This window comes from Plasmodium knowlesi (assembly GCF_000006355.2).
Source record: "Plasmodium knowlesi strain H genome assembly, chromosome: 5".
NCBI classification, from domain to species: Eukaryota; Apicomplexa; class Aconoidasida; order Haemosporida; family Plasmodiidae; genus Plasmodium; species Plasmodium knowlesi.
This window is the reverse complement of record NC_011906.2, coordinates 78,687-139,634: the sequence shown is the minus strand read 5'-3', so window position 1 is coordinate 139,634 and position 60,948 is coordinate 78,687. Positions and strand designations below refer to the sequence as shown.

The 60,948-nt window shown below is 40.8% G+C and overlaps 13 protein-coding genes across 13 annotated transcripts; 8 read left to right on the top strand and 5 right to left on the bottom strand.

The window, feature by feature from the left end:
- Positions 1-1,259: 1,259 nt before the first annotated feature.
- On the top strand, positions 1,260-3,089 carry PKNH_0503000 (KIR-like protein; the record flags this gene model as incomplete). Its single annotated transcript, XM_039113901.1, has 3 exons — positions 1,260-1,283; positions 1,472-2,323; positions 2,829-3,089. The coding sequence occupies 3 exons, from the start codon at positions 1,260-1,262 to the stop codon at positions 3,087-3,089; spliced, it is 1,137 nt and encodes a 378-aa protein (XP_038969512.1).
- Positions 3,090-3,635: 546 nt separating this feature from the next.
- Positions 3,636-4,960, bottom strand: PKNH_0502900 (histidine triad nucleotide-binding protein 1, putative; the record flags this gene model as incomplete). Its single annotated transcript, XM_002258127.1, has 6 exons — positions 3,636-3,773; positions 3,901-4,035; positions 4,146-4,198; positions 4,344-4,438; positions 4,627-4,732; positions 4,930-4,960. 6 exons carry the CDS (start codon positions 4,958-4,960, stop codon positions 3,636-3,638), a joined length of 558 nt encoding a protein of 185 aa, XP_002258163.1.
- Positions 4,961-5,525: 565 nt separating this feature from the next.
- PKNH_0502800 (phosphatase, putative) lies at positions 5,526-7,117 on the top strand (the record flags this gene model as incomplete). The annotated part of the gene is made up of 2 exons (XM_039113900.1): positions 5,526-6,848; positions 7,046-7,117. 2 exons carry the CDS (start codon positions 5,526-5,528, stop codon positions 7,115-7,117), a joined length of 1,395 nt encoding a protein of 464 aa, XP_038969511.1.
- Positions 7,118-9,188: 2,071 nt separating this feature from the next.
- PKNH_0502700 (conserved Plasmodium protein, unknown function) lies at positions 9,189-11,027 on the top strand (the record flags this gene model as incomplete). The annotated part of the gene is made up of 1 exon (XM_002258125.1): positions 9,189-11,027. The coding sequence occupies one exon, from the start codon at positions 9,189-9,191 to the stop codon at positions 11,025-11,027; it is 1,839 nt and encodes a 612-aa protein (XP_002258161.1).
- Positions 11,028-12,014: 987 nt separating this feature from the next.
- PKNH_0502600 (uncharacterized protein) lies at positions 12,015-14,129 on the top strand (the record flags this gene model as incomplete). The annotated part of the gene is made up of 2 exons (XM_002258124.2): positions 12,015-12,053; positions 12,840-14,129. The coding sequence occupies 2 exons, from the start codon at positions 12,015-12,017 to the stop codon at positions 14,127-14,129; spliced, it is 1,329 nt and encodes a 442-aa protein (XP_002258160.2).
- A 944-nt stretch (positions 14,130-15,073) lies between these two features.
- PKNH_0502500 (SICAvar, type I) lies at positions 15,074-27,159 on the bottom strand (the record flags this gene model as incomplete). The annotated part of the gene is made up of 10 exons (XM_039113899.1): positions 15,074-15,487; positions 15,792-16,433; positions 16,588-17,262; positions 17,579-18,250; positions 20,229-20,861; positions 21,092-21,697; positions 21,840-22,478; positions 22,635-23,495; positions 26,168-26,890; positions 27,079-27,159. The coding sequence occupies 10 exons, from the start codon at positions 27,157-27,159 to the stop codon at positions 15,074-15,076; spliced, it is 5,946 nt and encodes a 1,981-aa protein (XP_038969510.1).
- Positions 27,160-29,957: 2,798 nt separating this feature from the next.
- Positions 29,958-33,151, bottom strand: PKNH_0502400 (conserved protein, unknown function; the record flags this gene model as incomplete). Its single annotated transcript, XM_002258120.1, has 2 exons — positions 29,958-32,899; positions 33,037-33,151. The coding sequence occupies 2 exons, from the start codon at positions 33,149-33,151 to the stop codon at positions 29,958-29,960; spliced, it is 3,057 nt and encodes a 1,018-aa protein (XP_002258156.1).
- Positions 33,152-34,687: 1,536 nt separating this feature from the next.
- On the bottom strand, positions 34,688-42,654 carry PKNH_0502300 (rhoptry neck protein 5, putative; the record flags this gene model as incomplete). The annotated part of the gene is made up of 31 exons (XM_002258119.1): positions 34,688-34,800; positions 34,921-35,022; positions 35,124-35,186; positions 35,337-35,408; positions 35,526-35,600; positions 35,792-35,857; positions 35,993-36,037; positions 36,182-36,238; positions 36,367-36,402; positions 36,551-36,580; positions 36,731-36,763; positions 36,905-36,943; positions 37,045-37,119; positions 37,260-37,478; positions 37,576-37,953; positions 38,164-38,538; positions 38,754-39,135; positions 39,254-39,447; positions 39,585-39,707; positions 39,846-39,926; positions 40,146-40,268; positions 40,399-40,479; positions 40,624-40,689; positions 40,783-40,857; positions 40,999-41,058; positions 41,217-41,405; positions 41,584-41,610; positions 41,839-41,871; positions 42,065-42,178; positions 42,373-42,462; positions 42,594-42,654. The coding sequence occupies 31 exons, from the start codon at positions 42,652-42,654 to the stop codon at positions 34,688-34,690; spliced, it is 3,477 nt and encodes a 1,158-aa protein (XP_002258155.1).
- A 1,931-nt stretch (positions 42,655-44,585) lies between these two features.
- Positions 44,586-44,881, top strand: PKNH_0502200 (conserved Plasmodium protein, unknown function; the record flags this gene model as incomplete). The annotated part of the gene is made up of 2 exons (XM_002258118.1): positions 44,586-44,729; positions 44,861-44,881. 2 exons carry the CDS (start codon positions 44,586-44,588, stop codon positions 44,879-44,881), a joined length of 165 nt encoding a protein of 54 aa, XP_002258154.1.
- A 2,196-nt stretch (positions 44,882-47,077) lies between these two features.
- Positions 47,078-47,377, bottom strand: PKNH_0502100 (high mobility group protein B2, putative; the record flags this gene model as incomplete). Its single annotated transcript, XM_002258117.1, has 1 exon — positions 47,078-47,377. The coding sequence occupies one exon, from the start codon at positions 47,375-47,377 to the stop codon at positions 47,078-47,080; it is 300 nt and encodes a 99-aa protein (XP_002258153.1).
- Positions 47,378-50,715: 3,338 nt separating this feature from the next.
- On the top strand, positions 50,716-51,942 carry PKNH_0502000 (U4/U6.U5 small nuclear ribonucleoprotein, putative; the record flags this gene model as incomplete). Its single annotated transcript, XM_002258116.1, has 1 exon — positions 50,716-51,942. One exon carries the CDS (start codon positions 50,716-50,718, stop codon positions 51,940-51,942), a length of 1,227 nt encoding a protein of 408 aa, XP_002258152.1.
- A 2,374-nt stretch (positions 51,943-54,316) lies between these two features.
- Positions 54,317-56,124, top strand: PKNH_0501900 (zinc finger protein, putative; the record flags this gene model as incomplete). The annotated part of the gene is made up of 2 exons (XM_039113898.1): positions 54,317-55,867; positions 56,047-56,124. 2 exons carry the CDS (start codon positions 54,317-54,319, stop codon positions 56,122-56,124), a joined length of 1,629 nt encoding a protein of 542 aa, XP_038969509.1.
- Positions 56,125-58,790: 2,666 nt separating this feature from the next.
- On the top strand, positions 58,791-60,455 carry PKNH_0501800 (14-3-3 protein, putative; the record flags this gene model as incomplete). The annotated part of the gene is made up of 4 exons (XM_002258114.1): positions 58,791-58,875; positions 59,234-59,319; positions 59,717-60,305; positions 60,427-60,455. The coding sequence occupies 4 exons, from the start codon at positions 58,791-58,793 to the stop codon at positions 60,453-60,455; spliced, it is 789 nt and encodes a 262-aa protein (XP_002258150.1).
- Between the last annotated feature and the right edge of the window lie 493 nt (positions 60,456-60,948).

The following is a 60,948-nucleotide window of genomic DNA, read 5'->3' as shown; positions in this document are numbered from 1 at the left end:
CGAGAACCCTAAACCCGAGAACCCTAAACCCGAGAACCCTAAACCCGAGAACCCTAAACCCGAGAACCCTAAACCCGAGAACCCTAAACCCTAAACCTGAAACCCTAAACCTGAAACCTTAAAACTTAAACCCTAAACCTGAAACCCTAAACCTGAAACTTTAAACCCTAAACCCTTAACCCTGAAACCCTAAACCTGAAACCCTAAACCTGAAACCCTAAACCTGAAACCCTAAACCTGAAACCCTAAACCTGAAACCTTAAAACTTAAACCCTAAACCTGAAACCCTAAACCTGAAACCCTAAACCTGAAACCCTAAACCTGAAACCCTAAACCTGAAACCCTAAACCTGAAACCCTAAACCTGAAACCCTAAACCTGAAACCCTAAACCTGAAACCCTAAACCTGAAACCCTAAACCTGAAACCCTAAACCTGAAACCCTAAACCTGAAACCCTAAACCTGAAACCCTAAACCTGAAACTCTAAACCTGAAACCCTAAACCTGAAACCCTAAACCTGAAAACCTAAACCTGAAACCCTAAACCCGAGAACCCTAAACCCGAGAACCCTAAACCCTGAATTCTCATGCTTTAATATTATAATATGGTGGCATATTTTCTGAATGTTCGTAGCCGTATCCATGTTTGTGAGTTTTTCAAAATTGTAGTGCAGAAAAATAAGGGTGATGTATTGTGATGTAGAAATATATACTAAACACTGTGGAGTAAGGCGGGTAGCTCAAGTGGATGCGATTAGCATTGTACATGTAAATGTAGTACGAATGATGAATTTATCTCTAAAAGGTTAACATGGGAGAAGAAGATAGTCATTAGAAAAGAAAAAGAAGGATAATGTTGGGAAGGGAAGGAAAATAAAAGTAATAAGGAAATGAAATTCGAAAAAAAGGGTAAGAATGAAATAGAGGGGGAAAGGAAGGATGAAGGAAAGAAAGTTTAAATGGGAGAAAAAGAAGTATAGGAAAGGAATTGTTATTTTTACTGGGTTATCTTATTTAAAGGAAGAAGGTGTATGTTTATTATAAGGTGTAATTTTATAGAAGTGAAGTATATAAACATTTCTGTTCAAATAAATAATAAATACATTTTTATTTTATATTATATCAGAGTTTCATTTTACATGATAACTGAATGTTCACCCTTATAAGAAATATGTATAAAGGTACAAAAGCTGTTATTAGAAGTAAGAAGAGTATATATATTATATACGCATAAATATAAGGGAAGCTCATATATTAACCATGGCCGCGGGGGTTACAGTGAATGTTAGTTCACCTTTATTTAAAAATACATACATAAATATTATTCCTATAAATATTATATGTATATATAATATAATGAATTATAATGGAAAAAATCCCATGAAGGAAAAGAATTATATACATATAGGAACATGTATACTTATTTATTTCACACATTCCACTCATTTTCCTTTCTACCTACATATTTGTAGCCAGATAAGGCGCAGACTTTCCCTTCATGGATTGAGTACTATGATAAATTCGAAAACGGGCATGCAAGTACAGGAACCTGTACAAATGGTTGCCAGGACAATATGAACCAAGTCCCAACCACACATTATACTGGAGGATTAACGGAGATAAAAGTACAAAACGCAATATGTACAGCGTGCAAAATTTATAAGGACCCGAGTAAACTATCTAACAAAGAAGCCTATCATTTTCTATATTATTGGATAGGGGACAAATTGTCTAAGAGTAGCAGTGTGAATGATGGTACTTTCGGACAGCATGTGCAGCGTGCTTGGCAAACTATAAATGGATATTGTGCGCCGAAGGGAAGTAGCACTCCAGTATGTGGACTCCCTTACGGGGATAGTCCGAACAAAGGCACATTCAATAGTCAGAAAATAATATTCGATTTCTCTTATGACTATAGTACCATAGAAAAGGAATTCCAGAATGTTGATTCTTATTGCAATGGGCATCAATGGTCGCCCTATCGGGAAAAAATTGAATCAGCATGTAGGGAAGTGGAAAAATATTGCACCAATGAAAACAGTAATAATAGTGTATATTGTGCCGACTTTAGTGATAAGTACAAAGTATATTGTGAAGCAGCAAAACTGCCAAAACTGAAATGTGACTTAAAATTTGCACAGAAAACTGCAGCGCAGGCAACAGAAGCAACACAAAAAGCAGAATTGGCAGAACGTGAGAAGGAAGCAACACAGGCCCAATTAAGTGATGCTCTCAATCAATCCAGCACTGCTTCGTCCCTTTCTTCTGCCTTCGGAACCTTAGCCTTAATGGAACTACCTGCAGTCGCTTATCTCTTCTATAAGGTAAAATATTGCCATTATGAATTATAGTTGCGAAACATAAATAATAGTATTTTCTCATAGATCCCACTTCTTTCACCTCTCCTACACCAAATATTGTTCCCTTCCCTCCCTTAGACAAAACTTCCTTTCCTTCTTTAGACCCTTCCGTCCCTCCTTAGAACTCATTCCCTTTCCCCATCCTCCTACATTCCCTTACCCCCCATATTACATTCCCTTACCCCCCATATTACATTCCCTTTCCTCCCATCCTACATTCCCTTACCCCCATCCTCCAACATTCCCTTAGACCCCTTGCCCCTATCCCCTACGCTTAAGATCTTCCCTTCCTTAGAACCCCGGTCCCCTTCCTTAGAACCCCGGTCCCCTTCCTTAGACCCCATTCCCTTTCCTCCTTAGACCCCTCTTTCACTCCTTACAACTCCTTCCCTTCCCCTTCTCCTACAATCCCTTTCCTTACCCGCCATCCTACAATCCATTCCCTTCCTTTTCTTTCCTTACCCCTCAGTATAAACCATGGTCTTCCTGGTTTGGTAACCATTCTAATGGAGGAAAAGGCACAAGAAGAAAGAGAAGAAGATCTGTTGGACACCACTTTGATGCATCCACCGAGGACAACTTAACGGAATATACCATGGATAATTCCACAATAGATCCAATGGATGGCGATTCCAGCACACTACGATCTGATGTATACAACACAAGGCAGTCCAGTGGAAGACGAAATAGTACACGGGGTCCTGGAATAGTAGGTTATCAAAACATGTAACGCAACGTACGTAATGTAATACACATATTTGCGGAATGTGATGTAAACATATTAAATGAACATATACGTATATATATATGTAATGTAACATATATGAATGTGTAATGTTCCCGTCTGGAGGAGGTGGGGAAAATTACCAAGCACAGTTCATACAGTATAGGAGAAAAAGTCACATTTTTCCTTCCTTTCTTTTGTTCACTTTTTTTCTTTAAAAAGTTACTTTGTACACTTTTTTATTTGCCCCCTTTTTTTAAATTTTTTTGTATTTTTTGTATGTTTTCACATTGATGTGTAATCCATATAAGTGAAAGAGAGAAAAAAAATAAGAAAAAAAAAAATTCTCAAAACGCCAAAAAGAAATGAAGAAGCACCTGAATGTGTGCAGTGGTGTCGTAACTCACTTATCTCCATTTATAATTAGTTATGTGTGGGGGATAAAATTTGTAGCTCCGCACAACTCTTGGGATCCTACCAAGGTGTATAGAAGGGTTTCCTACTACTTGGATTGGATATACATTCTGCGCTGTGTCTCTGTCTTTTGCCTCCTCAACCGGGGGGCCACCTCATTTGCCTCTTGGCAAGGATATGTAGATGCAGGTAGTACACGGACTGGCAAGCCTCGGGCCCGTTGTTCACGACCAGGCGGAAATCACCCAAGTTGTTCTTCCTCACAATTTCGGAGACCTTTGAGGGGGGAAAAAAATGGTGCATCGTGAGGTGCAGGTAGTACAGAGGGGAGAGGGAACACAGGAAGATGCCACACCGCGTGGGGGTTATATCCCCTGTAGTGGACTGTTGTGCTTAATCTTACCGCCCACATCATGTGACCGAGGATGTCTTTGTGCCTCTCCTCAGCTTTGCTCAGTCTCGTCAGCCCGTCCCTCATTTTGGGAATCACGAGGATGTGCACAGGTGCCTGCGGGTTGATATCGTTAAAGGCCAGAACCTGCAGGGGGGTGGAAGAGGAAAGAAGAAATGTAGAAAGGGAGATGCCCGTGAGGAGCAGGGCATCGTATCTATGTGTGCTGTGTCAGGTGGGAAACCAGGGGGAAGTACCTTTTCGTCTTCGTAGACGAGGTCCACCTTTACTTCTTTCCTTGCGATTTTTCCTGAGGTATAGATGAGATGGTTATGTGATGAAGGTGTACTACGCCGTGGGAGAGTTACACTGTGGTGCATTATAGGGGTGTGCACTCCCCCAGTCAGTTGACAGATTGGTCCTTCCAGGAGTCCCTTCTCCTTTTACGAACTTACCAAAAATTGAGTCCCCGTTCTCATCCTTCCCTGCAGCCGCAAGGGCTCTCTCTTCCTCGTCAGCCATTTTGCATAATCGTCTGTTTATAACTCGTCTGTAGGGGGGAGGCGGCGGGAGGGGGTACGTAAGAGGAGCACTAGATGTGAAGGTTAAATTGCCCACGAGGTTGTTGAGATATGGCACACATCATGTTGTGCTACCAAAATGGGGAAGGCCTTTATCCAGTGGTAAGTCGCCACTGGTATGTAAAGCAAACTTCTCCCCTCCCCGTGGTAAACTTACGTGAGGTGCTTGTTCCTGTAGGCTAGTTTCGTGAAATAATTAAAGGCTATATTTCGAAGGCTGAACGCGACGGTTCCACCGGAGGTATTCATAAAGGACAAAATAACTGCACAGGGTAAAAGGGGTGAACAACGAACATGGATCATGTGAAAAGGGTTTGTACAACTGAGCATACACATGTGTAGTTAATGCCCAAGAGATTATAATGACATTGAGGCTGCCACTACGGATAGGAGGTCAGCCGGGGAGCCCAAATCGGTTGACCTCCCCCACCTCATAACAAATGGAAATAGGATCCCTTACGGAAACTTGAAAGAAGTTGAGGCAAGTTCATGTAGGTTAGGGATCCGACGTACGAGTGGGATGACGAACGCTGGAGTGTATTATCTGCGTCGGTTGTTGGGGAGTCACTGCATTAGGTGGTTCCTCTTACCTATGCACAGTTACGCTGTGATATAATGTTAAATTTTTTTTTTTTTTTTTTTTTTTTTTTGGGGGGGGTATTTGTCCCCCTTTTTTCGTTCTTCCTCCGTTACGCTTTTACCCACGGACTAGTGTATTCCGTCGGCGCACTGCACGGCGCGGGGACGGGGTCGCCAGAACTCTTCACTCCGTTGTGCCGCACTTTCTACGTTAGCAATACGGAGGAGAAAAAGCCACTCATCCAAGGAACACAACACATGGTTGTGCCAATAATCTGTGTATCAGTTCATTGGTTTTTTTTTTTTTTTTTCTCCCTTTGCGGATGCCATCTGCAGGACAGCGGGGGGGAGCTGACTTCATGTTGGGAATAGTGTACACTACACGGAAGGACGGATGAGCGAGATGGTTTTGCGGTTATCCGTACCCGTTCCGATGACAAGATTAGCAGTGCAGCGGTTTCCCCCCTTTTTCACCAAATGGCAACAACGGAAGTAACGGCAAGGGTGCAGGGGAGTCGGGCTCCACGATTGAAGCGCGCCCTCTGTGTAAAGTACATAACATTTTTAAGTTACGCAAAAAAGATTAACCTGAAGGGACCATGGAACAGGTACTACGGTTGCTTGTTCCGGACCGCAGGAACAGCTATAACATCAATGAGAGGGTTAATGGGTACCGCTGTGATACCTCGTGGAGGGAGGCTACCTCGGAATAAGGACATGTTATTCGATAAGCTCCTAAATCATATGCTCTCCAAACCAGTTAAAATAGCCTCCTTCGATTTCGACGGTACGTTGATGAACCCCACAGGAGAGAAACACCCCAATAATGTCCTTATCAGTAGGGAAGCAATACAAAACATTATTGTCTTAAAAAAAATACACCAATACAAGGTCGTGATTTTCTCGAACCAAACGAATGTCTCTTCCCCCTTGTACGATTCCACCCACATGGAGCAGAACAAGCTCCCCGTTCTCTTCTCAAAGGTGGAGCAGTTAACAGATGCGCTCCGATACTTTAACTCCTTTTATGCGAGTCACCCGAAGGTGCCACAAAAAGGAGACACGCACCCATCAATTTGGCGCCAACGTGGGAGAACCCTCCCCTCCCATACCCCAATTGGTACTGCACACAGAAACAACTCCGCGCTGAACGCTTTCTTTGCAATAGGGAAAGGAAGCATCGAAGCGTTGGATATTTATCCTAAACCAAGCGATGGACAGTATTGTCTGTTCATCTGTTTGGAGGGGATTAAATATGTTCTCCTACTAATGAGTTATTTTGCAAAAGCTCACAGAATTCTATTGGAGAGGCAAGCAATCAAGCAGAAAGACAAACCTCTGGGAGAATTCCTTCAACTTGTCTTGGATATGTTAAGTAATCGTCATTTACAAGTCCTTGTGAAGAAGCTTCGGAGGCGTCCATTTCACCTGAACAAGATCAGGCTACTTATCCTCGACGTGTACCTAAATACGCTATTGCGGAAAATGGAGTTATACAGGCGTTTTGAGAAGGAGTACCCTGCGTATGCTGCACATGTGGAGTTTTTTTTAAGTGACGCAGAGTGGAGTATCCATGCTTCTGAAGGAGGCCATGATGATTGTGTTGGAGAGTTCCCTTCACCGGATCTCCTACGCGACGAGCTTTTTCTGACCCACCTCACCCGTTGCTTGGCCCAAAAAAACGACGCCATGAAACGCCTCGCGGTTACCTTCTCCAGTGTGCTTTTCAATTTTAAGGAGAGCTTTTACGCGGGGGACAACGTGGGTCGGGACTTCGACAAGTCGGATGTGGACTTGCAGGTAGGTCTTGACTGCGCCACTGAAGGGGGCGGTGCCTTCCGCATGCCATACGTACGTAAATATCTTTACAACCACACATACACGCGTACACACGTACACACGTACACACGTACACACGTACACACGTACACATGCCCCACTCACATATATGCACTCATGTGTGTCTTTCCCTCCCCCCTTTTTATCTGTCCTGTTAGTTCGCCGCACGGACTGGAATGAGACTCCTCGATGATGGACATGTACGCCACTTGGGTGGCCCCAAACAATGACGAGGATGGGCCCCGCACCGATTACTTCTCATTTGTTTGAGCGTTCGTGTGTACGTTCGCTTCTACCGCCGATTCTTATTTTATTTTATTTTTATTTTTTTTTTTTTGTAAATAACCAAATTTGATCATCTGGAAAATACATTTTTACGTTCGACCTTAAATGAGTGATGAAGCCGCCCGTGAAGGAAAATATCTCTCCGACTATTCTCGCATAGTCGATACATGGAACCAAGCAGAGCATGGTACATTTGCGTGCATATAATAGTAATCTTGGGGCGCGAAAACACGCAGAGGAACGAGGTAGCAGAACAGCGCGACTTGCCCCCTACACGCGTACACACATTGCATATTCCATGGGGGTGTCGATCAAACTTGTGAGCTCCTGTTTCATTGACCCTCTCTGCTCTAGGTGATAAATATGGAAGTCGGTGGGTACTTGTTAAAGGAAGCAGACAATTCAGGGGGTGGGATATTCCATTATGCCCAGCCGGTTCGCCAATCGGACCGGTTACACACCTGTACAATTTATTCCATTTAGTTCGTGAAGTATTTCAAGTACAATCTCCTTATCTGTTATAAAAATGATGTGCGCTTGAATATCCAACAACTTGTGCAAGTTTTTCATTTACGACGCTGGAGTGTGTTTTGGGAGTACCGATGAACAAGGTGCCCTGTATGTGTGCGCTTTCCAACTGGATCCTTACACGAACGGGGACCGAATTTTTTCTTCTAATTTTCCCCCAAGGAGGAAATTATTGTAGCCAACATGCGGGTGCATGACAAGGGGATTATCAGCTAGCCATACCAGTTGTGCATGCGTACATGTAATTTTTCCCCCCCCCCCCTTTCTTTTTTAAACACTTTGTTATGCTCTTCTCCCCGTGCATTACATTAACGGGGCAAAAAATAAATAAAGGCACCTCGGGGAATACACGCCGTCCTAGTGCATTAACGCTCCCGGTGCAAGTCGGAAATAGGTAGAGTTGATCTTGTTAGAGTGGGCCTTCCGGGTACGTAATCTCCACGTGTGCATGCTCCCAGCTGCCCATGATAGATCGATTTGGTATTAAATCGTCGGGAGGTAAAAAAAAAAAAAAAAATAAGGTCTCTGACATGTGAGGTGTAAATTTGCCCCCATGTCAACCCCTTCTCTTATCCACTCCTTTTCCCTCCTCGTCCTTTCTATGGACGAATGTATCCTTATTTCTTGATGGAAGCTACCGAGTTAATGCACTCTTCCCATGTGTACCACTTCGAGGGGATACATTCTCTGCTGAACCGATTGGCTAGTCAGCCAGTCGACCAGGGGGTCAAGAAACCCATTAACTAAGCATTGTTCCATCTTGCTACCTTCCCCTGCGCATATTTACAAAGCAGTTGCATTTTTGAAAAACGCTTTCCCGTGGAGACAACTGTCCATTCGAGAGAGTATCGCACGCGTGTGCTTTTGCACATGTGTAACGGTACGCCCCCACCAACCAAAGATGGCCTTTAATGCCTCCTTCGCAAAGATTGATTGCTTGCGTAGCTGGTTATGTATGAGGCCGAGGGAGGACAGCCCAGTAGGTCACTCAGTGAACCACTAAGAACGCTCCTCAATTACAGCGACTTCAATACACACACATATGTATCAACTTTGGAAAAAAAAAAAAAAATAATAAATAAATAAATAAATAAATAACAGTAATAATAAATAAAGTAATTAAGTTACCCCGTGGGGCATAGTGGTATATCCTCCATAAGAAGCCACTCCCACTGGTCGTATGCCTGATTTCGCTGCGACCATCTGAAGAATTAACTGAAAACCCGCAGTTGCATGATATCGTAGACATATTTAGGAAGCGCTAAGCAAACTCTCCTTGAGGCGGCTCCCCTGGAAGTAGTTGTCATACCTAACGTTCCATAAATGTGTCTACCTGTGCATGCATACCCATAGGCACCCACTTTTAAATATCAAAGGAGTAGCAACGTGGAACTGCCCTACGCCTACCATCGGAAGTTTAGTTGTTGCCTTCCTTGACGCCTTAACCTAAACAGCGCGCATAGAGGAAAGGGGAAGAGCTCCTCCACGATGATGCAGTTTGTAGAGGATACGAGCTTCTTCAAGGGCGACAGCGAGAACAACGTTAGTAACCTCACTAACGACGGAAGGGATAGTGGGAAGGAACACACAGATGTGCATGTCTACACAAGCAGCAGGATGATGGAGACACCACTTTCCAATGGAAAGACGATACAACAGGTATACAGCCACGCGAAGTACGTGCAGGGAAAAGACAAATCTGTTGGATCCTTATGTACAGAAAACACAGATATGCTGTTTGAAGATGGAAGGGGACACATGATGAGTAGTCCAGAGAGGGGTGCGAATACAGGAGGCGTTGCAGAAAGTCGGGGGGAGGATATCTTGCTAAGTCTACTGAGGATGAAGGATTTAGTAGCGGATCACATCTTACAGAAGAGAAAAAATGAAAAATGGTATGAAGACCAGATAAAGCAAGCGAAGAATTATTTGAAAAGAAAAATGGAATCGAAGATCAACGAGGATTTCATAGAAATATTCCCCTGTGTATCGGAGTACAATGGATATTCTCAACTACTTAATGCAGGATTAACATTTACCCATGTAAATGTAGTATGTGGAGTAATGATTCATACGTTTAAATGTTTGCATCATGATGAGTGCATCGGTGAAGCTTATGTATTGACAGGAGATAAATCACTATACAAGGGAATTCTGGTGAAGGGTCACCTGTGCATAGCAAAGAAGGAACCCATGTTGCAACAAATTAATTCTGTGGCCAAACGTTACCAGTGGACATTCTTCGATAACTGCTATAGTGTACGTTCTGGAAGGAACAGAGCCATTGCCATGGGGTATAGGTATTTGAACTCTAGCACAAGTGCAAAGAGATATGTTCGGAACTTCATTTGTAGCATGAAGAAGAGGTGCATGAGTCGGCTCAGGGTAGTAAATTACATAGGCACGAAGAACACGTGGATCGAGTTTAACTCCACTTACCATGAAAAAAATTGCCTCTTCTATAGACCTTGGGAATGGGAGAGCGAGGATAATACGACGCGGAATATTAGGGGGAATGGGAACAGTCTCTCCATTCATAGCAAAGGAAAAAGTGGCACCCGTGATGCAGGCATACATCGACCTTCTCATATAACAAGACAAAAACAGAGAGTCTTCTATAACCATTCAGTAATTCCTACCAATGGGAAGAGCTTCCTCCAGGGGAATTTACGAAGTAGTGGCTCCGACTTAAATGCAACGTACAACTGCAGGAACGACAACGATGTGGTGATCCTCGTTGAGCATACTGGTCAGGGTGGTCAAACTGGTCAGGCTTGTCACAGCGAAGTGGTCGCGCAAAACGGCGTTATGTTGTTGCCTCTCACTTTGAATGGCCATAAGGAAATTATTTCAAATGGTTACTGCGGAGAGGATCCCTGCAATGGAAGTAGCCCACCCAATCAGGTGAGACCATTACATCTATCTGAACAAAATCTTGCCACTCGTTCTAATAGGGGAGGCCTCCTAAATGGGAAAGATGCACCTGCGAACATTTCCGCCCAAAGTGGAGAATGCCAAATGGAAGGAGAAACCCTGAGGAAACGTAACCGGAGTGACACTACGGGGATGCATACTATCGACATTGTAGTGGATAGGACGAGGTTATTGTCCCTGTCAAAGGAGAATGGCCCAAAGGAAGATTCCCCCATGGATGGAACAATGAAGGGGAGACAGCGCACCACAAGAATAAGGGGACAGAAAGGAAAAATGATAATTGAAGATCAGCCGGTAAACGGAGAGAGATCCACGAACTGTACCTCTGGGAAAACCCTCAGCCGAGGGGGCAAAAGGGGTAGGGGGGCTATTTTAAAACCACTTAATGGATAGAACCACCACCTGATAAATTTCATGCAGGAGAACCAGAATGCAAATCACATGTACACACATGGAACGGCAAACTGTGAATAGAATAAGTATTTGTACATTCATATTGAATGGATTAAGGAGGGAGGAATCCTTGCACTTGTAACCCCCACAAGGCTTGAGGCGTAACGCCACCCTGCCTGCACTAGCGAATATATAGGTTTTCCTCCTGTAAATGCTACACATATATTTGCTGATGATATATACGTCCACATGGATCATTACAATGGAAGAGGAAGGATGTTGAGTGAGAATGATAGACACCTCTTGTCAAAATCCCGCACCCGAGAATCCACTCCTCTCCGTAATGTACCATCTGAATGAATGGAAGTTACGTGGGAAATAGATACCCACTCGATTCCCCTCCCACTGCAATTGACCGGGTAAAGAGCTTATGTAGAAAAGGAAAAAAAATTCATTTATCATACTTATGCAATTTTTAAGTGTAAAAAAAGTTCATACCTCGCAAAAAAAAAGCGGATTCAAAGACCATCCATCAAATGTATATCGAAACGAAGGTGGCAAACCCACATGAATAACTTTTCATTGAAAATAATTTGGGTAATGTGGATACATTCGCCAATCACAAAAAAGGAGAAGCATTTTTAAACATCACACAACCTCTTCTCCCCAATGATTCTGCCAACGAATCAAAGTAAACCGTGTGTGACGAATCGAAATAGCGTGGGAAACACGTATGTCCTGAATTAGTAGATCGCTCCTTTGTCACAGCTATTTTGCTGTCAAGGGGACAAAAAAAAAAAATTCAATAAACATTTTTTTAATCTTCACTAAAAAAAAATAAAGTTACAAATAAATGAAGAAATAAAGGTGGAAAAAAGTATCCTTTTTTTTTTTTTTTTTAAGAAAAAAAAAAAAGAAGAAGAAAAAAAAATAATAAAAGAAGTTTAAAAAGAATAAGAAATAACATGAATATGCAAACGCCTTATTATGTCTGTTTATCACATAATTAAAAAAAGACAAAAAAGGGTATGAAACCAATATTCTTCTTACCACATATTTACTCCAGTCCTAAAGCCTGAACCGTGAACCCTAAACCCTAAACTCTTGAAACCTAAACCCCTAACCCCCTAAACCCTAAACCCTAAATCCTAAACCCTGAACCCTGAACCCTTAACCCTGAACCCTAAACCCTGAACCCATGAACCCTAAACCCTGAACCCTAAACCCTAAACCCTAAACCCTAAACCCTAAACCCCAAACCCTAAACCCTAAACCCCAAACCCTGAAACCCTAAACCCTGAAACCCTAAACAATAAACCCTAAACACTAAACCCTGGAAACCTAAACCCTAAACCCGGAACCCGGAACGCAGAATCCTGAACCCAGAACCCATAAAGCCATGAACCCTAAACCCGGAACCCGGAACGCAGAACCCTCAACCCTAGACCCCTAAACCCTAACCATAAACCCTGAACCCTGAAACCCTAAACAATAAACCCTAAACACTAAACCCTGGAAACCTAAACCCTAAACCCGGAACCCGGAACGCAGAATCCTGAACCCAGAACCCATAAAGCCATGAACCCTAAACCCGGAACCCGGAACGCAGAACCCTCAACCCTAGACCCCTAAACCCTAACCATAAACCCTGAACCATGAAACCATAAACCCTAAACCCTAAACCTTAAACCCTAAACCCTAAACCCCTAAACCCTAAACCCCTAAACCCTAAACCCCTAAATCCTAAACCCGGAACGCGGAACGCAGAACCCTTTTCATCCCTTCTCATATCATTCCCTTCCCCCTTTTTAGCACCAGGATGATGCTCGAAGACAGGGTGTGAATGCTTCATTACAAGTACATAATAAAGTAGGTAGAAATTTAGCAAGCAAAGAAGAAGCAACTCCATCAGGACAAAATGATTACGAAGTGGGACAGACGGAAGTTCCTTCTGAAGGAGGAAGACAAGCTTCTCCTGCCGTAGGGGAAAATACATGGGGAATGGAATATCCTAATGTAAGACAAGACCTTCAAAAATCGGCAGAACAGGAAGCGTCCCTATTCGGAGAGAGGACAAATTTTGTCATAGAAGCTGATTTCACTCCTTATGCCGATTTTGTGCATACCTGTATGAATGCATATTATGATGATAGCAAAAAAACGAAAAAACAAAGGGAAATGGAAGAAAAAAAGAAGGAAGAGGCACTTCTGAAGGAAAAGGAAAAAAGTCAGAAGGAACTAAGTAAAGGAAAAAAAAAAGTCTACAGTGGTCCACTCGCCGCCTTAGAGAAATATGAGGATGAACTGGAAGAAGAACGTAAAAGATCTTTAAGATATGATAAGGAAAAGCGGAGGAAGGAGAGGGACGAGCGAGTAATATTAAACTCAATGGATAAGGAAAAAGACATTATCGCAGACCACAGGGAAAGGGAATATAAGGAAGAACTAGAGGAAGAACGCAAGAGATCTTTAAGACGTGGTAAAGAAGAACTTATAGATGATGAGGAAGGAATGCACGAATTGTTACTTGGGGAATTTAAAAAATGGGAGAATTCTGGAACGCATACCATCCCTTCTTCTCACTACGAAGTGCTATGTTTTGAGGATAGATTGAACGATTATGAAATAAATAAAGAATTAAAGAAAATGGAAGAAATGCCTAAAAAATGCGAATTAGTTTCTCTTTACTGGCAATCATACATAAATGAAAAGAGCAAATATATTAATGCTAATAAACGTTTGTTCAAAAAATTTCTAGAATTAAAAAAAAAACAAAATTTCGGGACTATGGGAAAATATAACAATAAATGGAAAAAATGTAGTAAAATAGTTGGTACTAACTTTAAAGAACAACGCGAATATGTTAATGATATATTTTATACACATATGACAAAGGAAAATTTGAGCAAAGATGAATTTAAAGGGATTTTGGGCCACGTTAGGGATTCATGGAAAGAGGTGACCCTTAAGGTGACGCAAGAATGTGTAGCTCTTTTGGAAGAACCAATTGTCCCGGATGTCAAAATCCTTGATTATGACCCATATGATGGAATCGCATATTTTAAAGTTTCACGTATCACCAGCCCTCAAGTGAACTCCTAAAGTTTTGATTTATTCGGGAGAAAAAAATAAAATAAAAAAATAATAATATTCTTTAAAAAAGAAACATTCTTCTTTTTTTCTGAAGAACACACAATTTTTTTTTTTTTTTTTTCTAATAAAGTTCTAATTATATGAATGTTTTAGCGTTCTTCCACATTTTTTTTTGCGCGGAAATCGTAATATAGTGTTAGCGCGCTGATGTCCCATACATTTTTTTTACGAGAACAATATATAACACCTATTGGGGCAACTTTACACAAGAGTGCAAACAAAAAAAAAAATTTAAGTGAAAAAGAAGAAAAAAAATGAAAGAAAAAAAAAAAAAAAGAGGGAAAGAAAAGGAATGAAAAGGTTTAGGATTCCGAGTTCAAAGTTTCCATGTTTTAAGGTGTAAGAACAACAATATATGGCCTGGTATTTAGATGTATTACGGGAAGATTCTTTTTTTTTTTTTTTTTTTTTTTCAAGAACAAATAAAAAGGAAAAAAAGAAAAAGGTGTGTTCTGAAAAAAAAAAGAAATGTATGTTCTTAAAAAAAAAAAAGGAAGAATGTTTTTTTTTTTTTTTTTTTTCTATGAACAAAAGGTGTTCTTTCACCAAAGAAAAAAAAAAAGAAAAAATTTTTGCAAACAAAATGAAAATAGAATGTGGAAGAAAAAATCCTTTTTTTTTTCTTCCTTTTTTTTTTTTTTTTTTTTTAAAGAAGAAATAAAAAGGAAAAAAAAAAAAAAAAAAGGACAAAAGGTGTGAAACCAATATCCTTCATCTTAAACAATAAACCCTAAACTGTAAACTCTAAACCCTGAATCCTAAACGCTAAAACCATAAAAACTAAACCGTCAACCCTAGAACCTAAACCCTGAACCATGAACCTGAGACCATAAACCCTAAAACTTAAACCCTGAAACCATAAACCCTAAAATGTGAACCCCAAACACTGAACCTTAAACCATTAACCCGGAACCTAAACTTGGAACCTCTTCTATAGGAACACGTTCCAAAGGAACATCTTCCATAAGAACTTCTTCCTTAGAAACCTGTTCTTCTTCCATAAATTCCGATCCCATGAACTCTTGAACCAAAAGTTCCAGAAAATCCTTCTGGTTCAATTGTGTGTTCCCTTTTTGACATTCATCCAACACTTCAAAATGAATTTCAATAATCGTTCGACGATTCACGGGACCAGAACGTTTCGTTCTCGTTGGAGCAGAACGAGGTTTTCGTTCCTTCACCAATCGATATTCATGTGCAGCACCTTCATCCACATGACGGAGGACTTGTTCCTGTACTGATGGACCCGGAATTTCAGTAGGAGATCTTCGGAAACGTGGTCCTCCTTTACCAAGAGGACCAAAATACTAACAAAAAAAGAAAAAAAAAAAAAAAAAATGAGAGGATATTTTTGCTGAAGATTGTGAAATGTTCTTTTTACACATTTATTTTAATTTTTTTTTTTTTTTTTTTTCCTTTTAACCATTAAAAAAATTTTTTTTTTTCCTTTTAATCATTAAAAAAAAATTTTTTTCCCTTTAACCATTAATTTTGTCCATTAAGATTTTTTTTTTCCTTTTAACTATTAAAAAATTTTTTTTTCCTTTTAACCATTAATTTTGTCCATTAAAATATATTTTTATTATTATTATTTTTTTTTTTTTATCTTACCTTCCAAAGGTAATAAGCCATAGCAGAAAGGCCAATAGAAACAGGAGCCAAAGGAAGAAAAGGGGTAAGGAGATCCATAGGAAGGATGGGACAAAGTGTATTCGCTAGTATTTTTTTCATATGACCTTGCCTCGTTTTTTCTTTGAACAATTCATTAACTTTGTCCTGTACTTTGTCTTTGCCAATTTGGCAATATTTATAATCGTCTTCTTTTTGTGTGCATTCAAAACAAGAATTAGTACCATTCTTGTCGCATTGAAGTATTTCTTGCATAATGTCTTTACTTTTACCAAAAGCGTAGTTTATGCCCTCCTCTATGCTACATAGAGGATGTACCTCATGTTTTTTCTTCTCTTTTGCCATTTTTTTCAATTGTTTTGCATATTCTTTAAGGAATAAACAACCCATCGTTTGTCCAAACGATGGGCCATTACCGTGGCCCCTACCGCGGCCATAAATGTGCTTTAATCCTGAAGCAAAAAGCAAACAAGCTGCTTTATTCGTTTTGCCTTCTTTAGTGCCATTATCCCAATTGTTGTTGCTGTCATTGCAGTATTTGGCAACTTTCTCCTGATTGGTAGTGTCCATCATTTGTTTTAGAAGTGCCTTCAATTCTTTATCGATGTGATCATTCATGTCATTCTAAACATAGAACAAAAGAAGGAAGGAGGGAGAGAGAAAAAAATATATATATGTATACACATACATACATACATACATATATACATACATATATACATATATACATATACAGTTATGTATACGTATATATATGGAGTTGTCTATCGCCCCTTACCCAGTTCACTCCGCTGCTTTGTATATTATTCTTTTTTGTGTGGTATTGTTTTGCTGCGCATTGTAGACGGGTACAAAAAGTGGTCATTTTATTTATGGTGGATAATGTTGGTTTCATTTTGATGGTGCCGTCCTCGAGGAGACCATCCATTTTAATCTTCACTTCATTTGCCTTAGTATTGCAATTTACATTTTGATTTTTTTCCACCAGAGCGTCTGCGACGCTCAGGTGGCAATTAGCAGAAATTTCTTCCCTTTGACATTTAAAACAATTATTATTATTACTACCACCATTAACCGAACATGAATTATTTTCATTCCATTTTTCAAACATTTTTTGTATTGTGTTCTCATCAATGGGACAATTTTTATCCGTCAATTTAATTATTTCATCAGCATACATGTTAAGAGCAATACAACCAACTGCTCGTGCGAGCAGTTGCTTGTATTGTTCATTAGGCGGGGAGGTAGGACCACTACCACCATTTGGAATCTGTTTAATGTATTTTAATCCTGCTGTGATATGATTACAAGCTTTTCTTTCAACACTATGTTCATTACCATCACCAAAGTGTTGACATATTGTTTTATTAGGGCTGTTCTTTCCTTTATCCTCGATGTCGTTGAACATGTTCTGCAATATTGATTTAACGCCATCCTTCCCCCAGAAGTCACACTGTGAAAAAAAAAAAGAAGTTATATATATATATATATATATATATATATGCATATGCATACGCATATGCATATATACATATACATATGTATACATATACATGTGCACATTCATATATACATGCATACGTATACATATACGTATGTACATATGTCTATATATGTGTATACATATACATATACGTATATATGTATATGTGTATATGTGTATACGTGTATATGTGTTTATACATATGTACATACATATGTCTATATATGTATATGCACACACATATATATGTATATATATGTATATATACATATATAGTAATACTTACCCAAGTCTTGTTAGCAGTACCAGTACCACCGCTCCCTGTTAGCTTGTTTTGGTTTTCGAACCATTTGGGGGCAGCACATTTGAGTTGGTCACATAAAGATGGGGTTAGGTTTATGTTGTCCTTGGTGGTGGTAGATGAGGTTTTGATAATTTCGGGTTGTACTGACGTTAATTTCTCTTCTATCTTCTCTGTTTGGGTGCCGCTTGTCGTAATTGTACAGTCATCAAATTTTTCATTCCATTCACATTCAATGCACGAACTGCCGTTCGTGCATGAAGATTTATTACTGTCCTTAAACGCCTTAAATGCCTTTTGTATTCCAGAATCGATAACACACTTAGAGTCTTCTTTCATTTTCTTTGCATAAGCGTGAAGTAATAAACAACCCACTGTTTGTCTTAACAGTGGGTTGTCCTTCAGGCTGATGGTTCCTGACGACGACGACGTCGCCGTCGCCCCATTCGTCTTGTACAGTTCCTTTAGACCGGCATACAAATAATTGCATGCCTTCTTTTCAGGGTTGGTGGCATCTCTGCCAATGGCAGTGGAACCGGTGGTGCCCTCTTCCATTCGATCACATCCATTTCCCTTGTCATCAGTAACCCCATTTGTCTTCATTCCTTCTGCTAATTCATCCCACAGATCTTTAACCTCTTTCTCCCAAAATGTGCTCTACAAAGTGGAATATATATATATATATATATGCATATGCATAAGTGCATATGCATATGTACATATACATATGTATATGTATAAGTGTACATTCTTTTTCTTTATCTTTTTCTTTTTTCTCTTTCGTGTTGGTCTGTGTAGTATCCGGTTAGTGTGTAGTATCCGGTTAGTGTGTAGTATCCGGTTAGTGTGTAGTATCCGGTTAGTGTGTAGTATCCGGTTAGTGTGTAGTATCCGGTCCCTGTCGGCGAGGAGTCTTTCCTTTCCCCCCCTCAGGTAACTAAAGCTAACCCCTGAACCTTATTCCTAAACCCTGAAACCTCATTCCTATACCCTAAAACCTTTACTCCTATACCCTTAAAACCTTATTCTAATACCCGAACAACCTTTATTCTAACACCCTTACCACCTTATTCTAAAACCCATACCACCTTATTCTAAAACCCTTACCACCTTATTTCAACACCCTTACCACCTTATTCTAACAACATTACCACCTTCTTCTGACACCCCTAAGACCCTATTCTGACACCCCTAAGACGTTATTCCAACACCCCTAAGACCCTATTCTGACACCCCTAAGAAGTTATTCCAACACCCCTAAGACCCTGTTCTGACACCCCTAAGACCCTATTCTGACACCCTTACCACCTTATTCTAACACCCATACCACCTTATTGTAACACCCTTACCATCTTATTCTAACACCCTTACCAACTTATTATAACACCCCTACAACCTTATTCTAATACCCCTAAGACCCTATTCTGACACCCATACCACCTTATACTAAGACCCTTACCACCTTATTCTGACACCCCTAAGACGCTATTCTGACACCCCTACAACCTTCATCTTATACCCTAAATCCTTACTCCTATACCCTACAACCTTCATCTTATACCCCCAGAACCTTATTCCCATACCACTAAGACCCTATTCTGACACCCCTATAACCTTCTTCTAACACCCCCCCAACCTTATTCTAACACCATTACCACCTTATTCTGACACCCATATAACCTTACTCTTATACCTTAAAACATTAGTCTAATACCCTTACAACTTTATTCTAACACCTTCACCACCTTATTCTGGCACCCTTACAACCTTATTCGGACACCCTTACAACCTTATTCGGACACCCCAACAACGTTATTCTAACACCCTTACCACTTTATTCCAGCACCACAACAACCTTATTCTAATACCCCTAAGACCCTATTCTGACACATTTACCACCTTATTCTGACACATTTACCACCTTATTCTGACACCCTTACCACCTTATTCTAACATTCCTACCACCTTATTCTAACACCCCAACAACCTTATTCTAATACACTTACCACCTTATACTGACACCCTTACCACCTTATACTGACACCCCCCCAACCTTATTCTAACACCTCAGCAAACTTATTCTAACAACCTTACCACCTTATTCTAACACCCTTACCACCTTATTCTAATACCCTTACCACCTTATTCTAACAATCTCACCACCTTATTATAACACCCTTACCACCTTATTGTAACACCCTTACAACCTTATTCTAGCACCCTTACCACCTTATTCTAATACCCTTACCACCTTATTCCGACACGCCAACAACCTTATTCCGACACCCCAACAACCTTATTCTGACACCCTTACAACGTTATTCTTATACCCTTATAATCTTATTCCATACGCCTAAGACCTTATTCTAATACCCTTACCACCTCATTCTAACACCCTTACCACCTTATTCTAACACCCCTCAAACATTCTTCTAATACCCTTACCACCTTATTCTGACACCCCTACCACCTTATTCTAACACCCTTAACACCCTTATTCCAACACCCCAACAACCTTATTCTAATACCCTTACAACCTTTATTCCTGAACGCGGAATCTGAATTTTTTTTTTTTTTTTTTTTTTTATTATATCTTTCAGTGTTGTGATAGGTTGGTTATGGTAGTAATACTTACCCAAGTCTTCTTAGTAGTAGTACCACCGCTACCACCGCTAATTTGGTTTTGGAACCATTTGGGTGCAGCGCATTTGAGTTTTTCACATAAAGAATTCGTTTCGTTTATTTTCGTTAGGGTGGTAGTTAGATTTGGGTCACCGTCCGCAGGTAGTACTGTTTTTAATTTGTCCTTTACTGGCGTTTGGGGTGTGCCTGTTGTGCAGTTGCCAATATTATCTTCCAATGTGCATTCAATGCACGGGCGGTAGCCCGTGCAAGAAGTTCCTTTATTTTCGTTCCATGACTTGAAAGCTTCCTTTAAACCGGAATCGATAACACATTTGGATTGACTTTGCATTTGTTTTGCATATTCTTTAAGAAGGAAACAACCCATCGTTTGGACGAACGATGTATGTTCGGACAGGATTGAGTAGGTTGAAGTTCCATTCGCTGTAATATCTTTTAGTTTGGTGAAGCCGGCATGCAAATAATTGCATGCCTTCTTTTCAGGTTCTGTGGGTGTTCTAGTTTTGCCATTCTCTCCCATCACAGCACAAACTCCATTTCCATTGTCATTCTCTTTCCCTTTCATTGCTGTGGACAATTCATCCCACAATTTCTTAACATCACCATTCTGACCCCAGAATGTGTCCTGCATAAGGTGGTGGTATAATATATATATATATATATATATATATATATATATATATATATATATGCATATGCATATACATATGTATATACATATGTATACACATGTATGTACACATACGTACATACACATATATATGTAAGTATATATATGTACATATACATATGTGTATACATACGTCCATATATAGTATATGCGTATACACCTATACACCTTCTTTCCTCCCTTACCGCATTTTGTTTTGCATTTGTGGAACTTAAGTGGGATGCTATACATTTCATATGCTCACATAAAGTGGTCATGGTATTTATGTTCTCTATGATGGACTTAGTGTTTGGTTCATTCCCTCCGACCATTTCTTCCACTTTGTCCTTTGCAGTCTGCGTTGGGGTTGTGCTTCTTATGGTAATATTCTGAAGGCAACTTTCCAAGTTCCCATTTTCATTCCATTGGCAAGGGACACAGGGTCCCTTGTCATTGCCATTATCATTGCAAATGGAAGATGCTTTATCCTTTGGGTCCTTCCACAAACTGAAAGCTTTGTTTATACCAGCATCAATAACACATTTCGCTTCGCCTTTCATTTTCTTTGCATAGGAATGAAGTAATAAACAGCCCATCGCTTGTCTCAACGACGGGTGCTTGGATAGGATGTTGCCTGACGACGTCGTTGTCTGATACAGTTTGGTTAATCCGGCATGCAAATAATTGCATGCCGTCTTGTCAGACGGATTTTCCAATTGATTACATTCCGTCTGCCCATTTGTGTCTTTCTCCTCCATAGCCTTTACCAATTCTTTCCATAATTTTTTCACATCTGTCTCCCAGAAGTTGTTCTGTATAAGTAGTAATATATATATATATATATATATATGCATACATATACATATGTATACATACATATATGTATGTAGATGTATATATATGTATATGTATATATGCACTTATATGTATGTTTGTCCTTCCCTCATTGCGTACCTGAGTGGTAGATGAGTTTACTCGGGATGCTATACATTTTAAACCGTCACATAATTTTTCCATTTTATTTATGTTCTTTAGGGTGGTATTTGCGTCTTCCTCAATTTGGGATTGGACCTGTGTTAACTTCTTCTTTACTTCCGTTGGCGCTGTGTTGCCAGATGTGTTATTTGTTTTAATTGTGCAAGTTTCAAGGATGTTTTCTTGCCATTGGCAAGGGACACATTGTCCCTTGCCACTGGCATTGGAACCATTGCAAGCAGTTGGAGCTTTACTCTCCGGATTCTTCCATGCATTAAATGCCTGTGTTATCCCCTTTTCAATATCACAAACGGCTTTTTCTTTCATGTGTTTTGCATAAGCGTGAAGTAAAAAACAACCCATCGTTTGTCTAAACGATGGGTTGTCCAACAAAGGATTCGACGACGACGCCGGCTGCGCCGGCGTCGCCGACATATCCTTGTACAGTTCTTGGAAGCCCGCATACAAATATTTGCATGCCGTCTTTTCAGCTTCAGTTGGAAATGAATCACATTGTCCATTTCCAGTGACTTTGCCATTGCCATTGGTCTCCTTCATTTTCTTTGCTAATTCATCCCACAATTTCTTAACATCACCATTCTGACCCCAGAATGTGTCCTGCATAAGGTGGTGGTATAATATATATACATTTGTGTATATGTGTATATGTATATGTATATAGGTATATGTATATATGTATATGTATATATGTATATGTATATATGTATATATGTATATGTATATGCACTTATATGTATGTATTTGTTCCCTTACGTTGTTCCCTTGTCCTGCAGTAGCTTTCAGCCATAGATCCTTCATACATTTTAAGCGTTCACACAATTTGTCTTTGTCGCTGTTGTTCTTGATGCATTCTTCAGGTGTTGGTGACTTCGCTGCTGCCGGAGTACCAACACCAGCAACACCGCCTGGACCAGGAGAAGTAGCAGAAGCTGCTGCTGCTTCTGCGTCCTGAACTAATTTTTCTACCTGGCCCTCATTTTGTACTGCAAACAATTCTGCTAAAATCTTTTTCTCTTCTATTGAAGTTGGAGGATCTGCCATTGCTCGACTCTTCGCATGTCCTTTAGGTCTGCCCTGATTGTATACATTTTCCAGTTTCTGGATACCTCTCTTTACATAAGTGCTCTTAAGCTTGGGTCCTTTTTTATCTTCAGCCCACTTTTCCATTATGCGCCATATATTCTCCCCACCAATGCTCGTCGTCCCAATATTTAATTCGGTACATTTCTGATAGACATCCTGTACGTTATGGATATTACGCCATTCTTTTACAGCTCTTACAACAGTTTGTGCAACTTTTTTCTTACTGCTGTGACCTCCTAACCACCTTATTAAAGCTGCTCTTCCGACTAGACATCTAAGATATGGATCTACGTCTTCCTGCCCACGTTTACTTTTCAGTTCCTGTATTCTGAAATATCCCCCAATTTTCAGTCCATTTATATACATGAATATTTTTACCATAGCCTTGCATAACTCTTTGTCATTCCCATTGAAGTTTAGGTTAATCTTTCCCTTTTCCCCACTACACAAAGTGCTAATTTCTCCAAAGTCCTGGTACACATTCATCATTATTTCATCGAATATTTTCTCCAGATGGGTCCACAATTTATCCTATAAAATAAATAAACATGTATAAATAGATGTACCATAAGCATGCCATCGGCACACAGCAATTCCCTTTTCCCTTCATCCTTTTTTACTTTTTTTTTTTTTTCATTTTTTCTTCTACAACTATTTTTTCCATTCTTCTCTAATTTCATTTTTTTTTTTTTTCTTTTTCATTGTCCGGTTTCCCTTCGCCCTGTTTTCCCCTTGTCCGGTTGATGTAGTTTCCAGTTCTCCTAGCGTCCGGGTGGTGTGTAGTATCTGGTTCCCACCATCCGGTTAGTGTGCCATCCGATTTGGTGTATATTCCGGTTCATGTAATATCCGGTTACCACTATGCGGTTGGTATATAGTATCCGGTTCGTGTATAGTATCCTGTTTTGGTTTGTATTCGAGGAGTCCTTCTTTCTCCCTCCCCCCCCCCTTAAAGCAACTAAAGCTAAACCCGGAACCTAAATTCTGAGCCCTAGAACCTTATTCCTAACCCCCTGAAACCTTATTCCTATACCCTAAAACCTTTACTCCTAACTCCCTGAAACCGTATTCCTATACCCTGAAACCTTTATTCTTAAACCCGGAATCTGAATTTTTTTTTTTTCTCTTAAAATTTTTTTTTTTTTATTCCTTTTTCGAGAGTTGCCCAATAGGTGTTATATCCTGTTCTCGTAAAAAAGTGCATGGACACGAGTGCGCCCCCACGCGAACACTATATTACGGTTTCCGCGAAAAAAAACTGTGGAAGAACGCTAAAACATTCATATAATTAGAACTTTAAAAAAAAAAAGAAAGATTCTTTCACATTTTACTCTCATTTTGTTTGCCACTTTATTATTTTTTTTTTTTGCTGCTGTGAAAGGACACCTTTTTATTTTTAGAAAAAAAAAAAAAAAAAACATTCTTCTCTTTTTTTAAGAACATTATTATTTTCTTTTTTTTTTTTCTTTCTATTTATTTTTAAAAAAAAAGATCCATCCCTTAAAAAATCTAAATACCAGACCATATATTGTTGTCCTTACACCCTAAAATTATAACTTGCATTATGTAATCCCGCAAAACTAAATACAAAATCTTACACATATACACCGTAAAATATTATAAATCCCGCAACCTAAAAATGCGAAATCTTACACATATACACAATAAAATATTATAAATCCTACAACCGAAATGCGAAATCTTACACATGTACACCGTAAAATATTATAAATCCCGCAAACCTAAATACGAAACCTTATACATCTACACCGTAAAAATATTATAAATCCCGTAACCCCAAAATACGAAATCTTACACATATACACCGTAAAATATTAAATCCCGCAACCTAAAAATACGAAATCTTACACATGTACACCGTAAAATATTATAAATTCCGCAACCTAAATACGAAATCTTACACATGCACCGTAAAATATTATATACCGCAACATAAGAGTGCGAAATCCTACACATATACACCGTAAAATGTTATAAATCCCGCAAACTTAAATACGAAATCTTACACATATACACCGTAAAATATTAAATCCCGCAACCTAAAAATACGAAATCTTACACATATACACCGTAAAAATATGAAATCCTGCAACCTAAATACGAAATCTTACAAATATACACCGTAAAATATTAAATCCCACAACCTAAAAATACGAAATCTTACACATATACACCGAAAAAATATTATAAATCCCGTAACCCCAAAATGCGAAATCTTACACATATACACCGTAAAATATTAAATCCCGCAACCTAAAAATACGAAATCTTACACATATACACCGTAAAAATATGAAATCCTGCAACCTAAATACGAAATCTTACACATATATACCGTAAAATATTATAAATCCCGCAACCTAAAAATGCGAAATCTTACACATATACACCGTAAAAATATTATATCCCGCAAACTTAAATACGAAATCTTACACATGTACACCGTAAAATATTAAATCCCGCAACCTAAAAATACTAAATCTTACACATATACACCGTAAAATATTAAATCCCGCAAATTAAATACGAAATCTTATACATACACCTGTAAAATATTATATCCTGCAGACATCGTAAAATGTTAAATCCCGCAAACCTAAATGCGAAATCTTACACATATACACTGTAAAATATTAAATCCCACAACCTAAAAATGTGAAATCTTACACATATACACCGTAAAATATTATAAATCCCGCAACCTAAATACGAAATCTTACACACATACACCGTAAAATATTATATCCCGCAAACCTAAATACGAAATCTTACACATATACACCGTAAAATATTATAAATCCCGCAAAACTAAATGCGAAATCTTACACATATACACCGTAAAATATTATAAATCCCGCAACCTAAAAATGCCAAAAATCTTACACATATACACCGTAAAATATTATAAATCCCGCAACCTGAAAATGCGAAATCTTACACTTATACACCGTAAAATATTATAAATCCCGCAACCTAAAAATATGAAATCCTACACATATACACCGTAAAATATTATAAATCCCGCAACCTAAAAATACGAAATCCTACACATATACACCGTAAAATATTATACACATTCATTCATTCCCTTTTTTTTTTTTTTTTCTTTTTTTTTCTTTATATCCATTTCTTTACGTCCTGTTTTCTTATAATATTATTTTATTATTTTTTTTTTTATTTACCTTAAAGTCAGTTGCCACTGTTATTTTCTTATCTTCGAACCATGCAACTAATGCATCGGCTAATGCATCGTATTGATTCTTTGCCGTGGGAGATGAGACAGATGCCGTTCCTGAAAGTATTTCTTGCCTTATTTGATCTATGAGACTTCGTATTTGAGAGTCGTCGAGTTGAGTGGATGTCTTCTGGCCTGCCTGAGTAGTGTTACATTTTGTCTTAAATAGTATGCCATATTTTTTTATGAAAACTGGTATACCGATCCCCATTTTCTCGAAAATGTAATTAAGAACACTACTACTACCTACGTCCATAGGGTCCAAAGGACCATATTCACAAGCGGGAGCACCGCAGCCAAGTGCGATGCCCCCCGTTGTGCATAACTGTTTAAGTTTACTAAAAATTCCTGGTAAACTTTTGTCGACTTCACAGTACATATCCTTGAATATGTAGGACCATGCTCTCATAACCTGACATTGCACAAACTCTTGCAATGCCTTCTTGTATTGAACCATGTTCGTATTTCCCTTTTTCAACATTTCCATTCTCCATAAATTCTGTAATAAAAAGGAACACCATTTCTTCCCATTGTCCTGCGTAAGTTCTTTTCCACTTATTGCAATGTCACTGCATCCTTGTTCTCCAATTGGCGCATAGTCCTCATCAACATCATTTATTTTCTTCATAAATTCATTCACATATTTCTTCAATTCTTCAAATAGCTCTTTCTACAGAAGGATAGAAAAAAATAAAATGAAATAATAAAATAGCACATATATATATGTATACATATACACATATACATCTGTACATGTATACATATATGTATGTATAGTTGATATTCACTCTTCACTCTTTTCCTTTCGCCATACTCCGCTCACAAAGCCAAAATTTCCTTCCTTCTCCAAATACTTACCCCACCCGTCCTTGCATCCTTTCCTTCTCCACTATACCATTCCTTCACCAGTTGCTGGAAATCGTTATTCGACTTTGCCATTTTTTTTCTACTACAATAATAGAAAATATGTAACCCCCTACCCTTTCAAAAAAATAAGATGTAAAATATACAGACCTTTCGTTCTGTGTGTGTGCTCTTGTACAGATGTGCTATTTTTGGTAAAAAAATATAGCAAAAGGTTGGATAAATTCTGTTGTGTACGAAAGTGCAAGATTCCTGTTCAAACTGCTATATTCGTAATCGTAAAGGGTATGTCTGATTCGATTTGGATGTCCGAGTTTTGCCCCTTTGTCGGATTGGTCAGTAGTTTCTGGTTTTGCGTAGTTACAGGTTCGTGTATAGTTACTGTTGGACGGGGCGCTCGGTTTTCCGACTGTCAGGTTGTGGTGCGTAGTTTTATGTTTTTGTACCATCCGGTTGGCCTCCCTGTCTGCGAGGAGTTTTCTTCCTTTACAGAGAGAATGCCTGCGGCATTCAAAGAGGGGTTATGTGTAGTATCCGGTTCCTGTCTGCGAGGAGTCCTTCCTCTCCCCTCCTAAAGCAGCTAAAGCTAACCCCTGAACCTTACTCCTAAACCCTCGAACCTTATTCCAACACCCCTAAAACCTTACACCTAAACCAGGAATCTTATTCCTATACCCCGACCCTTGCTCCTATACCTCTAAACACTTATTCCTAAATCCTAAAACCTTACTCCTAAACCCGAGACATGCTTCTTCTCTGTTTTTTTTTTTTTTTTTTTTCCCTTCCTTCTCTTTCTTTATTTTACTCCTTTGGAATCTTCCCTCCCCACCCCCCGTGTCCGTTTACCTCTTCCTCTATGTGTATGTAAAGGGGGAACGTTAATGCGGGAGAAGGGGAAGGTGGGACAGGGCGTGTAAAAGTAGGGGGAGGAGGTACATTCTTTTACAGAATACTACCCTTCCCTGAAACAAAAATGTTCCCATCCGAAATGTAGAATTAAATCATCTGTAATTTTTTCTGTTTTTTCCTTTTTTTCGTTCCATTCCATACCTCTCCTCTTCTTTTCTTTTCTCTTCCTTTCACTTCTTTTTCTTACTTTCTTTTGTTTCTTCTTTTCCTTCCATAGAAGGAAAAGTAATAACTCTCCTGGCTTCCTTATTCTTCCTTCCTCTTTGCTAATCTCACAAAGAATCTTCTTTTTTTCCTTTAAAATTTCCTCCTTTTTTCTCCTTAGAACCTTCTTTTTTTTCTCACCTCTTTCTTTTTTTCATTAAACCTTATCCTTTTTTTCTCCCATTAAATATTTTTTTCTTTTTTTCCCTTAAAATTTTTTCCTATATACCATATAAACATTATTCTTCCTTCCTTTATACCTTCCATATATATTTTTTTTTTTTCTTCCCTTTTCCTTTTATTATCCTCTCTCCTTCTCCTTTAAATACTTTTATATTTTTTTTTCTTCCTTCTAACCTACCTCTGTTACTCCTTAGAAACATCCTTCTTTTTTTCTCTTTTTTTCCTTTAAACCTTTATATTCATATTTCCCCCCTTTTTTCTTTTTCCTTCTCTTCTTCATATACATATATTTTTTTAAAAAAGTAAAAAAGAAAAAAACTTCCTTCTTTAAACATTTAAAGAAAATGGAAGGGGGATAAAGGAAAAAGAAGAAAAAAGGAAGAGCTTACGACATCCTTCAAACTCCCTCCCTTCCAACCCTTTCTCTTTCTCTTTCCTTTGTACGCCTTCTGTTTTATTTCTTTCACTTTTTTTCCCTTCCTTTCTCTCTTTATTCTTCCATTTTATTTCTTTCCCCTCTTTCCCTTTCTTTTTTTCGATTCTTTTTCTTTTTTTCGATTCTTTTTCCCTTCTTCGATTCTTTTTCTCTTCTTCGATTCTTTTTCTCTTCTTCGATTCTTTTTCTCTTCTTCGATTCTTTTTCTCTTTTTAGAAACATATAAAGAACCTTCCCCGTTTCGAATGCAATGCTTTCCTCTAACAAAGTATAAAATAAAATAAAAAGGAGCTTTACATTTTATCCGTGTACTTTTTTAGCATTCTTCCCAAAACAGAAAGAACAACAAACAAAAAAAGAAAACAAGCAAGCAAACAGAACAAACTTCCTGCACTCTATATTCTTTTTATAGAAAAAAGGGAGAAAAAGAATCGAAAAAAAGAATCGAAAAAAAAGAAAAGAAAGAAAAAAGAAAAAGAAAAAGAAATGAGAAAGAAAGAGAAGGGAAGAGAAGGAAAAGAAAAAAGAAAAAAGAAAAGAAAAGGAAGAAAAAAGGAAAGAACAAAGGAAAGGAAAGGAAGAGAAAAGGAAAAAAAAGGGGTGGGGTGCAATGTCCATGAGTCCTTAAAAAAGGAAATGATTTAATTATGCTTCATTTTGAAAAATCCTACCCCTTTGCATGGTCATATTTAAGGTGTACTTATCTTCGTTGCGCTTTGCGCGTACATGTATTTGGCGCGAGAATTCCCTTTAGAACCTCTGTCGTTTTTATGGACGTGAGCGGACGCTACACGCTTTCGCAATGTTTGTTTTTTTCATTTTTTTATATTGTATTGTTTGTATTGTACTGTTTCTATTGTTTGTTGTGCTTGTGATGTTCGTTTTTTTTTTTTTTTTTTCTTTTTTTTGCTAGGGGGGAGTGCCTCACCCCCGTATGGCCCAAGAGGGACAGACAAAAAAGAAAAAAAAAAAAAAAAAACGAACATCACAAGCACAACAAACAAAAGTACATACAACAAAACAAGCAACAGAACAGACGAATTAGCGGAGGATCAATTTTTTCTGTGCCCACCGCTGAAGATCCCCAAGTGGGAGGCATCAATGAACGTAAAAGGGCACGATCTACGCAACGGTGATTTCATCACGTGCCCTTCTTCAACAGGAGCGAGACTTTCGGCTTCACCTTGGCCTTGGCAAACTTCGGCATGTACTTGCTGTTCGAAGGGGTGTCCACGGGTTGTGAGTATGCACCCGATGCAGACACGCCCGACATGTTCAGTGCGCTGGAAACGCCCGCTACTTCCCCTCCTCCCGATACCTTATCCCCCACCAAAGGTTTATCGAAGAAGGATTCCAAGTTTTTAGGAACCAAGGCCACCTTCCCCTTAATGAAAAAAGGAGTGTTGTTAAGGGGTACTCCTTGGTTGTTCTCCTCATTCAGTATGCTCTCTTGAAGTACCTCAAAATGACTGAAGTTATTCCATGTGGGTGGTAACTTCAATGATTCATTTACCTCCCTTAAATCATTGTCCAACATATCGAGCACACAGTGTTGTTCCTCAATGAGCTTCTCCAACTGCCTGCAAGAGAAGAGCATGCTGATTATGTCATCCTTATCGCTTTCTGAGATATGGGAAAAATTTACAGACAGGTCGAATATGTTTTGATGCCTCTTGTTCTTTGGGAGGAACAGATGAGCAATGTCGTCGAGGCGTTCTTTGTGCTTCTTCGGATGGGTATCCTTGGCGGGGTCGTCATTGGAAGGGTCACTCTTCGAAGGGATAATTTTGTTCCCCCCGCTGCGCAGATACTCGTTCGCCCACTTCAACCGATCCCGCAGGTACCCTATTTTGTAATTCTTGTATAAGTTATCGTAGTCGAAAGAGTAGCTTTCCTCCAGGGCGCGACTCGCGCGGGGATTCCTTAATGCTTTGTTCTTGTGGCGTGTATTTCTACAGCGAGCGTTCCCTGTCAGGTTATTCTTCACGTATCCGTTTGGGTACTCCTCGTCTGCGTGGACCCATACTTCGCCTGCTTCTCCCCCGCTCCCCCCACTTTCGGTGTTCTCCTCGTAGCGGTACTCACTGCCCACCCCCTCGATGTACTTCGTATCGTCGTCACAGGTGGCATCACTACCTGCATCGCTGCAGTCCACGTAGTACGCACGGTCCCCTCCATTTTTCACCTCATATTCCTCCTCCCTATCTTCTTCCGCCTCGCTTTCCTGGATGACCCCTCGGCAGTTGTTCAGGCGTCGCTCAATTTCGTACCACTTAGAATCCCCAATGGACTTGGACCTTTTCCCCTTATCCCGTCCCTTTGTGTTCTTCTTTGTCTTTTCTCGCCGTTCCTCCTCCATAGAAACATCTGCATTCAGGTACTTCTCATCTTCGCTGCTCCATTCGACCCCCTTCCTAAACTGCAAGGGCTTCAAATGTCCAGAAGCGACGAGCGTATCATTTTTCTTTCTTCCTCGCCCCCCTGATGATTTACCTCTGTTGTCCCTTTTCTTCGACATGTCCTTTCCCCCCTCCATTTGTTCTACGTACAGTTGCCCCGCTCCTGATGGGCCACCTACCGACTTGCAACCACCTGAGGGTTCCACCCACCCGGAGTCTCCGTAATTACACACAGGCACGTAGTACCATCCTGGCGGAAAAAACATGGAGCACCCAGTACCTATCCCACCTTGAAGCACATCATTGTTGTAATAACACAGAGGCATCACGTTTGCATTGTAGTAGGAACCTTCTGCAAATGTGGCAAATGGGGGAAAGGGACTACGTGGTGATGTCCGATCCATTTGTGTTTCCTGCTCCAAGACCTTTTGTCCTGAACTGTGTTGAGGTTTCTTATCGTAATAATCAATGGGGGTCGGTGGCCCAGTAACTTTTCCCATGTAATTTCCATCCATCCTGGAGAAGGCATTTATGTAATGTGTGTCCCTTACAAGTGTACTTGTTTTGGAAGTCGATAAGGGACCCACCATTTGTCTGCACGATGCATCTGGCACCCCAACCATCACATTTTTTCCATTTGCATGTGTGACAATATTTGTGTGCGTACTTTCCTGTGCATCTCCTAGTCTCTTTGATTCCCCCTCATTGGAGACGCTCAAGGTCCTGCTGACAGATGGCCCCTTTGTCAATGACCCTTTCGGCAGGGCCCCTTTTAGAGATAATCCCTTCAAAGGAATGCCCTTTTTGGAACCCCCCTTGAGCGAGCCTACTCCCCATTTGCTTTCTTCACTGGACATGTGCGAGCTGTACTTGCGCATCACCTGGACATTCTCTTCCTTGGCTAACGAGGAAGACTCCTTTTCCGTATCCTTCGCAAAGGGGGGTAAGGGGAAATTTCCCTTCCCTTTCCCAAATACCCCTTTTGTCTTCACTACCTGCGCTGATTTCACGCCTTGACCTCTGAACTGGTTAACAGCATTCCCCATGTCATGGTACTTGCTTATATGCAGCGTCCTCTTGATTCTGCCTGTTTCTTCTTTTCCCTCCAGGGGCCCATTATCATTTGACTGGTTCCTTCTGAATTCTGTCTGTTCCCCCTCTTCCACTTGTACTGTTCCGTCTACCCCCTGTTGGGATGTCAATCCCACAGTGCTGGACTTCCTCTCAATTTCCCACCTTGCCGTATTACCCTTCTCTCCTAATCCTTTGACCTTCGCATCCGGGATCTTCCATTTTGGCTTTGCTGCTTTCGACGCCTTATCAAATTTTAGCATTCCCGATAAGGTCGGCTTGGTTGACTTCATGGACTTCATGGACTTCATCGATTTCATCGACTTGATGGACTTAACTTCTTTCAGGCTGCAGTCTGCTCCTCCGGGGGACACTTCCTCCGGTTGAGAGTCGCTAAGTGCAGATATTTTACTCCCAAACGGGGTAACCTTGGGAGGGATCATCATCTTTGCCTTCCCACTCATCGGCTTAAACTTCATCTCGGGGACTTTTATTTTCGGCTTGATTGCCTTAAATTTTGGTTGCAGTATTTTCGCTTTCGGAGGGTCTTCACTGCCCTGTCCATTTTGTCCACTGTCGATGGTCTCTTCTGACTTTCCTTTGGGGAGTACCCCTAAGAGGAGGAAGGAGAGGGATTAGTATGGAGGTGTGTGTGTGTGGGGGGGGTAATGTTGGTAGGCAAGCAGACTGGCATGGACGCGTTAATGTATGTCCTGTGTTCATATACAGAGAAGTTTCACTTTGCGGTACCAGGTGACTTTCCCTTTGGCTTCAGGAAGAAGGGTGGTTTGGCTAAGGGCTTCACCAATTTGGGGAGAGGCGGCCCTCCCTTTTTGAGTATCGGTGGGGGCGGCTTCCCGCTCATCTGGGGCAGCTATGTCAGCGGTGCTTGAAATGTAGCCGTTGAAAATGTAGAAGGCGTTACAGTAATACTACCGAAAAAAGTGACAAATGCACTGAAAGAAAAACCTCTACGGCGGGACGAAATGCAGACACGGTCGTCAAAACATACAGATGGCGTGCGCCACAAAGTGTGGTTAAATGTTGTGCGTAAGAAAAGTAATGGCGACAAAAAGAAAGAATTGATCTATTCCAACGTACACAACGAATAGTACACACCTACATCAAAACAAAGATAAACGCGCATGCGGAAAAAGGCGTATTTGTTTCAACTTGAAAAAATTTTTATGGTTCTCCTTTTTCCTTCCCGTGTGTGCAGAACAAGCGCACGGAAAAAGACAAAAAAAAAAAAAAAAAAAAAGTGGAACGCCCCCACTGGATTCACCACCCAGCTAAAAAAAATGAAAGTGTTATTTCCAGTTCAGAAAAAAAAAAAAAAAAATATGTATATATATATATATATATATGTATATATATAGCTAATTTTTTTTTTCTTATGCATGAACGGTTCAGGTGAAAAAAATATTCCAAATAGCGTCAAAGAAAAAAAAAAAAAAAATATGAACAAAAAAAAAAAAAAAAAAAAAAAAAAACGCGTCACGGTATTGGCATAATCATAGTTGCATAAAGACGGTGACACAGAGGGAGAATGACAACGCAGGAACGTCCATGATAACACATGTAGGGGGTAAGTACATAAATGTGCATGTAACGATATACCTGTAAAGTGACAACAAGCACTTCTTACTCACCTACGCGCTAGCCATGAGCACGGGTGCAATGATCCAATTTATTAATGGATTCATTGAGGAGGCTACTTTCTCCCCTTCGCTAATTGGAATTCGCGAAACTTCACACTCGTCACTGTTTTGTCCCTTCGCGGGGGTGATGCGGAAAACATAAAAGACGCAACCGGCGGGGGGTGGAACAAATGAAAATAACACTACGCCGTGACAGTTTGCGCAAATAAAAAGTGCCAGTTGAGAAAGAAGGTAAACTTTAACGGGAACGCAGTGTGCGCTAAAGCGGAAAAAAAAAAAGAAGGAAAAAAGCAATAACAAACGCGGTCGTAAAGACATGCAGAGAGGTGTGGGGGGGAAATGGGGGATGGGTTCCCCATGAGGGGTCAAAAACTAAAAATTAAAAAATAAACAAAAAAAAAAAAAAAAAAAAACGAAAAAAACAGATAACAAAAGAACGAAATGACGACACTCCTCGGGCAGACTCTGCCCACTCCTACGTAGGGAGCATATGCACCCTCACGAACATTTGCCTTTGTCCGGGGAAGAAACAGTTATTTGAAGTGAAAACTCCGGTGGAGGGAGAAAAATCCTTAATGCTTCATCGGAAGTTTTTCTTTTCCCTCCTGAGGGAGGTGATCCGTTTGATCCATAACCCCGATTTCCATGTGTGCATCTCCAGAAGTTGGTTGTGTCCACGTGGTTGTTATCGACGTTGTTGTGGACGGTCGTTGTATGTGTGTGTGTGATCCTTCCTTCCCTTATGGTATCCTTGTGTACACGATAATTTCGTTCCCTTTTCCCTTTTCGGCCCGAATTACGAAGTTCAATATCCCGCTCAGGGTGAAGGTGGCGTGCTTGAGGCTCACGACCGCTGCGAAGGTGTTACAGTCGTGTAAGGGTACACATGTTTAGAAAAACATCACAACATCACGCGCACGCGTAAGGGGGGTTTCACGCAGAGGGGCACTCCTCCATTCGCATTTCCTCTTACGTGTGGTATTCTTCAGGATCTGGCGTCCTTCCTTGTTCAGAATAATGAAATTGACAGTGCTCGCGAGGAGGCTACCGCGCACGTCCCTCGGTAGAAACTCGCCTGAAAATAGGATGGGGACGTGGTTAATCGTTCGGCGGCAAATATGGAATCGCCCCAACGGGGAACCGCCAGGAGAATGACAAAGCGCAGTCTCCCCTCACCTAAAATGCTCTTAACGCTCAATTTGTCCAGTAGCACCCATGCATGGCCATCGAAAATAGGAACTGCGCAAAGGGGAAAAAAAAAAAAAAAAAAAAAAAAAAAAAAATGTACCGAAGTGAAGTCACCAAGTGGTTTCCCTTGAAGGTAGCTGTGTACACATATGGGTTGTTCACACAAATGGAAACATTCTTTTTTCTTTTTGCAAAAGTTACGTGGATTTTCTGATATGGTCCCCAGGGCAAACTCTGCGGCCCATCCCACTGCATGTCCGGCCCAGACGATTCCTGCGGAATGGGATGAAAGAGGTGTTTGCGTTTACACAGTGTGTGTGTGTGTGTAAGAGCATACAGAAACAGAGTGCTCAACGTGCGCGAACTGAAGAAGTTCACCCAACGCCCTACTTTCATATTCCAGGCCCATGTCCCGGAGGGCGGAAGAGGAGACATAGTTGTTTCCGTCAAAAATGATGATGTCCGCTGTGAAAAAAAAAAAAAAAAAAAAAAAAAAAGGGGGGCAGAAACATAAGGCGGGAAGAAGTCCATAAGTGCGTGCATGAATGTGCGAATATGTTTCGGGTTACTCATCGATCTGGCGTAGCGATATAACAACCTTAGGGGAAGGGGAGCACAATACATATATCTACCCCCCTTCACAGTTTGAATCTCACCGCTAGGGTAAAGAATGGCGTATTCAAATTCTGGAACTTTGGTATTATCCTGCAGGACATAAATTCCTAGAGGGACAAAAAATGGCGAAGGTTTGTTAGTAGGGGAAGTCATACAAACGGAGAGATGAAAAAGGAATAAATGAAAAAGTGGAAGCCAATAAAAGCATTGTTCATGCTTCAAGGTTTTGTTCGCGTAGTTACTCTCATTGTCCTCGTCGATTCCCTTCATTTCGATCCTTTTGACACCTGCGGGTTGAGTGGGAAGAGAGTGTTTGTGGATGCAGATTCACGTGAGTGAATGAAAATGTTCTTCAATCAAATGAGAGCACAGCATGGGAAATGGAGAAGTCAGTCTCCCTTGGACTGATTCTTCATGAAAGCCATCCTTACCATCTGGCTTCAGGATCTCTAACTCGTCGACAAACTGTCGCCCATCGTAGACCTTCCCTGAGAAGGGTGAGAAGGGTGCACACATGAGTAGGTACATAAATGGGCAGATGCAAGTTCGCAGGTGTGCGTGTGCGTGTGCGTGTGCGCATGCAGCCATTTTTTGATAATGGACATGCAAAATCTACTGGATTTGGAGAGCCCAATGTGTAATGTGTTTTCTTCTATAAAGAGGAGGCATGGGGAAAGATCGGGAAAAAAAAAAAAAAAATGAACACGTGCAGGGGAATATGCACACAAAGGTTGTATGTCGGCGTATGACACTCTTCCATTTAGGAGCATATTCAAGGAATTCCATTTTGTTGTCCGTACGTCCAAAGCTATCCACGTTTAGTTGGTATCCTGTGAAGAGGTGAAGTAGCAACGAGGTAATGTGTTGACGTGTTGACGTAGCAACGAGGTGATGTAACAAAATGATGGCCCCATGATGTGCTACGTGTGATGCCCTCCCAAACGGCAAACGATCAACAAGTCTTCTCGCTATGGCCCTACCTCCTGTGAAGAGAAAGCCATTGAACTTTCGCGCTGAAAAGAGGGGGGGGTGAAGAAAAAAAAAAAAAAATAATAAAAATAATAAATAGTGAATAATAATATTAAAATGCTCTGATCATGCGCAACAAATGGACACATGGGAAGCGCTTCTTCTATCCTCCTTGGAAAGATTACTTCCGACTTTGATCGAAATGGGGCTGTCCGTTTTCATGCCTGCGGGAAGGAGGGGCGGGGTGAAGAAAGATGTAATCCTGCACAGGGGAAAGACACGAACGTAGGTGCACATGTTCAAGGTTTTGTGTCCATGTCCTCACCTTCCCGTATTTTAATGGACTTTTTAAAAACGTTGGCAACCTTCCCCTTGAGCATGTTTAGTATTCCCACGTTTTCTGCGGAGGGGTGGTCGGATAGTCGTGCAGGTTAGTTGTGCAGGTTAGAGCTGACTATCATGGTGGACACGTGTTAGTGATGACAGAATGGTGCACACATTTGCGCAGCAGATTGTGCTTCATTCTCCCCCCCTCCTTACTATGCACGAAGATGGAAATTTGTTTCCGTTCCAAGTCACGGATATGTTTGTCGTTGGCTTCCATGAAGGGACAGAAAATGCTTGTGCTACTTTCCTTGTCCCTGTAGTTTCTTATTTTCAAGTACTGCACGCTGTTGAGGGATTGGTCTATTATTTCCTGTGCTTCGCTCATATTCTTCAGGCGGGAGACATCCCTTATGATTTTTTTCACCACTTTTTCTGCAGGGAGAGAAAACAGATTATTAAGATGTGTTAGAACCATGATTGTGATGTGGGTTCTTCCTCCCCCCCCGGAAAAGGTGCATTAAAAACTTACTCGTGACGTCAGCGCAGATATAACGGAAAGACAACTCCGACTTCACAAATAAGTCATAATTAATTTTATTTTTTTTTTTTTTTTTATCATGCATAGGAGCACTACGGCTGAAATGATCACATCGCGTGGCAGTGTCTACAGCTATCTTGAGAATATCTACTGGGTCAGTCAAAGAAGACATGAGGGTTTTAATTACTTTTCTAATGCTTCTCTTCCTGATAGGGATCCTGGTGGGTTTGCACTTTTTTTTTATAATTCCCAGAATCTTCTTTTCCTTCGCTCCTCCATAGTCATGTATGCACCCGAGAACTATTTTGTCCGTCTTTCCTCTGCATCTGTCATAGATTATTTCAACTGCTTTTTCGGCGGGGCCCGAGTCTGCAAAAGGGGTGGTGCGCACAGTAAAAGGGGTAATATAATTTTGTCATGGTAATAGTGTATGTAATTTGGGTGGATGGTTATTGTGATAGTGTTACACAATAATAAGTGCAAATGTGGCGTTGCTATCAAAACCACCCTTTAGTTAAGCAATTTTTTTTTCTATAGTGGCGTTACCCTTCTCATAGCACGCATTTTGCTGTCACTTACTGTGAACAAAATAGGATAAGAAGAATAACTTCTTGAACCTAGTGACATTAGGATTTTCGAGGCTTATGGTTTTTTCATTTTCGAAGACCCACAAGGATAGGAAGAGAGAGATGTACTGGGCCAGGAGAGTAGGGGTATACGGAAGGGAGAGAAACTTCTTTTTGAGCATCTTTACTGTCTGTGTGATTATCCTCTGTGCCTTGTCTGTCTTTGAATGTCTCAAAAGGTAGTCTGTTTCAGAGAAGCTCACCAGGTCGGCGTAATTCTTGGGGTGCGCTGAGCTTGCCCCTAAGGTGAATATCTTCTTCAGCGTCGAGGAGAAGTTGCTCAGGAAGCTGGACTCATACTGCTCGATCATCGTACTGATGAAGAAGGCTGCGTGCAGGAACAAATTACAGGCGTGTTAGATCGCACGGGGGTCCACATATTCGGAGGCATTCACCCAATTGTATGTATACTCTCCCACACATTGTCACACACACAAACATATATATAAACATATATACGTATATATACATATATACATATACATATATACATATATACATATACATATATACATATATACATACGTAGATGTACACACTTACTCAACTGCAGGCTCACAGAAATGAGGGGCGAGAAGTTATGCACGAGGAAGTTCACATGTGGAGTAGGTTTCATATTATAATTAAACCAGTTAAAGACGAATCCCACATTTCTGATCCTGGAGGTAACAAAGCTTTTGGTCTTCAATTTCCTCGAAGCAACGAATCCATAGGACGCGGAGTAGATATTCTGAATGTTGTTCCACACTTCTTTCGTTGTCTCATAGAGGGAGCTAAAGTTCTGTGATTTCTTCGCTAACAAACATGTTTTAATAATATCGTCAATAGCAAAAATAGATTCATTTCCGTATTTTTCGTCTGGCTCTTCTCTGAAGAAATTGAAGGGAGCAATCTTAAGGAAACTGTTTCGTCTGTTCTTCTTCACCTGTGCAGGAGGAACGGAACAACGTGTCGGTGCAACTGTACGTGTTGGTGCAATTATACGTGTCGGTGCAATTATACGTGACGGTGTAACTGCATCACGATGCTTTCCCGGCGCCCACCTTCTTCCGCTTATCAATCGTAGTGTTGAGTAAGTTAAACTTGTCCGTGGTACTGATGGAGCTCACGTCGATGAACCCCTTCTTCGTGTGCTCTGTTGCCGAATTCAGATACAGAAGCATGATCAGGACGAAGTCTGCCGTCGTCTCAATATTGTTCAGTTTATCCCGGTAGTAATACATTAGCATCTTCACCACTGCGTGGGGGGGGAAGATGGTAAGAAGACGCAGTGCAGACAAATGAGTGTCCACTGAGTGTACACCGCGTCCACACTTAACGGGTTCAGTCCTAATTCTGTGTAGATTTATCTCCATATTGATATTCTCTTCTTACTGTCAGCCCTCCTTTGCGAAGTGTTAGTCGGCTTGAACTCGTTTTTATATTCCTCCAGATCGTAGTTTGCGTTAACCGTGTCGGCGACGCACTTAGTTGAGCACATGTCCACAAATCCGAACTCTGCGATGGTGACAAGGTGGTGGTGGATGACATGAGGAGAACTCTCTCCCTGAGCAACCCGCTCTCACACATATCATCACATGTATCGAAAAAATATGCAGTGCCACATAAGCACATTTTCCCTCCCTGATGCTTTACTTTTCTGCATGAGTTCCGCCACCTTGAGCTTGAATGTATGCAAAGCGTCATCGAGGCCCTTCTCCAACAATATGAGCGTTCCTGCAATGGGGAAAGGAGAAATAACAACACGGTGTTGTGAGTTGGATGGGCGCTTCTTCTTCGCAAATCACCGTGGATCCAAGTAGACACACACGTATTGCATCAGATCAGCGTGGATCCAAGTAGACACACACGTATTGCATCAGATCAGCGTGGATCCAAGCAGACACACAAGTATTGCATTAGATCAGCGTGGAAGGAGCCATAAAAGGAAGTTACCCTTGTGAACCATATTATGGATCCTGTGCTTAAGACGAGGCAAGTACTGCTTGAAGTGGGGTATGTCGTGGTTTATTGCGCTCTTGAATAGCTTCTCGAACATGAAGCTGAGGAATGTGCTACCTGCTCAAATGGACCGTGTGTGCATGCATCCCTATGTATATGTCATTGTGGTAGAATTGTGTTGTCACCACTTTTCGTGACACCATCATATAGGTGAAACCCTAAGAAGAAATCGTCCATCCATACTAACCCAATTGTCCACACACGTCGGAGTGCATAGGAGCCATATAATTTGGTGATTTCCCTTCGTGCTCCTTTAGCAACTTGCTAACTGCAGTAGGGGGAAGGGGAAAAACGTGGGAAGCAGTGAGGGATGGGTGCGCGGATCAATTCGTGCAGCACCTAAGAACAACGCCTCTTCTATATATCCTAATAGAAGTAAGCAGAACAATATGGAATACCCCCTCCCTCTTACCGTTCATATTTTCGCTCACGAATCTCTGCATCAGTAGGTCATTCTCCAGTTGTTCTATGTTCTCATCTGCGGGAAAAATCATGGCGCAAGGATAACTGTTTACTTGAATCGGTGAGGTGAAGCACCATAAGGGTAAAACCTAGACAAGGAGAGGAGTACCTATTTTCTTCTTCTGCACGTTCTTCTTATTCTTGCTTGCCTTCATAAAAAGCTTATTCATGATCCTGTGTATATCTGAAGTAGGTGGGAAGTACATAGAACCGTTAGGTACCGTTTCCCTGCATGCAATGACACAACATGGTCCCCTTGAAAACACCATTTTGAGCCCGTAATCTGTTTCTTTCTTCCTTTTTTTTTCCACCCCTATCATCTTACATTTTTCGGTCTCGTACTTCTCCTTCAGGGATGCCTTGTTGTACCAATCCAGGTTGTATTCTACGGAAGGTGTGCAGGATAGAAAAACGTAAAAAAGGTGTCCACGGGTGAACCTGAAAGTGCTAATTTTTCACCTAACACTGTTTACATAATGGGTGTGTTAGACATTTTTTCAATTTCGCAACTACATTCTCGTTAAAGGGAAAAAGTATACTCACTATTGAAGTCTACAGTCTTATCATTTTTTATCATATCAAGAGAATGCATGGTCGCTAAACTCTCTTTCAGTAGAGCCGAGGCGCGCTTGAAATTGCTCAATGTCTTGTACTCCTGGCTATCTAGCTCTCGTGTTATTTTAGTGGAATACACAATCATCTCGCTGTTCATTTTTTCCAGAAAACGAAGGGCTGTCATAGGGGTGGTTCGAACCGTAAAAAGGGTAATATAATTTTGTCATGGTAATAGTGTATGTAATTTGGGTGGATGGTTATTGTGATAGTGTTACACACTAATAAGTGCAAATGTGGCGTTGCTATCAAAACCATGCTTTAGTTAAGCAATTTTTTTTTTCTATAGTGGCGTTACCCTTCTCGTATTTGCTCCTTTCAACATCTGCGATAGATTGCATGCACAGAATGGTTAGGTGTGGGGAGGATGAGTGAAAAGAAATTAGGAATGGTAATGCAAGAAGGTTATACAAATGGACCGTGTGTGCATGCATCCCTATGTATATGTCCTTGTGGTAGAATTGTGTTGTCTCCACTTTTCGTGACACCATCATAGGTGAAACGTTAAGAAGAAATCGTCTTTTTCTGCCGGAAGACTGTTCCTCCTGCGTACCTGACGGGTCGGAAGTGTTCTGACTGAAACCTCCTACAAAGGGGAGTGGTCAAGGAGGAAAGAAAAGAAGAAAAAAAAAAAAAAATGGAATGGAAAATTAATGTGGCATGATCATGTCCTCATTGAGATCCTCCCAAACAACTGCAAGAGTATGTGGACAGATCGTTCGCTATTGAAGACACTACGCAACCGGCTACGACGTTTTCCATGCTCCCCTCAAACGAACCAACTATGTGGGCCTTTTTGGACTTGGACGGGACGAATTTTTTATCCTTGGGATCGAACATTACGTTGATGGAGTCCACATTTTTCATGATATTCTTTTCGATTTTGTCCAGGCCTGCGTTCATACAAATATGATGATATGTACGCATGTGTGTATGCGTGCACGTACGTATACTTCGGTGTTGTTGTTGGTGGTGGAGTAAACCGTGAGTGCTGTGTATGCAGCGCACCGACAGACACGATTAGCAGGGACCACTTCAGGGTCTTCTCCCTGTCTGCCCACTTCAATTCATCGTCCAGGCAACTTACTTATGTTCTTTTTTCCATTTTTTAAATTCTTCTTTATTGGATTCCGCCCGAAATGCAATTTCGGGGTGATAATATTTTCGAAGAATCGGCCTGCATGGGAGAAATTTCGCGGGGATTCATATCGGTTAGAGGTGCACATGTACATAAGTACCCTCCTTCTTACAAGTGACCACTGACACGCACATAGATATGTGAGTTCGAGTGCTACCCTCCAACCTTACTTTCTATTCCCAAGGGGGCATACGCGATGGTCGCGCAAAAGAACAATACATACTTCAACATGATTGACGTGAGTGGTACAGAATGCGGCCACAGGGGGAATACTTACAAACGTAGGTGTGTATTCTATTGAGCGGGTAAATGAATAAGTGTGGGGATATCCACACATGATAGCTTCTCTGCCGCTTAGAGTATTTGGAAGATTCGTATGAGGCAGATTGTGCGCTTATTACGGAGGAACCTCTACCGGTCAGTCGAACTGAACCATTAGTGCATCCGTTAAGGTGTATGCATATCGGTAGGTAATTCTGTGCGTTGAGGTGTTTACGTCGGGTAGTTTTTTTTTTTTCTATCACTTCCGGATTAACGTGGTTGCCGCCTTTTCCTACACCACTTTGCACACAGACGTAGACAACTTTTTTTTTTTTTTTTTTTTTTTTTTTTTTTTTTTCCTGCTGCACTCCTGGATTGAGCAGTTGTACAATGGTGATGCGAGATCAGAGAATGCGTCTTCGCGCTGTTACCACCTTATTCATTCCGTTCGTCCTTTTCTTCCTTCTTTTGCGTCTTTTTTTTTTTTTTTTTTTTTTTTTTTTCTTTTTTTAATTGGTGCACCAAGTAATAACTCGCACTAGCCGATGGGCAGACCATATGAAGGTAAAAAAACTTCACAACTACTGCACAGGGGAGGTGCCCGCACACTCGCACGCAGGGATAGCCATACTTTTATGGATACACGTGCATACATACATGTGTACGGCATATGGATATGTGCATCCGTCTGACATACTCCTTTGGGGTGGGGGGATCCCCTGGTGAGTTTTTTTTTTTTTTTTTTTTTTTTTTCACACTTTAACATTAGTTTAATCAAACAAGCGGTAAATATCCCACCAAAAAATTTTTTTCTTTTACAAAATGGTATGCACTTGGGGGCACCCCATCCCCAACGACCTTTTCTGTTAACCATTTTTCGAGTTACATGTCTCCATAGACGAAGGAAAATTTTCCCCACCCAGTGGGACAAAACTGTCTGCTTTTTTCACCATTCCTGCCGCCAGAGTGGCTCGCAAAAAATTCTCGCATGTTTCCACACCGAGTGTTACATTAAGGGGGTGGAGTGGAATTGGGGTCCACCTCTTCCGTCTGGCAACCCGCCAAGGAGGCAACCCATTTTTATATGGGGCACATATACTGCGTCAAATGCTTACCGCCCCCGCACAGTTGAGTCGCTTAGGGAAAACTGAGGAGGGGAAAGGAAAGGGACCTCTCCATCAGCTGGTGCTTCTCTGTTTAATTTTTTTTTTTTTTCCAAAGTGGTGATACATTACACAATCAAGACTCATCCTTGCAGTGCCCATTCTTTTTATTTTTTTTGTCAGGCCCAACTATCCCCGTGGGAACATGTGCAGTTAAAAAAAAAAAAAAAAAAAAAAAAAAAGGGCACTGCGGTTGTGCAGTAAATGGAAAAATGACGCCCAGCTAATCGGAAAAAAAAAAATAAAATAAAAAAAAAATAAAAATAAATAAATTAGATTATGTTCGCTTAAACTAGGTCATAATAACGTTAAGTGAAAACTGCGCAAAGGGAAGAACACAAGGAGTTAACATATCATCCCATTCGCGAATCCCCCAAATGGCCAATTTATCCTACCAACGCGGCAACAACTTCCGCACGCGCGCGACATAAGGAACACGCCTCGTCATTCGGTCGATGAGCCAGAGAAGCCGCCTACTCGATCAGTCCCCGAATAAATCACTCGCTTGAGAAACTTCACCCAACTGACAGCTTCATATGCTTCAAGTTACATGCCTGCCGCTCCAAAGGGAATCAAATAAAAGGAAACAAAGCTGCTACTTCAGTACCACACACACATATCGTCCACCCGCCTAATCGGCGCTCATCTTTACCAAACGTGGAGGAAGTCCATACATCCTCGTAAGGAGATATATTCGTCCCCCACCTCTCCCCCCCCCCCAAACGAAACACTGCAAAAATGTCGTACGGCTGTGGAACGGTGTGCCTGCCTATTATCCGAAGAGCCCTGCTGACCTTCATGGCCGTGGAGGCCACGTACTCTTCCTATGAACTCTTCCTCAAACCCGGCGCCATCTTCATGTACTATCGCGTGAACGATATAGTAAGTAAACTTATAGTGCCATTAAGTACGTAGTGCTGATGTATTTACATCCACCTCCGATACACCCCCTTGGTACATGTCTTTCATTTTGTACTTTTTTTTTTTTTTTTTTTTTTTCCTTTTCCCCCCAGCTGAATAAAGAGAAGAAGTAACCGATATAGTGATCATCTTTTCCGACGAGTGGGAGACTCTGTTGTCGTTTGTACAACTCGGCCCGAGTAAAAATAATGTGAAATAGGAAAGTCCTACAAACGCCCTCATGGGGAGAACACCCCCTCCTTATGGGGGAGCACCAGTGTATGTGCATATGTGTCTGGTACGTAGGTATGCTTATGCATATGTGCATTGACACCCACCCACCCCTCCGTGGAAGAATACAGTGCGCAGTTTTTACCCAACAATGCGTAGCACATAAGAAGAATTTTTTTTTTTTTTTTTTTTTATGTAAATAATTTCTTTCCCCTATTGACGTACAACTCTACTTTAAATTGTGCGCGGACGAGTCAGCTATGCTGAGTTAAATTTAATTAGCAAACAATCTTATTTTTAAATGTTCAGGGGAATGGTGTCTCCTACTATACACGTTGGCTTAAACATCAATGTGCACTGCTTCGGAAAAAAACAGGCTGTTTATAATGACCTACATGTTGAGGAAAATTAAGAAAAAGAAGTAAAAATTAATATACTTATTAAGGTGTGATAGCAATCGCCTTTTTGTTGTTCTACCGAATGTAAATTACTCATCGTGTTTGGTCAGTTTAGTGAGTAGATTGAGGTTACATTTTCGTTCCGGTTGATACACACACTCCTGCCCGTTCCCCCTCTGTAAAAATTAAGGCGTGGATACTTCCCACATACATGGCTCCCCCTTTTTTGCCGTTTATACGTGCATACAAAATTCGCCGAAAGGAGCGCACTATGAACTGTTTTGACCGAAAAGTGCTTTCGGTGGATTCCATTTTTTTTACCTTTTCCCTTTTGTAAAGTTATAGAAGGTTTCACATTGGGAGGGGAGGCGAAAAAAAAAATAGGATACCAACGTAAAGAATACATACGCTCACTATTCCGTTATGTACACCCCGTATGACTCAACTGCGCGCACGCCACACATTTATTCACATGTTATGCTTCTACTGGTGCTGTAAGATTCAGTTCCTCTTTTTTCTTTCTTTTTTTTTTTTTTTTTTTTGAGGATCACAGGAATGCGGAATGCCATTTTATTGACCCTCTTGTGAAAAAATAAAATAAAAAATGACTCGTTCATAATTTATTTTTCAGAATAAGTTTGTTCGTTCAATAAGTGGCCCACTTTCACCTGTCCTGCTCAGGCGATTTTGTGCCAATTTTCTCTTTCTGTTTTTTTTTTTTTTTTTTCTTTGTGTATCAGTTTTCTGTGCTCTCTTTCTTTACCCTTTTCCGCTTCCTCGCTGTACTCCAAAGCGAGCTCCAAGCTTTGCACGGCAGCAAACTCTATATCCATATTATTTCGGCACATCGGAATACGATAAATGTGCCCAGTACCCCTTCGGCCCGCATGCCACGGCGAAGCGGATCAAGATCAAGTGTGACTCAATAGTCATTCTGAAGAGAGTATATTGAACAATTTATGGAAATAAATTCAAATATATTTGTGTTGTGAGCGCGATAATGGAGCCTTCTTAACAATTTTTTTTTTTTGTGTGTGGCGTTCTTTTAGTGGCTAACCTTTTGTGGCCTACCTCCCCAGTGAGATAGCCTTTTTTTTATTTTTAATTCTTCGTAAGAGAGAAGGAAAAAAAGTTGCGAATATTTCTACAATAGTGAATTATGAAAAGAGAAAAAAGTTGTTAAATGCACTAGTCGACATATATAGTATAGTCATGCATATGTATATGTACACATACGTGGCGTATGAACGTCAACATATGCAGTGAGGCACGCGTACAAGTGAAAGTGCCTGGTGTGGGGGGCTACAAATATGCCCTCCCATGAGCTGCTTGCGTGTGTGTATGTGTGTGCAATTGCCGGTTCGTGGGGTAGCTACTACGTGCGCGCAGATATATGATACATACATATGCCCATACATATGCTACATATATACGCTGCATATATATGTACATAGGGGTACAACGCCAAGAGTACACTGCAACATTGCCTCCTTGCAACATAGCAGTAGTGATAAAAAAGAGTTGTCCCTTCGCATGCACGCACTGCCTGCTAAAAGAATTCCCCCTCGTCTAGGGGCATGCGTACGCGTTTTGCATACGCATGTGTCCGGTTAAAAACAGGTGCATATGCGTGTGGTTGGGTATGTGTGTGCATAAGTTTTCGTGTGGATGATTACGCGCGGCACCCCGGGCAGACAGCTTCTACTCATTTTTTGTCTTCCTGTATTCTTCTATCTCCTTGGAGTACCTGACTTTGTCTAACTGCGCCTTTTTTTCGTACGGAGTCTTCTGCGCGGCACTTAACTTCCCCCAGGCCTCACCAACCAACTTGCCTACTTGTGCAACATTTCTGGCGAGCTCTGGTTTCTCTTTGATTAATTCGAGTCGCTTGTCCTTTACATAGAACATGTAGGCTGACAGGGCTCTCTTTGGAGCTAAGGGGTCCTTCTTCTTCCGTTTGTTTTGCTTCCTTAAAACTTTCTTTTGAGACTTTGCTGCCATCTTGTTATTCTGCTATGAGGGGGAACAAGAAGAGCATCATGATATGACCAAATGCCATAACAAGAGGAAGCAACACAAAAAAAAAAAAAAAAAAATTGAGGAAAATTATTTAGTCACTTTTGCCTGAACGTGCAGGTAAAAAAAAAAAAAAAAAGTGGGAGCAATGAACGAACACAGCAGTTAACACATTACGCGATAAGATGAAGCGAAAAGAGTTGTAACGAGAAGTACAGTAAACTGTCAACAAACAGACGCATCAGTTATGCTTCATAAAAGAGGCACAGTGTGAAGTAGAAAAAAAAAGAAGAATCACCATCCTTATGTTTGTGTGTGTGGCAAAATGTTTCTTCGTCCACCAGTCCAGTGTAACAGCATGTAGACAATGGCTAGCGGAGAAATATGAACAGTAAGGTAAAAAAAAAAAAAAAAAAAAAAAAAAAAAAAAAAAAAGCAACGTAACAGCATAACAACGTATCAGTGTGACAAGAATGCTAACATAACGTGGCGTAAACGAGGGGTAAATTTTCAGAATAACTGCAATTGGCTAGTAAAATGTAAAGCAACCTTATCATGAGGTGGCCCCTTCAATAAAGCAGGATGAGGCAACTGTTATATATGTCTACGTAATGATGCGGGTTCTGTGGCTGATGTTAACTCGCACACACGCGGAATAAGAATGGCGGGAACACATATGTAGCAAGCGAATGCAACACAGAGGAGTGCCCATCAGAAGAGGAGGGGAAAAAAAAACAAAAAAAAAAACACCATTTGGGTGAGGCAGTGTTAAATGGAAAACGCGATATGGAAGGAAAGGCATCAAACCTATGTTAATGAAAAATTAATATGTGTACAATAGTTTTCCACGTGGGGGGTGATACCCTTTACACGTTTAGCAGCTAAGCCTACATATATATATGGGATGTCCATGAAGTGAGGCACGGCACAAATGGCTCCCTTTGTTCATATGGAAGCAATTAACAGAGGTTATGTAGGAAGGACAGTGGCAGCCTTGGTAAAGCATGGAGGGACAATAAATGAAAATGCGTAACATTAGCCAAGTGACTCACATACAGGTTTGTTGTTTTTATCGTTATTGTCATTTTCTTACCATTTGCTTCTTCTCCATTACAGTTGCTTATTTCTGCGTTTATTTTTATTTTTTTTTTTCCGTTCGGACGTCCCAGGTGAAGCTTAAAAATGTGGAAGTTGTGTGAAAAATGGAAAAAAAGGGGGGAAATGGGGGAAACAAAATGACAGGGATGGGATGAAATTTTCTTTTAATATTAACACAAGGGGTGAGGTCATTAAGTGTAGTATGTAAATTAATTTTAAAAAAAGTTCGAAATGCTCGCGGGGGCAGGAGTGTATGCATGTACAAGGTTAAGACCACATACCTGTACTGATTGGGAAAAAAAAAAAAAAAAAAAAAAAAAAAGCATACAAGGGGGGGGGATAAACGAGGTTAATTAAACCTTAAACTTAGCTTTAACTCCAAATCGATATAAATACAACACAACCGTGTTGGAACTGAATTTAACAACCGGGTGAAGAATGGCAACGGTGAAAGCTTCTTAAGGACGGCGGACATGCACAGACGCGGCTGATATATACGCCCTCTTTTGGGAGCATCCCGCTTTCCCATGACCGTCTGCCGATCGAAGGCACTTGCGAAAGGATCGTACGAGCCTGCCTATATGTGCCTACAGATGTACCTACGGAGGTTGTTTTTTTTTTTTTTTTTTTTTTTTTTTTTTTCTCGTGTGCAACCATATTTGCTGCATTGTCAAGCGTACGTACATGAGTGAGACATACTACCGGTATTATTGTATGACCCTGCAGATTAAATATAGTACTTTTCTTAGCAAAAAAAAAAAAAAAAAATTGTCCATTTCTACATTATGCTATTCATTCATTTTTGCTTTCTGAATTCATCGCGTGAGAAACTCTTGTACAGTTCGCTAACATTTGTAACACATTACCAGCTGTTCACTTTTGTTCCACTTTTTTTTTTTTTTTTTTTCATTCAAAGAGCACAGATGAGCAATTATCACATTTGGCAGATAGGCAGCTCAGATTTGCTTTTGATAGGAATGGATATAGGGAAGGAATGACGATCACATGTACTCATGGAGAACGCAGGTGGAAAATTATTGCAAACATGGGAAGGTACAAGTGTACCATTCTGTACATGCGGCGAAAAGTAAACATCTTCGCCTGTGCATGGTCACTGCAAAGGTGTATCATATAAATATATATATATATATATATTCCCACTATGTAAAGCTAAAGGATCATTTTATCTGCCAACCTCTCCTTGTGATTAACCAACAGAACAGAGCTGGCATCGTTCGCCAGTCTGCTTCCACCTATCTGTTAGACGTATGCATTTTTGTTAACACGCGTCCCTCAGACCAGACGTGCCGCAACCAATTGGTTTAACAGACTACCCACAGCGAGGATTAAGAGAAAATAAAATTGCCTTTTTAGAAAGAAACTGTTGGAACTATTGCCATGCTGTGTCTCCATTTATGAACGCTTTAGAATTTTTACCACAAAGTGCGGACAACTCCGTCCACTGGAGAGACGCAAAAGAAAAAAAAAAAAAAAAAAAAAAAAAGGGGCATCCATATATATATTGGTATTACAAAAGAATGGATATATTCTTCCGTTCCATGGTGAACAACCTTTATGGGTATTTTTATCTTCCCTCGATGGAATAATTTCTTTCCCATTTTTTGCCTGCCAGGCGAAGTTGTTCTCCCTTTTTCCTGGGGGGAAAACGAAAATGGAGAAAAGGTAAAAACTGTAAAAAGTTTAAAAAGTGCACAAACTTCATAAATTGCAGAAACTACAAAATGTATGAAAAGTGCGGAAGCCGCGCCGACGAGACACTCCCGCGTGGATGTATACTTGTATTCCACAAGTGCGCTTACCCGTCCATTCCACCTTCACGGGGCAGGGGGGGAAGAACCGAAAGCCTTCGTATTCACTCTGCTTTACGGGATCCAAAAAAATGGCAGCTCTCTTCTTCCCTGCGCATAATGGATCTTCTACTTTCGTTGGGGATAATGGACGAGCGGGCGTGACACTAAAATATCTGGTAAGAATATCTTCCCCAGAAAAAAAAAAAAAATAATAATAATAATAAAAAGAAACATCCTGTTCTGTGATACTTATCGTAGCAGCAGAGGAAGAAAAAAAAAAAAAAAAAAAAAAAAAAAAGAGCTACCCCTCAGTTCTTTTTTTTTCCATTATTGCTGCCTTTTTTATTTTACCTTTTATTTGGCTTTTTTTTTTTTTTTTTTTTTTTTTTTTTCATTCCATGCCGTGCGCCAAGCATGTTTAATTCATTCTTTAAGAGAAAACGTACTGAACCCGAAGAGCCAAGTGGGGAAAATGAAAACACAGATGGAGCAAATTCGAAGGGAATAAATAACCATGATGATGGCAGAGAGGGTTATGCGATGCAGGATGATGGACCCTCTGATGGGGATAGGAAAAGGAAACAACAAAAGGGAAGAGAAGATAACGACGAGGGGGAATACATTCACGACAGACGGAATGATATTTTTCATAAAAAAAGGAAGGACGGCCAACCGAATGCTTCTCTTGGTAGGATAGACGATGTTATGGGTGTGGAGAGGAGCTCGAGATCGTGCTCTAAATCGGAAAGGAGTCGAGACGCGCATAGGCGAAAGCGCAGGAGGAGTAGAAGCAGCAGCGAGAGAAGCCGAAATAGAAGTCTAAGTAGAAGCAGAAGTCGACACAGGAAGAGACACAGAAGCCGAGACAGACACAAGCACCGACAAAGACATCGGCACAGGAGCAGGAGCGGAGGCAAAGAGAGCGACCGAAGCAGCGACGGCGAGAGGGGAAGAGACCGAGACAGAGATAGGCATAGACACAAGCACAGACATAGGGACAGACACAGAGATCACGACAGAGATCGCGAAAGGGATAGAGATAGAGACCGCGAACGTGAGCGTGACCGGGAGCGCAACCGCGACAGGCACAGACACAGGCACCGCAGTCGAAGCCGAAGCCGCAGTAGGCACAGGCGCAGGGATAGGGACGGGAGCACGAAAAGACACTCCAGTGGGAGGCACGACAGAAGTAGCATAGGCAGTGCAGCGAAGTCTGAAAATCAAGAGAGGCGTGTCAGGAGGAACAACTCCCCCGGCATTGACAGCATAGATGACAGATACAATGATGTATCAAAACGGAGTGGCAGATACACACATAATGATGATAACCCATCTGGGGAATACAATTTAAAGGACACAGTTAACCATCATGGTAACACAAACGATAAACGTTCTGGAGCACAAGAGCACTTAAAGGATAATAGAAAATACAGTGACTCCTCTGATGAGGATAAGGAGGAAGATTTATCCGAAGGGGAATTGTTAAAAAGAGTTATGGGCATAAGTGAATTCAGCACGACAGACAACAAATGTCACAACGAGACAGATTTGTCTGGCGTTAATAGAAGGACGAAAAGGAAGTATCGCCAGTATATGAACAGGCGGGGTGGCTTCAACAGACCCCTGTCTCCCGCCTTTTAGTGTACTCCCGCCATTTGCACGCTTATTCATTTTCATACTTTCACTCACTCACTAGCTCACTTCCGATAAGCTGCTCACGGCAACTGCGCAGAGCCAAAGGGGATTCCTTGAACATCCCGCGACACTCCAAATTTTATTTTATATTGTTTCCTTTTTTTTTTTTTTTTTTTTTTTTTTTTTTTATGTGTTAATTTACGCACGTGTTGCGACTTATTGCTGGGATGATTTGTCAATTCGTCGTTTGGTCGATTAGCCATTTGGCCGATTAGCCACTTGGATAGCACCTCCATGTTTCTAACATTATTATAGTATGTAGCCATCATAGTGTGTGTAGCAATTCTTTCGTACTTTTGGCGAGGCACATTTGAATTCATAGCAAAGGAAAATAGAGCAATAGTTCATTAAAAGGAGCATCCCTAAATTTGGATACCATGGAGGGGTACGCAAAACAAAGCGGCACATGTCGGCGTGCACAGGATTGGATCGTTCTTTCGTATGGGCTGAACCGGTGGAGATTCCTCCCTTCGTAATATTTTCCATCGCAGAGGAGAGAAAAAAAAAATAAATAAAATATGGTTTCGCTAGGGTAGATTTATCCCGCATTTCCGTACAACCTAACGCAAGCAAATCGGAACAACTGAAAATCGCTATTGTCGATGACAAGAAGGTAGGCGCCTTTAATGGTCAACCTACATCAGCTCTTCTACTTCCCGTAACAAGGATTCTTCTCCAATTGGGGAATAGCCAATAAGGTGTTGTAATTTTTTATGAACAAGTCAGGTTTTTTTTTTTTTTTTTTTTTTTTTTTTTTTTTAAATAGCTATCTGAGGAAAATTTTGTTGCACACGGGAAATGCGATGTTTATTTCCCGTGCATAAGTGCCCCATTCGCAAAAATGTCAATTTTGTAGAAAAGCGAATTTTCCTTTTCGCGCCCTTCCCCTCTGTTAACACAGTTGTAGGATTGGCTAAATCCTTAGTGCTCCATAAATTTTCTTCCTTTTGGCCAAGTTATGAGCACACACCGAGGACGACATTCCAACCTGGTAGAAGAGTCCCACCCGTACGCAATTTTTACACATTCTCCCATTTAACATCGTTTCATTTGGCTAAAGGGAAAATCGAATTTTCTTTTTATTTTACGTACATCCCTGGCATGCATAGGGAGAAAGGCTGGTAAATAATTAACCCCCCTCCTGATGATGGTGGAGAGGCTAATGGCTTCGAAAAATGGTCACACAGATGGAACTATTTTCTTTTTTCGCATTTTAGTAAACTTCGTGTAAAGCGCAATAAAAAAGTTGAGAATTATTTTTTTTTATTTTTTTTTTTTTACCAAAAGGCACAAACTTTTCTACTTTTTTTTCTGTTGTAGTTTCGGTTCCGTTCTTACAACTCTTGTGCATGATCACGTGGATGTATAGATCGGCGTTTTTTTTTTCCTTTTTTTTTTTTTTTTTTTTGTTCCTTTTTTAGTTCCCCCCATGAGCCTCAATTTTCGAGGGCCATAAAAAAAAAAGAAAAAAAAAGAAAAAAAAAAAAAAACCCAAGTTGAGCAACACCGGTGAGGAGTTGATCAAAACAAGCAAAGCGTCACGCAAAAAAATTTTTTTTACAACACCTAAAACCGCGGACCACAGGGAATTATAATTAAGAAAAAAAAAAAAAAATTAAAAAATTAAAAACAAGTGTTAACACGCAAATTTAAGCAACAAGAGGAAAATATTGATGGCGGAAATTAACCAAACAGCGACTCACCATGTTGCACACCTTCAGTGGTGTAAAAATACCAAGGCAAGTCCCATGGCAGGCTTGAGATGAACCCCCCTATGTAACATTCATAAAAAGTGGGATTATCAATTTATCCGTTGCTCTATTCTTTAAAATTGTTTTTTCTTTTTCCTCACTATATGTATTTCACTCGTACACACCATAAGCAGCATAGCGGCATATTTGCTCCCCATTTAGTTGTACTTCATTTAGCGACAATTTTTTTTTTTTTTTTTTTTTTTGTTGCATGCAAGTGAAGCTTAAATGGCTTGATGGTCTACAAGTGATTCTCTCTTAATTTTTTTTTTTTTTTTTTTTTTTTTTTTTTTTTTTTTTTTTTTTTACGGATCTGTTTTTTTTACTTCTTTTTTTTTTTTTACACCCCCGCCATTCCCCTATATTCCTCATTGTGGCATAATTTTTTTTTTCCCATCATCTGAGTGTGTTGCTTTTTTCTGTTTTACCGGCCTTGTATGTAGATTCCCTTCACGGGGAAGTGTATTCACTCGTTGTCCCTACCACGTTCACCACCTGTGGCACTCCCACAACTTGTACCCTCCCTACCACCAGCTCTACCCCCGTGTTCATCACCAGCGTTTCCCCTGATGGCGTGCACCCCCCTGCTGAGCGAAGAGGACCTATACCGTTTCCGCACGAAGCAGTGCCTGCGGCTGGCTAAGGGGGGGTGCGAATTCGGGCTGGACCGATGTCAGTACAGTCATAGCGCAGAGTGGATCAGGAGGTGCCCGTACTACATCTCCTTGCCGTCCTACCTGAGGTATATCCCTGTGGTATGTCCCTTTTTTATGAAAAAGGGAAAACAGACTGACCAGGATGAAGAACACCGAAGCGCCATTTTCAGAAACTCTCTGTTCCTCACAAATAAAGATGGAAGTGTGAATAATAATTTTTACAAATATATTGAGGAGAAGAATCAGAGCAAGTGTCCACTAGGGGTTGAATGTCCACTGGCTCACAGCCAAGAAGAAATCGATTACCACCCTTTGCTATACAAAACGAAAAGGTGTGAAGATTATATGCATGCCAAATGTAAGAGGTACTACTGTCCTAATTTACATGGTCTAGCGGAACAGAGAAAAATAAAGGAGTATTTCATCCCCTTCTGCAGCAAAATAGACATCCCCCCTTACCCTAACGTTACCGTAGTGAGTAAAATACAATATGGTTCTTTTAAGGGACAGAATCAGGGCAGGAGTAATGGCAAGGAGACTACGTCAGAACAGCAAAGGTGTAACTCCACTTCTCCCTCCTTTAACTACCCACATGGGAAAAATAATAATTCTCACATGGGTGGAAACAGAATGACAGCTACCAGGGGAAATAAAAGTGTTGACGTCAAGTATAACTCGATCAAAATTCCCTACCATGAGAATAAATTGCTCTCCTTGCAAAATTTCAACAACCATGATAAAAGACTCAGCACCTACTGCTATGATCACCATTATAATACCTACGAGAATAATACCTTAACAAGGGAAAAGAAAAAAAATTCCATTTTTTCTTACCTTAATAATTATGACTATAAGTACACTTTATATTTAAACATTTTGCAAAAGTTTATGCACCTTTTCAATTTGGACATTTCAGACATGGATTCGGGTCTTCCCATGGGGGGACAATTTCCTAGCCACGTGCAGGACCCCCTATGGGGGTGCGACCCTTCCAACGAGTACCCCGGGAAGAAAAACCCCTCTGGTGTTAGCCTCTCTGAACAGAATGATACACCCATCTGGAGCAGCAATTTAGAGGGCCTTCCTAAAGAGGACACCCATCTGCAGTTGCCAAAGGGTAACATTTTCCTCAACAAAAAATATTCTCACATTCTAGATCATATAATTAATAAAAATTTGGAACTTACGAAAAATAAAATTAGAGAAAGTAACCACTCAGCCAAGAGTACCTACACGGACATAGAAGACAATTTATACAAGACCACCTCCAACGATAATAGCAATGCCTGCGCATCCTTCAATCAACATTTGGACAACCAGATGATGACCCCCGAGGAGAGCGACAACGAAACCTATGAAAGCTTTTTAAATTTGCTCACCCATGTCATGTGTTTGCTTTACTTCACCACCGACTCCAGGGCTCACTCATCCTTCGATCTGTACACACATGAGCTGGCCAAGCGGGTAACCATCCAGACGCGTTGTTCACAATGCGCCTCACGTCTGGGTAACTCTACCTTACCTCTACACTTTCATTCCCAGTCCATTTCCTTCCCTGCCCATTTCCTCCCCTATACATTTCCTTGCCTATTCATTTCCTCCCCTATACATTTCCTTGCCTATTCATTTCCTCCCCTTTGCAGATTCACTGTGAGAGTAAAAAAATGAGGGACATCAGCATGGAAAAGTACCTGCCCAGTACCATAAAGGAGCTCATTTAGCATACCAGCCGGTGGTGCCCAGTGGAAGGATCACCAAAATGGGACACAAAACTACGCGAAAAATGTATGCATATACGTAGGGCAGACCAGATGATGGAAATTTCCCCCATACTCGATCTGCTCCCAGAAAAATATTAACCCAAGGGTGGGGTTCAGAAATTTCTTCTGAATTTTTTCGTGCGTCCATTTGTATGGAAACTTATCTCTGCCCCCCATTGTTGGTGTGTATACGTGTGTTTCCACCGATTGCGTAACTCTTTTAGTAGACCCATTCGGGCTGCTTCTCTAAACCTGCGCTTTACTCGGCATTGAGTGCGCGCAAAAATTTTTAATCTATGCATGTTAATTTTGCCGTTTTTTTTTTTTTTTGTTCATATTTTTTTTTTTTTTTTTTCTTTTTTTTCGCTTATTTGTGCATTTTCACCTGAACCGTTCATACAGTTAAAACGCTTTTTCGTATGAACAAACGGAAAAAAAAAAAAATGGACACCTTGGTTCGGGAAGAAGCAAGAAAAGAAAAAACATCGCAGTGGCAACCCGCTGGGATATTTTTCTTCTACAAATAGAACAACAATAACAGGTATCACGGAGAAAGTGTAACAGCAAAGTATATATAGAGTTGTGCACAAATGTACGTTTCGGCAAGTGACCTTCTTTCCCTGTGTATAGCTAGCCAAACAGTGTAAAGGACGTACTAACGATTTGCAAACGGCTATATGCATCACCCGTTGGGGGTAAAAAGCTTATGCCCAGAGATAGGAGGACGAACATGTATATACAGTTCGGAAAAAGGAGAACGAGCAGCAGCATGTGGAGGCCACCTCTCAACGCATATGCGTGTGCCTGCGCACGCCTGTACACGCGCGGACATTCAGCCAACCTTAAAAATTATACAAAAGGGAAAGAGTCGATGAAATAGGAACGAGTTTGCTTTTTATGGATGAGTTGAAAAGTCAAACATCGGACGAAGTATAGCAGAAATGTAGAGGCAACCTTCTACACGTGTGCGTTTTTCCCGGCCCCGATTTGTTAATTCCTCCTGGGTGACTACGTCGGGTAGCATATGCGTACATAAATACTTCCTCAGCGGAATGCGGCGTATACATGAATGCGCATGTAAAATTAACCCGAGTAAATTGGTGTACCCCTTTTTTTTTTTTTTACGCGACCTCCCACCACATCGCCTGTTCAGTGTCACAAAGAAAACTTGCAGAGAGCCAAAAATGCCCCCTAAAGAGCAGATTGGGGAAAGTAGCACATTTGTGAACTTTAAAAAAAAAAAAAAAAACTTGATGCGTGTTTCATTGTGAAAAGGTGTACAAAAGGGAGGCAATAAAAAAAAGCTGTTAAAAGGCCACAGCGATACGGCGGCATGGCGGTAACGAAAAAAAAAAAAAAAAAAAAAAAAAAAAAAGGCGCTTGCGCTGCAGGTACGAAAGTAAAAGATCATTTCACATGGCTTGGAGGGCAAGTGCCGCCGCTTCACGTATGCGCATATGTACTATTAGTGCGCTTGTGCGAATATTTTTGCGTACACCTTGCTCATTTGGGGATGCCATATTTTGGGTACTTTTTCGCGCACATTTTTGCGCCTACGCGTACCCCAGGCATTTATAATTCACATGCTCCCCTCCCTTTTTTGCGTACACGTTTTTATGCTCACCCTTTGGGGTACATGTCATGCTCCTCCTCTTGCGCCATCCCCATCACCATCGGCATAGTGTTATCACCATTACCGTTTCACCCTCCTTGCCCCACAGGTCGCGTAATAAGCATCGCGTGCACATATGTACATATATGAATATATATATTATGATATATTATATACGTGCCAAATATATATGAAGCACATACATATGGCATATATGTGCATTGGTACTTTTTTCTGTGAAGCCTCCCCCATGTACATACCATCTTTCCATCATTCCACCTTTCCACTTTCCATCCATCCATCGTCCGCACATGCATACTGCAAACACACGGATATACGCGTACTTGTGCTCACTTTTTTATATTTTCGTTAAGCCCCCCTTCCTGTAATGATATATTTATTTTATTATTTTTATTATTATTATTTTTTTTTTCGCCTTCCTTTCCTTCTTTTCAAAAGTGTATACATGTATATATATCCATATATTATATCATCACTCACAATTTTTTTTTTTTTTTTTTTTTTAATTTTTACGCTTTTGTAATAAATTCACATTACGCCCATTTTATGTCATATGTTTTTTTTTTTTTTTTTTTTTTTTTTTCTTTATGCAGACTTGATTGAAAAATAAAATTAAAAACGAAAAGAAAAACTACTTGCTCTGTTTATCTGCAATTTTTCACACTTTGCGAAGGGACTTAAAGAAAAGAAAAAAAACGAACAAACATTTACATGTACAAAGAGGGAAACACCCAAGAGAAGGCATAAATACAAAGCGCAAGCAAACGCTCGCTGTTATATATATGCGCCTTTTCATACGTACATCGACGTGTAACATTCTTTGACGCGCTTTTCACCGCTCTTTACTCATCTGCTTGCTTTGCCTTGTTTTTCCACACTTGGCCAACTTTCATAGTAAGGTGAACACGAGAACGTGTGCACATATTTCACGTAAGCGAACGTAAGCCCTATTCCCTTTGAACAATCCTTCGCGGAACTCTTGTTTGAGGAAACCATGGCAACATCCGAAGATTTAAAGCAGCTAAGGTCCGATTGTACCTACCGATCCAAGTTGGCAGAGCAGGCCGAGAGATATGACGGTAAGTGCGTACAGTAACTGCCGCTTCCATAGGCGTGAAGGCCATAGAGGAAAGTACTTTCCTGCACGTGCCGCGTCACCATGGCGTATAACCCTAAAGGCGCTACTGCATTCGTTCCACCATTCCCCCGCTCCAAGTGTGCATGTCGAAATTTTGTAACTACGCCGTGAGTTTCCTCAGCCGCCCTGTGTAATGTCAATTGTACTAAGCATGCGTGGATTGAGCGAAGGCGCAATGTAGTGCAAGTGGTTTGTGTGTACACGCGGATCTGTTATACAGAAGAGGAATCTGTGTGGTGCAAATTTTATTTCATTCGTCTGTCGACCCATTCGCGCATTCGTACACCTTTCCCCTGCAGAAATGGCCGACGCGATGAGAACCCTAGTGGAGCAGTGCGTGAACAACGACAAGGATGAGTTGACCGTCGAAGAGAGGAACCTCCTGGTATGTCAGAGAGAAGGCATTGTTCGTGGGGCATTTTTTTGGCATATTTTGTTCCCCTAGATTTTCTTTTGTGTGCGCGGTGATACCACCAACATGGGCGCAGTCCTGATGCCCTGTGCAGTTTATATCCAACCTAGTGTGTATCCAACCTAGTGTGTATCCAACCTAGTGTGTATCCAACCTAGTGTGTATCCAACCTAGTGTGTATCCAACCTAGTGTGTATCCAACCTAGTGTGTATCCAACCTAGTGTGTATCCAACCTAGTGTGTATCCAACCTAGTGTGTATCCAACCTAGTGTGTATCCAACCTAGTGTGTATCCAACCTAGTGTGTATCCCGCTTAGTATGTACTTTTTAACGCAGCGCTCATGTGCGACGCCTTCCACACCCCTACAGTCCGTTGCGTACAAAAACGCCGTCGGTGCGAGAAGAGCCTCATGGAGAATAATTTCCAGCGTTGAGCAGAAAGAAATGAGCAAGGCAAACGTGCACAACAAGAACATAGCGGCCACGTACAGGAAGAAAGTGGAAGAAGAGCTAAATAACATATGCCAGGATATCCTAAACTTGCTCACGAAAAAGCTAATACCAAATACGTCTGAAAGTGAGAGCAAAGTGTTCTACTACAAAATGAAGGGAGATTATTACAGATATATTAGCGAATTTTCTTGCGATGAAGGAAAGAAAGAAGCATCTAACTTTGCACAAGAAGCTTACCAGAAGGCAACTGACATTGCAGAAAATGAACTTCCATCGACGCACCCCATACGTTTAGGTCTTGCATTGAATTACTCAGTTTTCTTTTATGAGATTTTAAATCAGCCTCACCAGGCATGTGAAATGGCCAAGCGTGCCTTCGACGATGCCATCACCGAATTCGACAACGTAAGCGAGGACTCGTACAAGGACTCCACGTTGATTATGCAGTTGCTACGGGATAACTTAACCTTGTGGACTTCGGACTTACAGGGAGACCAGACGGAAGGTACGTGCGGAGCATTCACCAATTCGCCACTCGTTTGGATCATTGGGTTAATTTTTCCATTTTTCCATTTTTCCATTTTGTGAATGTTTCTAATGTTGTTATTTTTCCCCCCTCACCGCAGAGAAATCAAAGGATGAAGGTCTCGAGTAAATGGGTAACCATTCCCATTTGAGGAGAGCGTGCGTGTGTGTGTGCTTGTGTGTACATGTAGGAAGTGCGCATGGAAATGCACGAGCCGAAGTGAATGGAAAGGTGAAGGAAAATGTGAAGGTAAAAAAGAATGCAAATGTGAAAGCGCGATATATGCTCATGTACATATGTATATATATATATATATACACGCACCCACGTAAGTACGTGCGCTAGCGTACACGTCCGTGTTCACACGCACGTGCATATATATTTTTTCACCATCCGCGTGAAGAAGCACTTATTTCAAGGACGTAAACCTGCGTGGCAAGATGGTGTAACATATATCATGTGCGCATGTGAGTATGCGTATGGATAAGTGAGCTCGTGTGTATATGCACGTGTACATACACGTGGTCATATGCCCTTGTGCGTTCTTATTTATATGTGTTCGCGCTTGTGCCCTGATCTCCTGTGCCTGTGCGTGTGTTCATGCTTATGCTTATGTTTAAGC